The sequence below is a fragment of the Euleptes europaea genome, chromosome 6 (genome assembly GCF_029931775.1).
Source record: "Euleptes europaea isolate rEulEur1 chromosome 6, rEulEur1.hap1, whole genome shotgun sequence".
In the NCBI taxonomy this organism is placed as follows: Eukaryota; Metazoa; Chordata; class Lepidosauria; order Squamata; family Sphaerodactylidae; genus Euleptes; species Euleptes europaea.
The window spans coordinates 89,369,266-89,422,025 of record NC_079317.1 but is presented as its reverse complement, the minus strand read 5'-3'; the positions used below and the strand labels follow the sequence as shown (position 1 = coordinate 89,422,025).

The window sequence follows — 52,760 nt, the reverse complement described above, 5'->3', positions numbered from 1 at the left end:
AGTCTACTGACGCAAAAAGTTATCCTGTTTTCACCATCACTGGGGACACAAGTGCTACTGCTCTTAGCACAATTGCGGGAAACCTGTCTATGATTGTGCTAGTTCAACATGGAAGAAATTAACAAGTGTGCAAACAGGGCCAAGATGTGCACTTCAAGTCTTCGCTGATTCCACTGGACATGTTTTAATGGAAAAGTCTGACTTTGGATCTGTGGTTCTGCTTGAAAACTATTGACAAATACTGACTATTTGATTCACAAAAGAATCTTGTCTGAAGACTCTTTTCGTTGAAGATTCTTTGTCTAAAACAAAGTGGTATTCATAGATACTGCTGTTAAAAGCAATTGTTCAAGCTTCCATAAGTGATTAACATTGCAGTATATAATGAAGAAGAGGTTTTTATATGCCGATTTTCTCTACCTTTTAAGGAGAATCAAACTGGCTTACAATCTCCTTCCCTTCCTCTCCCCACAACAGACATCCTGTGAGGTAGGTGAGGGCTGAGAGAGTTCAAAGAGAACTGTGAGTAGCCCAAGGTCACCCAGCTGGCCCCATGTATAGGAGTGGAGAAACCAACATGGTTCACCAGATTAGAGTCTGGCTAATAACGGTGTCTCTGTATTGCTTCTCATTTTGAAGGGATGGGGAAATATGAATGGTTCCTCACACCATCCCAAGGAGGTAGGCAGGCAGACATGATTATTAACTCATTCTTGAGAATAGAGGAAAAGATGTGGAAAACCAGATTGTCTGCTGGTGTAACACAGCACAGGCCCCTGAACTTTAATGCCTCTATTTAGCTATACTGTGTGGATCTTGTGATCCGATCCAGAAAGGGGGATCTGCATGCAGAAGCAGCCTCTGTACACATGTGTGTGTGTTAAGTGCCGTCAAGTCGCTTCCGACTCATGGCGACCCTATGAAAGAAAGTCCTCCAAAATGTCCTATCTTTGACAGCCTTGCTCAGATCTTGCAAATTGAGGGCTGTGGCTTCCTTTATGGAGTCCATCCATCTCTTGTTGGGTCTTCCTCTTTTCCTGCTGCCCTCAACTTTTCCTAGCATGACTGTGTTTTCCAGTGACTCTCGTTGTCTCATGACGTGACCAAAATACGACAGCCTCAGTTTAGTCATTTTAGCTTCTAGGGTCAGTTCAGGCTTGATTTGATCTATAACCCACTGATTGGTTTTTTTTGGCAGTCCACGGTATCCGTAACACAGCTGATGTGAATGTAGCTGTGGATCTGCAGGTACATCCTCAATCATACAGTGATGTTCAAGTCCCATTAAACCTGGGCTTTTGATGTGCCTCCCCCTCTTATTGTACATCTAGTTGCCCATGATCAGCATCTGTGTACTTTAATCAGCCCAAGGAAACAAACATGGAAAGCTAGACTGGGCGATGGAGGTCACTTTTCCTGCCTTTAGCCAAGGGCACACTTCATACATAGCACCAAAGCCTTGTTCAGCACTATGAGAAGCATAGGAGATCCTGGGGGCTATAACCTTCCTTGCCCTGCAGCAAATAATTATTTCTTTACATCCAAACCAGAAACTACGGTTTTTTTGTTCTTCCCAATGAACCATGGTTCCAAATCATCATCATCAACAAAAAAGCCTTTATTGGCATAAAAAATAAAATGGGTATCAAATCAAGATTAAAACAGAGTTTGGAATCCTGGTTAAGCAGGAACAACAGAAAAGGTTTATGGTTCAGGTACAAAGGAGCCACGTGGCGCAGAGTGGTAAGCTGCAGTACTGCAGTCCAAGCTCTGCTCACGACCTGAGTTCGATCCCGACGGAAGTTGGTTTCAGGTAGCCGGCTCAAGGTTGACTCAGCCTTCCATCCTTCTGAGGTTGGTAAAATGAGTACCCAGCTTGCTGGGGGTAAAGGGAAAATGACTGGGGAAGGCACTGGCAAACCACCCCGTAAACAAAGTCTGCCTAGGAAACGTCAGGATGTGATGTCACCCCATGGGTCAGGAATGACCTGGTGCTTGCACAGGGGACCTTTACCTTTTTTACAATGGCATACTGTGGTTTTGCTGCAAAAGCAGAAGTCTTTCATTACTGATCTGTGCCCAGAAGGAAGGAAGGAAGGAAGTATCCCCCAGGCTTGATCAGATAACAATAAACCATGGCTTGTCACATGAACACATGGAGCTGCCTTATAATGAATCAGACCCTTGGTCCATCAAAGTCAGTATTGTCTGCTCTGTGCTGGTCTATGACCGTAACAATAAACTGTTAGCTGTTAGTATTGTCTGCTCAGACCGGCAGCGGCTCTCAAGTGTCTCAGGCAGGGGTCTTTCACATCACCTACTCCCTAGTCCCTTTAACTGGAGATGCCGGGGATTGAACCTGGGACCTTCTACAGACCAGGCGGATGCTCTACCACTGAGCCACAGCACAATTTAATCATGTCTTTTTTTTTTACCCTCCCCTAAGGCCAAGTGACATAGCCATGAGCCCCCAAACCAAATAACCACTTAAGGAACAAACTGTGCTCATATTAATGGCATGTTGTGGAGAAAAGTATGCCCTTTGTTCTGAGATGTTTTTAAAGATGATTTTTAAAAAGAATTATAGTGCGGTTTCTTTGGCAGTTTCCACCCACAATGCTTGCATTTATACTGTTCTTTCTTCATAAGGGGTTCCATCCGGAAGCTACATGCTGGTTGCAGTGGGCTATGCACTTACTACTAGGGAAGAGACATCTGGGGCTGAAAGCATTGCCGATGCTCACAATGTCGACCTGTTGATAGCAATGGCCATTCTGTCAGGCAGAAGCCCCATGTCTAGACACTAGAAGTGTTTCCCTCCCTGCCCCATATTGTGCCTTTTTGTGTGTGCAGGAGAAAATCCAGCAGGCAATAGAGTTGCACTGTACAAAATGAATTCACAACGTGACTTAGATAAACTATTAGGGACTGTGGTTAGCTTACTGAAACTAGGATCCTACTGTGTAATTTTTGTATCATTTACAGCCCATTCCTGAAAATCGGGCTGAAAGTCTTCAGGAGGTGGCGTAACCTCGCCGCCAGCATAAGTGTGTGTAATCGCGTGTTTAAACGCACTTACGCTGGCGGCAAAACCAGTCCCGCGGTGGCAGAGCGTCGCGGGACCGCGCCTCCCCCCTCTGCTGGTGCGGCCTCTCCGTGGCGCAAGCCACAGCGTTGAGAGGCCACACTGGCGCAGGGGGACGTTCCGGGGGGAAGGAGCCGCCGGGTAGGTGGCTTCCTATCCCATTTCGGCCCTTGCCGCCGGGAATGGCAGTGCAGGTGCAGCCTCGCTGTTCCCTATGGGGCAAAAGGCCCCGGTAAAACAAAAAAAGCCGCGAAACGGCTTTTTTTTTTTTTTTTGCAGCGTGCGCGATTTGGCACTCCGCATTTTCAGGAATGGGCTGTTAATGTGTCATATTAAGACTTACGCTTATGCTTTGCTTCAGTTGTGTTTTTAGGCTTCTGACTGTGTCATCTGTTGCTGGCAATCGCTGTAATAAACTGACTGACTTCTGACTGCTTCTACAACCCACATCCTATTCTATTGTTCGCTGAATACCCTTTCCTGTCCATTGTGTTGTCTCAAGCTGTGTCCAGGTGAAAAAGGCGAATGATGAATAATGTAAATCAATAAAGTTAACCAAAATAAAATACTATATTTATTAACTTTTGAGAGCTAGAGTTTTTGTGTTACATTCGGCAAGTGGTTTTCTGGATAATACTATTCAACTTTCTCCCCTCGAATGTAAATCCAAGACTATCCATAGTGATGAGGTGAAGGGGATTCAGATTCAGCTAGCAAAAGCCGAGCTGGGAGAATCTGTCTAAGGTCTTTCCCCCTCAATGTTCTGCAGCCAGAGAAAAGGATGTGCCATTCAGAACAACTTACCCACCGCACATTAAACTCTTGACTCTACAGCCTGAGACTAATAAAATATATTTAATGAATTTATTTCAACAGCTTATATAGAATACCTTCTCTAGAGCTGAAGAAAGCTAATCAGTGCCAAAGAAGGGTGGAACTATAGAAGGGGTTGTAAAAACTAAGTAATGTGCAAAACAAATTCTTTATTTCATATTTTTCCTCCCAGTAATAAAATTATATTTAAACAGCAATACACTTTTATCCAGAACAAGAAACAGGCATGTTTATTGAGGCTGAATATACTTTAAAGCCAGGATTCAATTTTCCCACTAGCTCTAATGTCCAGTAGAATTACACCGCCTCGTGACATATAAATACAGTGAGATAATGCCCTCTGTTATACTGGTTCTTCTCCAAAGGACAAAGCACAATCTTGTTCAGTTACTCACCAAGAAATCCTATTTATTTTTCCTTTATTAAAACATTTATATCCTACCTTTCCACATAGTTCAAGGCAGCTTCTCAACAAATCTTAAACAGAGTTATACCCCAGCCATGTTCTTTTTTCACAAGGTGATGGGGCATGTGGAATTAGGGTTGCCAGGTCCCTCTTCGCCACCCGTGGGAGGTTTTGGGGGTGGAGCCTGAGGAGGGAGGGGTTTGGGGAGGGGAGGGACTTCAATGCCATAGAGTCCAATTGCCAAAGTGGCCATTTTCTCCAGGTGAACTGATCTCTATCGGCTGGAGATCAGTTGTAATAGCAGGAGATCTCCAGCTAGTACCTGGAGGTTGGCAACCCTATTTGGAATACCTCCACTGATGGTGCAGCTGTCAATACAGCAACAGGCTTCCATATGGCAGGTTTCCCTGCAGTGTCTCTATCCCAGTACCCAGACGGCAGCCACACCCACCCACCAGCCTTGGTCTTTTAAAAACTGGTAACTGAACTTAGAAGGGTTTAATTCTGTTTCGGATTGTACTGACAATGGTGGGCAAACAGTACACCTTCATGATGCAAGCCAAATAACAGCACAAATGTGAAACCATCAAGGAGGCAAACATATGTGCATAGAAAAGAAAGTGCTGTTTTAACAGATACTGCAGAGCCACAGGCAGCCGATTTGAACTCACCCTCTCCTATGAGTAAATTGCTTTAGTGAGCTCCATTTCCTATAGACCAGTGATGGCGAACCTTTTAGAGACCGAGTGCCCAAACTGCAACCCAAAATCCACTTATTTATCGCTGAGTGCCAATGCGCCAATTTAACCTGAATACTGAGGTTTTAGTTTAGAAAAAACAACTAATACGTTAACATCTTTTGCCTTAAAAGAAAAATACAATAGTAGAGCTTTCAATGATACAAACAACTTTTTATTGAAAGGCAAATCCAAGACAAAACCTCCCATTCATAAATGGCCAATAACCCCCATGCAGAGTTTTGAGAATCTGGATGGGGAAAATGTGCATCTGAGTGGCAAATCCAAGGCAAAACCTCCCATTCACAAATGGCCAATAACCCTCCATGCAACTCCAAAAAAGAACAAGAATTTAGACAAGAAGCCCACCCCCACCCCCTCCCGGGTAACTGTGAGGGGCTTCCAGTTTTGTTGGGGGAAGCGATGAGATGTTTAACCCTTTCCCTCCTGGGTCATTTTCCTGACCTAATCTGCCTTTTCTCCTGAAGCTCTTGGAAACCCCCCTCCCGCCACGCATGCCCCAAGGTGAGCCAGCTTCCCCCCTGCGGGACCCCCAGGCCCCACCCGCAGGCGGGCACCCCTGCCTGGCAGGCCTGTGCGGTGGGTGGGGGTGCTGAGGCCGGACCGGAGGTCTGCTCCCCAGTCCCGAAAGGGGCCGCTGCAAGCAGGCCACGCGCTGTCCCACCTCGCAGAGTTGTTTTGAGGGAGGGAGGGACGGAGGGAGGAGCGCTGACCTGCGCCCCGGGGGGGGAGAGGGAGGAGTGGCAGGACCCTCCGGAGCTCGGCAGCCTCTGCATCGGCAGGCTCCCCTGGCCGGGTGGGGGGGGGAGAAGAGGGGGGAAGCCCCGCCCGCCCCCCGCCCGAGCCAGACGGTCGAACCCCGCGGGCTACGCCCCCGCGCCGACGGGGGAGCCGCGCAGGCTGAGGCCGGCGCCGGGAGAGGCCTCCGTGCGCGCGCCCACCCCCTCCCTCCCGGGGCCCCTCCGCACTCTGCACGCGCCCAGAGACGCACGTGCCATTCCCCACCCACCCCCTCCTCCCTCCCTCCGGGCCCCTCCGCACTCTGCACGCGCCCAGAGACGCACGTGCCATCCCCCGCCCACCCCTCCTCCCTCCCTCCGGGGGGCCCTCCGCACTCTGCACGCGCCCAGAGACGCACGCGCCATTCCCCGCCCACCCCCTCCTCCCTCCCTCCGGGGGGCCCTCCGCACTCTGCACGCGCCCAGAGACGCACGCGCCATTCCCCGCCCACCCCCTCCTCCCTCCCTCCGGGGCCCTCCGCACTCTGCACGCGCCCAGAGACGCACGCGCCATCCCCCGCCCACCGGACTCACCGCCTGCTGGAAGGAGCCCCTGCCCGCGGCAGCAGCAGCAGCGGGGGTCCCTCGGTCTTCCTCCTCCTCCGGGCTGAGGCGGCGGGAGCTGCCAGCAGAAGCACGCGGTGGTGGGGCGGCCGGGGAGGAGCCGTGCCTGGGGAATGGGGCAGACTGCACGCCCCGCCCCTGCTGGCCCCGCCCCTGCCCTACCGGGGCCTCCTTGAAAGGGCGGAGGAGGGGGCTTCTGGGCCCGAGTTTTTTTGAGTAGGCTGAAGACGCGTCTTCTCCTGCCCTCCTCCCCACGACCCCAGCCAAGTCCTCTGACCGCGCCCAGCGCCGGCCCGCCCGACTCTCAGCTGGGCGGAGGGGCTACAGCTGGGGTGCGGCGGCGTGGCACCGTCTTCTCCCCGCTGTCAGCTTGCCGGTTCCTCGCCCCGTCCCTCGTGCGTGCCGGCAGAAAGGGCTACGCGTGCCGAGTCGGGCACGCGTGCCATAGGTTCGCCAACACGGCTATAGACCTTGCGGCTAGGGTGGATTGGACGTGGCACATCTCCCTCGAGCACTAAAAAGCCTTGGCAAGGAAGAGCAGGAGCCATACCACACGTGACAGCTCAGAGCCAGGGTGGGTCTCACCCTAAGAACGGGGATGCAAAAAACAAGAGGAGGCCTGACTCTTCAGCATCCCCACAATGGCCCACACTGCAGTCAGTTATTGGGGATGTTTGGGTTGTGTGCGCTGCAGATCCCTCTTGAACAATAAAAATAAAGTTGGCCCTTTTGATTGTCCCAGCTCTGGTGTCAGCTCTCGTTATTACGCATCCGCGGACAAAAAGCAGCGAAGACTTTTTAGCAATCTCCGTAGGCAGATTGCTTAGGGTCTTAATACAAAGCAAAAACTCCAGAATATATTTCCCCTAAAGTGCAAGTAGAAAGAAGGGCAAAGAATACCCTCCGGCTCTGCAACAGGGGCAGACTCCACAGCGAGGGCAGAAGATTAAAAAAAAAAATGCCAACTGGCTACAGGCTCACTGCAATTTCCCTCTAGCCGGTCACAGTTCCGCTCCTGATTGAAGTAAAGGAAGAGATTATATGTACCTATATTATTTTAAACCAGGCCTTCCATTGAGGTCCTATCAGAATATTCCAGTGCCAGCGTTTCCCTATTTTTCTAGGTTTGCTCCTCCTTTTTTCCTCTAGCTGGGTCCCATGAACGAAAGTATAGAATGTAGAAATTCACCTGCTTTCCCTAACGGTGGAAAGTGAACACTTCGCCTCTTGAATTTCTGTTTGTCATGAAACTGGAGCCATGACAAACAAACAAACAAACAAACAAACCAAAAATAGCAATTTCCCCCTCAAACCTATGGCACTAGTTCCACAATTAAAAATCAATACATTAAACATTTGAATCTGCTGATTTGGGTTTGGATCCCATCAATAGTCTGTGGGTAGAATAGGGTTTTGCCAGGTCCCTCTTCTCAACCGGTGGGAGATTTTGGGGGCGGAGTCTGAAGAGGGTGGGGTTTGGGGAGGGACTTCAATGCCATAGAGTTCAATTGCCAAAGCGGCCATTTTTCTCCAGGTGATCTAATCTCTTTCAGCTGGAGATCAGTTGAATTAGCAGGAGATCTTCTGCTACTACCTGCCAGTTGGCAACCCCAGGGTGGAAGGAGTGGAACTTAGTCACCTCCCATCTCTTGCTGCAGCCCAAATGCCCCCTGGAATGGTACTCCGGAAGGGAGGCAGGGACGGAGACAACAAGGGGGGGTTAGAAGTCAGCCAAGGAAGGGGGAAATTGGCAAAAACGGCCTCCCATGCACATGCAGATAATGATCAATGAGCTCCATCCCTTGGTTTTCAAAATAAATGTTTATACTTAAAGCAGATTATCTCAAAAACAGCATTTTGTGGTGATAATACATTTTACTTTTCTGTACACAGTTGTGTATGACATTACATTTGTACTATGTGCGTTAGAACAAATCCTCCATTTATTTTTCCTGTTTTACAACAATTTTTGTCTGCAAACATCCGGTTTTCTCAGTTTTTGACCACCATTTCAAGCAACGACAGCCCTATTTTAAATTCCTTTCCCCTTCCGGGAGGCAAAGCAAAAACACCATCCTTTCTTATAAGTACTTGAAAAGCAGCAGACAAATTCAATGGGATATTTGAAGTCAACCATTTGGAAGCATTTATTACTACAGTGATGCTAGATTTTTATTTTAGGTTCCTAAGACTAGAATGCCAGATCAAACTGAGAAACAGGAGATGTGATAGTACTAACATCTAGTCTGCTAGAGAAGCTTCAAATGGAAAAAGAACTATTCCTTTGTATTGTGTGGAATTTGTATTTTCAAACTAAGGGACATCTATTAACATAAGATTTCTCACAACTCTGCATAGGGAGGAAAAGAAGAAAAGGAAGAAGAAGAGAGTTTTTATCTGCTGACTTTCTCTACTACTGAAGGAAGAATCAAACCGGCTTACAATCACCTTCCCCTCCCCACACCATACACCCTGTGTTGCAGGTGGGGCTGAGAGAATGTGACTAGCCTAAGGTCACCCAGCTGGCTTTGTGTGTAGGAGTGGGAAAACAAATCCATTTCACCAGATTAGCATCTGGTGCTCGTGTGGAAGAGTAGGGAATCAAACCCGGATCTCCAGATAAGAGTCCACTGCTCCAAACCACCACTCTTAACTGCTACACCACGCTGGCTCTACAACACCAATGACTGTACAGAAAACAATGGGTATGAAATCTACCTAGCATAATGATAATAGTGTGTAATTTGGGTTGAAGAACTTTCCAAAGAAACAGTTCGTCAACCTCAAGCAGAACATTCTTGAGTCTCCAATTCTGAATCAAGTGACTGTCTTAAGAAGAGTTGATTGAGACTGGGTATAATCACTTGTTACTCCAGCTGAACAGGGACTTTTTCTAATGTTATTTCCCATTTTTAAAAAACATTCTGGGCCTCTCCATATTTGGTTGTACAATTTTTATTCCAGTCTCACAATCTGAAACACATGGTGCGAAATTGAAGAGGGAAATAGTGGGTGCTAAAAGAAAAAGGTGCAGGAGTATCTGCCATGGTCACATCTTCTTGTAGAGAATAAACATGATTCAGAAAGGGCCTTTTCATATATATGGTTCTTGCTTTAGTTGGCTGTGGGAAAGCAAAAACTACATTTGACCATGATATCCATTTGCATCAGGAAAGCAACTCTCTGCATTAACAATAATCAGATATTCACATAATCAGTGCAAGAGAGATTCAATGGAAATGCACTGATCTCAGATAATAACACAGCAATTCAGAAAGGAATACAACTACTCAGCTAAATAATCTTTTTTTAATCATGTGAATAAAAATCAGTGTGGCTATTACAAGTGGTAAGAGTTCTGGTTTCATATGTACGTAAATAATTCTTTTTTTCTGCAGCCTACCAGTTGATGGCAAGTTAGCAGTGTGACCTCCAGGCCAGTTAAATTTTGCAGCCCTGATCTGATTCAGCAGAGAATACCCAGGCAAATTCTTCCATCTGTTCAAGCACATCCACACTACAACCCACATGTAGTTGGACTCGCTTCATCTTGACTACAGCATGTGTGAGAATAATATACCGTAGCAGGGATGCCAGGTGGTTGTTCTTTCTCTAGTTTGGGTTCTAGCACAGGACCGCGTCAAATCTGAGCTCATGCGGGCACATGATAGTAAGTTTTCAGCTGTGAATATATGTGCCTGTGGATGTGAAAGGGGTCAAAGGCAGCCCACCAGAATCCAAGAGCACCTCAGTGTAACAGACAAGGCTTCCTTCAGCCATATTTTCACTGACGGGACGAATTGAGGGGGGAAAGATTTGCCTATTCTGTTTTACTTTTCAGGGCAGCTGGGCTGGTCATGAGTCAGTACAACTGAGGAAACCTGGGTTCAGATTCTCAATCGGGCATGAAGCTCACTTGAGTGACTTTGGGCCAGTCACAACCAGTCACTTGACAACATTGCTGTGAGGCTGAAGTAGGGTTGCCAGGTCTCATCCCACCGGCAATCATCACTGCCTGCTGCTACTTCAAGCAACAGCAGGGGGGAAAACACACCAGTATTGTGTGTGGCATGACATCACTTCCAGGGCAAACCCAGAAGTGACACCATGTCACTCTAGGAATTGCCCGTTTTACCACAGACTTTCTGGCAGTTCCTAGAGTGAAGTGACATCATTGGCATACACTGCTGGAGCCCCCCCATGTCCCCACCCTCAAAGCTATCACTGGTTGCCAGGCACAACCCTAGGCTAAAATAGGTAATGACAGAACCGTATGTGCTTTCCCAAGCTCCTTGGAGAAAGGGATTAAAACATCCGATAGATAGGTTAGCTCCAACTGGCACTTTCAGATATACAGTGCATTCCTAAAGAGAGTTACTCCAGTCTAGGCCTATTCATTTCAATGGGCTTAGACTGGAGTAACTCTCCTTAGGAATGCACTGATAGAGTAATAAACAAACAAACAAACAGAGCACATGTCACCACTGCTGAACTGGTTTTCTATTCTACCATAAGTTCAGACAGTAGGTCATGGTAATCTTTTTCTGTCTATATGCTTTTAGAAAGGTTTGGATTGCTCTGGGCAGATTTGCACTTCAGATTTTAATTAGTCTTACGGTCATCCGCTTTGGGAACAGTAGCTTGGATCCTAAGCAGTGCAGAGTCATGCTAAAGGAAGACAACTTTCCTACGCCGCTCTCTCGGTGCAACCTCACAATGGCGCTCTCTTTCTCCTCTGCAGCAGGACAAGCTGTTCTTTTGGAGGAGCTATAGCTGCACCAACAGAATGGCCCCTTTGGATCCAACATCTGGGGTGGGAGAGGGGTCCAGGGAACCATAGTGGGTATTGTTCAGCATCTTCAATGTGGGTTCATAATGTAGATAAAGCCTGTCAGGGTTTTCTCGGTTGGTTGCCTGCATATTTTCATAGAACCAGCTACTGGGGACTGTCCAATAAGGAGCTCCTCATGTGTAAAGGTAAAGGTCCCCTGTGCAAGCACTGGGTCATTCCTGACCCAGGGGTGACGTCACATCCCGACATTCACGAGGCAGACTTTGTTTGCAGGGTGGTTTGCCAGTGCCTTCCCCAGTCATCTTGCCTTTACCCCCAACAAACTGGGTACTCATTTTACCGACCTCAGAAGGATGGAAGGCTGAGTCAACCTTGAGCCGGCTACCTGAAACTGACTTCCGTGGGGACTGAACTCAGGTAGTGAGCAGAGCTTTTGACTGCAGTACTGCAGCTTACCACTCTGTGCCACGGGGCTCCTCATGTGACCAAGTAACAAATAATTTGGGGGCAGATCCTGGACAAAAGTAAGGTACTTCTGTCCACTAATTGAAGAATGTCAGCCATACAACTGCACCCTCTGTCAGCTGTGAGGTTCATAACAGGTGGAGCCCCCTGGTCAGTCTGGACTGTAGAAATTATCGTCGTTTATGGATGGCTTTTTCACTCGCCGTCACCCCTCTGACAACTTCAGGTCTTTGTGTTGATTATGCATGCCATTTCTGCCCATCAGGGGTCGCCTCGCTCTCCCCCTGCGAATCCCCGCGTTTTGCCCGTATTTTCAAATTCGAGACAAAACAGGTCTCTGAAAACATGGGCAAAATGCAGGGGAACGCGGGGGGGGGGGCGGGGGAGCGAGGCAACCTCTGACAGTTGGAAACATAATCAAGACAAAGACCCGAAGTCATCGGAGGGGTGACCGCGAGGGAAACAGACACGCATAAAAGACCTATGAGACCACCCCATAGCTAGATTTAAAAGGACTAAGTATGCCCTAAGCCATATTTAAATAACAAGACATAGGAATGACAATTCAGTTGTTTACCTCATTTATAAGCCATCTTTCTCCCCAAAGCAGCCAACACGGTTCTTCTTGCCTCCATTTTATCCTCACAGCAACCCTGTGAGATAGGTTTGGCTTCGCATGTGTGACTGGCCCAAGGTCACCCAACAAGTTTCCATGGCAGGGTGTGGATTCAAACCTGGGTCTCCCAGATCCCAGTCTGACACTATAACCACTACACCACACTGGCTCTGTATCTAGCCATTAAAACAGGAAAAACATAGACTGTATAGATAGACGTGGCACCATTTAAAAAGTGGCTTTCAAAAACTAAAGTTACTCTTTTTCAATTTTCACAGGTAAGAACTAAAATGGCTCCATGGCTAGGGTTGCCAGGTCCCTCTTTTCCTCTGGCAGGAAGCTGTTCTTTAATTGTGTGACCACCCTCAGGTGGTCGGCGGGCAGAGGGGTAAATTGCCGGGGGTTTGCCCGCCACCAGCGGGCACCTGGCAACCCTATCCATGGCTGATCTGCAAGCAAATGCCGAATCCCAAAGGCATATACCAGAGGGTTTCTACAGGAACATTGAACAGTCTAATTGTTCAGAAAGGAAATAAACATTTAAATCGTCTTCACTTACAAGAGAAGTGTACCCAGAAAAATGTATTGCAATTATTACCTCTGGTGTATCCCGCCAAGTCCTGCAGACAACCAGAGGGTCATGCATCTATGTGTCTTCACACTGACTGCTGCAGCGCCGGTCAGCCAACCTAATTTTCATCCCAACATCCAAAAAACCCCCTAAAACTGGGAAGCTGCAGACAGGCACATTTCCCAAGTGGCCTTTCCTTCCCAGTCTCCTTTAGAGTGGTTCAGTGCTGCCCAAGGAAAATGAATGAATCGCTTGGGAGAGTAGCGTATTGATTTGTCTCTCAGCACTTTGGTGATAGGCTATAAAATGTACGCGTAGGGTTGCCATCTCTGGGTTGGGAACCACCTGGAGATTTTTGGGACGGAGACTGAGGAGGGCGGGGTTTGGGGAGGGACTTCAATGCCACAGATTCCAATTGCCAAAACGTCCATTTTCTCCAAGGGAACCGATCTCTATTGTCTAGAGATCAGTTGTAATAGCAGGAGATCTCCAGCTAGTACCTGGAGGTTGGCAACCCTATGTAGGTGCGATCTCTGCATTGCAGCTGTGGGCATGAAGGCACCCACAGTCTCTATAGCTCTGTGGTGGGGAAGTCACACAATATTTACGTGCACGTATACACAGAGATAGGTACACAAGCGGATATACGTGGAAGCCCATTAGCTTCCTTTGAAATAAATATTGTTCCCTGATGATCCATCAAGCCTATAGCAGAAATAATGTTAAGAATAGTTACAGATCCAAAACACAGGCTAGTTCATAGTCACCCGAGCAACTGCTGCTTAATGTGCATCACCTTTGCATCACCTTTGTTTTGGATGTTGTAGATGGGAAGAAGAGAACACGGTTCCAACGCCATCATTCATCCAAGTTCTTACCAGGCAGAGATAACTGTACGCTTGACAAGCAGGTCGTTTCCAAAGCCGATAAATTCAGCCAGCAAAGCTAGACATAGAGAAGACTCCAAAACATGGTAAACGTCTTCCCGTGCTGTCTTCTGGTGCTCTCGTCTGAGGTTGTGCGTACTAGAACCTGCCTGCTGCCAACGTTGCATATCATCTGCTTGAAACAAAGAACAAAACCCTTTCACTTCCCATTTTTATTTCTCCCAAGCCTGAGAAGGTTTGTTGCATTTTGTTGTTGCTCGTAAGTCTGCAGAACAACAGATGCTCCACAGCGTTCACATTCAGAACAAAACCCAAAAAAGAGAGGCTTTTAACACCCTATAAATAAATGGTTGTGTGAATCTGGAATTCAGACTGGCTTGACCCAGGGATGGCAGAGGTTTTACTACCCACCCAATACTCACAAGTGCTCCAGCATCCTGACATGAATCAAGCTGGGGAAGGGGGGGTGTTCCTTGTGTAGATACACAATTAGTTGTACTATAATGCACGCAAAATGGGAGCTTGGTCAGACAGCACTAAGGTTCATTTTCACAAGAACTGGCACATCCAGTGTCGAAGGCAAGTCTGTTAAAACCCAAAGTACTGCCTACGCCTTTTGTTGTGGTTGTTGTTGTTCTCCCGGGCCCGAAATGAGCCTTCTTCCTTTGGGAATGTTCAGCACCAGCTTCAGTATTATACAAATACCAAGAAGTATTACAGAGGCCTCCCAACGCTTCCAAGATAGAAAATGTCAGCTAGTAGGTTCGGTAATCTAAACTTCCAGTGTGGCGTCCACAATCCCGCCAGTTGGGTTGGAGGAGAACCAGCTAAACACTAAAGATAATGCAATCCCCATTTCACCTGGAGAGACTGAACCCTCCTTCTGCGATGAATGCGGCTACAGTATCCCAGTGGAGTTCAAAAGTCTGCAGCCATCTACTTCCTCTTTTTAAAGATCTCTTCCTCCCGGCTCTCCACGGCAGAAAGTGCAATCAGCATCTGAGCTGCATAGTATGTGGCCATGATGATGACCCGCGAGTAGGGCACTGGAAAGCAAAACTTGTTGACTGCGATGGTCAGGTCGGAGACCATGAAAAGCATGGAGCCGATGCAAGCGGAGAGCTTGGTCCAAGTCCAAAGGTCGTTGCACAGCTGTACACCAGCCATGGCCCGCCAGCCCATGAAGCCTATCAAGGCAACGTAGGCAGCTACCAGATAGGTAAACGGGCCCGAGAGGTAGGAATATAGGAAGGTGTAGCCAAAGCTGGACACCAGGGCAATCGCCAGGCCAGCTTTCACGTCCAAAGGCTTCATCCCAAATGCCGAGGAATATAGGATGTGTGTGATAGCGAACATCAACAAACCTGAGGGGGGAAAGGAATCAGGCAAACATGGTCAAAGTGTTTAATGTCTACCAGATAGTAATACTAGAAACATTTACAGCAAGAAAGCAAAATGTTGTTATATTAAAAGGTCTAGATGAGCAGCAATATTAAATATTATCAATGCCTGTGGTTAGCTGAATTCAGTAGGCAGATGAGGCATGGGCAGATGCTAACGCATCTTAACGGTACTGAAATGCTTGTGGAGAAGTATATATTTTTTATCATCACCCTAATAAACAGGGTGTTACTCCATGTTTACTAGAATTAAACCCCCACTAAGAAGCAAGTTTCTTAAATGGTCATGCATAGGGTTTTCAACCTCCAGGTTATAGCTGGAGATCTTCTGCTATTACAACTGATCTCCAGCCGATAGAGATCAGATCACCTGGAGAAAATGGCTGCTTTGGCAATTGGACTCTATGGCATTGAAGTCCCTCCCCTCTCCAAACCATGCCCTCCTCAGGCTTCTCCCCAAAAATCTCCTGCCGGTGGCAAGCCTAGTCATGCAAGACCAGTTAACTGAAGTTCCAGAGAGCAGTTACATGTTAATTGCTAATCAGTAATCCAGTGTTGGGGGGAGGAATTACAGACATTGGGGTGGATTGTATACCTAGCATATCACTCCACTGAGTAAAGATTAAAGCCTTCCTCCTGCCTAAGAATCCTTCTTCACACTTAAGTGGCTTCACACTTAAATGGAAGAGTCGCGTAAATTGGAGGAAGGCTCCTTAGACTGGAGAAAGGCTTGTTGGAAGAAGGCTGGATCCACACCAAACCTATCCTAGACCTAGCACAATGTCCGAGATTTTGTACTTTTGGCTGCTTCTCCACTAGCACATGTTCACCATCAGTCATCCCTTTTCTGAAGGGAGGGGGTGACGTTTTTGTAAGGGTGAGCGCTACTGCCAATGGCAGTGCAGCGTTTAAAGGGGCGGGGACTCAGGCACTTCGGATTTCTCCTTGTGATTATGCTGTGCTGATGAGACCGTCCAGGACTTTCTTTACTACAAGCAACACCTACACTTAAGGTTTTCCAATCTCGGCATTTAGAAATGTGAGACAAGAGAGGGACGAACCAGTGACATACTAACCATGCATAAATGACCAATGTAAGGACAGTTGAAAAGGTTATAAACCAGAAACAAGGGCTAGTCTACCACAAAGACGTTTATTGGCATATAGGGGTGAGGAGAGGACGAAACGGGCTTTACTTTTCAGCTCTTCTGAAATTTTCTCACCATCTTTTCTGAGGGGAGCTGCAGCAGCAATTACAACATATTTTTAGCCCATTAATCAGTGGGAGAGGGAAAACCAGTGGCCAAAGCTTTGAAAGGTGTCAACGAGACCCTTACCAAACAGGTTTGGTACTAAAATGACGGTGAAGAGGTTTTCAGACATTGAATTTGCAAGCACTTTTTACACACACACCCAAAATAATGAAATATGGATAAACAAGGGGTTGAATCCAAACAGATTTTTTGCTGGGGGGAAAGGAGTGAAGGATTCTCTTCGGTCCCAAAAAATGGCTACACTGAAAACCATGGGAGCTGCATTTACAAAAACTGTGTGGGATGGGGGGCTGTAGAATTGCGGGAGGCTGAGTGGAAAAGCTGACTGGATCCAACCCATCATCTCTGCCACAGAGAAAAGCATCTGCTCCTCGTTTTTCATCCTCACCCTAGCTTGCCAAACCAGATCCTGCTTTTGCAAGATAAGTAGTGCATGATGTGCCAGCACATCTACCACTGCTGCACTAAATGCTTATCCTAACACCCGTTCACTCCTTTGCTTACAAGGTGAAGCTTTTCTTGGACGGGGTAGGGAAAGGATTTCCTTCTCTTGTTCTCTGAGTCATGCTGCCCTTGGGGCTACGTGTCACAATCCCTCTCCTTTCGAAGGAGGGATACTGGAGGAAACCTCTGGCTCCAAACAGGCAGCAGTTGCAATGTGAACAGAAGACAGTTACTGATTCTCTCGGGAGACATCAGCACTGTGGCTTCTCTGGCGGGGAATGCCCCCACTCAGGGCAGCCGGGCTGCCACAGCTTCTGCTTTCATCCTTGTCAAAAAGCTGACGGTAGTAATTTTAGAGACATCACTGCCTGTGGGCTTGTAGGATACAGGCTGTTAGGGTAGAGAAGGGAACTCTGAGAACAGCAGGCAGATAAAGGTAGGTTGACTAGTAGGTGGGAAGGAGAATCGGAAGCAGTAGAAAGGGGAGAGGCTATGGGGGGGCGTTCAGGAAAGGGAAATAGTGGGGGAGGGAGAAGTTAGATCCCCCCCAGGTCCTTGCTGGTCCCCCACTATCACCTACTAATAGTGACTGACAGCGGGGAAACAGAGAGCAGGAGAACGGCACACTCTGCCTACTGTGGGCACTTCTCCCATCATGAAATGAGAGATTGCCCAAAAGATCAGGGCAAGGAATGGAGCCTTGTCAAGAGTTGTCAACCCTGGGTTTGGCAACACAGAGATTTGAGGGTGGAGCCTGGGAGAGTGGGGCTTAGGGAGGGGAGGGACCTCGACAGGGTCTAATGCCATGCCTTCCCAAGCAGCCATTTTCTCTGGGAGAAGTAGAACACATGTTTTAAATAAATAAATAATAACAAAAAGCAATGTATGTAGTCTGGGGATCAGTTGTGATTCCAGGAGATCTCCAGACCCCCACCTGGCGGTTGGCAACCCTAGCCTTGACTCTTTGGTACACTCCTTTTAAAACAACTGGTATCAGTGGGACGAAAAGGAACATGCAAGAGTGCTATATTTCCCTCCGCCATAGATACAACAAGTAGAAGGGACAGAAGGGAACTGTGATGGAGGAGTGTGATGGACACTGTGCGTCCAGGAGCCCATGAAGTTTGTCAATGCTGTTTCTCCACTGGCAGCAGGGCATATGAAAAGGAGATGGAAAACAGGACACATTAACATTGCATCTTACTAGACATTACAGGGGAAAGGAGGAGAATGAGACATGGGAATGCCATTCTCAGTAGTGGCTCTGTGTCTTCCCTAACATTCTGTCTTCCCTTCACAGGTTTTGCAGTGCGTTGTAATGTATACTAGTCATGCTACATACCTATTCTCTCTAGTATCAGAGGAGCATGCCTATTATATTGGGTGCTGTGGAACACAGGCAGGATAATGCTGCTGCAGTCATCTTGTTTGGGGGCTTCCTAGAGGCACCTGGTTGGCCACTGTGTGAACAGACTGCTGGACTTGATGGGCCTTGGTCTGATCCAGTAGGGTCTTTCTTATGTTCTTATGCTCTTATGTTCTTATGTTCTAATGCTTCAGCCACCTACAGAACCTGCCATTTTTGCCATATATGCACCAGTTCAGCACATCCAACCCCTTCAAGTCACCTGGCACTCATGCAAATCCCATGCTTTCTCCAGCACTGATCGAGAATGCATTGGCGACGATATACAGAGGGAATCTGGGAGAGCGGTAGGGTTGCCAGCGCTGGGTTGGGAAATACCTGGAGATTTTTGGGGCAGAGCATGAGGAGGGCGGGATTTGGGGAGGGGAAGGACTTTCTCCAGGTGAACTGGTCTCTATTGGCTGGAGATCAGTTGTAATAGCAGGAGACCTCCAGCTAGTACCTGGAGGTTGATAGGAAAGAGCAGCACGATGACTCAGCTAATAACAAGTATAAATGTATTCCTTTAGAACAAATGTATTAACATAGTATAACTGATAAATAAATAGACATTAATGCATGACCATGCATTAATACATTTCATACAATACATGCATTAATACATTGACCTGGATGGCCCAGGCTAGCCTCATCTGGTCAGATCTCAGAAGCTAAGCAGGGTCAGCCCTGGTTAGTATTTTGATGGGAGACCACCAAGGAAGACCAGGGTTGCTGTGCAGAGGAAGGCACTGGCAAACCACCTCTGTTAGTCTCTTGCCATGAAAACCCCGAAAGGGGTCGCCATAAGTCGGCTGCGACTTGACGGCACTTTACACACACAAAGGAATACAGTGTATACTTGTAGTTATTAGTTGAGTTGCTGTGATGCTCTTTCCTATCAGCTTCTCCTGTTTCAGCACAGGTTTTTTGTTAGTACCTGGAGGTTGGCAACTCTAGAGAGCGGTCAAAGACTGCTGTCTACATGGCAGAAAGATTTGCGAAAACCCATACGACACGATACCTTTTCTCCGCACACCACCCACCACCCGCCACTTCTGGCTGCCTTTCCAGTCAACCTGTTGCGCAAACATCCACATTATTTCCATGCTCGGTCTCTTAAAAGACACTACACGCCACTGACCATGGACAAAGTAGCCTTGTTCTTGCCAGATGAGAAAGGCGTCCCCCAGAGCTGAGAACATCAGGCCAGCTAAGATCCTACAAGCGCTGCGGTGGGCCATCAGGAAATTGATCCCATGCGCCAGCAAGAAGACCCATAGGCAGAAGATAGGCAGACACTTGATGAGAGCGCTGAACCAGGAAGGGCTGGAAGTCGGCAGCCAGAGGACGAAATAAACACAGGTGGCTTTGAAAAAGGGCACAAGCTTAGGCCCTTCACTCTTCACCTAGAAGAAAGAAAAAAAAGGGGGGGTTGTAAGAGGGTTTTTTACAAAATCCATCTAATCAGCAGAGGCCCCGCAGAGACTGTAAACAACGTTGCCCAATCGTTCCTCTTGGCTTCAAAAGCCCACTTCCCCTTTCGCTCAAGAATCCTGCTGACCACCAGAAATTACAGGAACAAAGGAGACTTGAACTTTACCACACTTTTTCAGTGCCATCGAAACGTACAATCTAGGAACTTTTCTGAACCTTCGTGCCAAAAATGAGGGCTTAAAAGAGATTTTCATTTATTCCCTGCAAAGCACAAAAGCCCTGGAAATCAATCTTACTCATTATATGGATTTTCAAAGAGTATGGCTGCTTAAGGCAGTTTCGATTCTAAGGGAAAAAATGCAAAACTTGGGTATACGGAATAATACTGATTTCTGAAGATCACACTTATACAGCCTCTCTTTTTTATTGTGCACTTACTTCAGGAATCCACTGCCAACCGCGCTTTGTAGTATGCATCAGGTTCCAAGCGGATGTTTTGCATGCAGAAAATCCCAGTTTTTAAAAAGGATATAAGGTAGATTGGTGAGGAAACGTTTCTCCCTGAGATAGGGTTGCCAACCTCTAGGTAGTAGCCGGAGATCTCCTGCTATTAGAACTGATCTCCAGCCGATAGAGATCAGTTCCCGTGGAGAAAATGGCCGCTTTGGCAATTGGACTCTATGGCATTGAAGTCCCTCCCCTCCCCAAACCCCGCCCTTCTTAGGCTCCACCCCCAAAAATCTCCTGCCAGTGGCGAAGAGGGACCTGGCAACCCTAGACTGAAACCTTGTAGAACTACTGCAAATTGCAACAGACAGCCTAGAGTTAGATGTACAAAGATTGCTTCATACGTCCAAAGAAGACACGTGCATGGTTTTCATACCAATGGGTATTCACATTCACTGTCCACATGTACATCGGGAATGTGTTAGGCTGGTTTATACAGGTACAGTATTTACACAAATGGAAGACTAAGTTTTATCGCAGGTATGCCATCAAAAAAAGAAGGGATCGTCTTACATTCACATACGAGTTGCAGTTATGTCTAAGAATTAAAATTTATTTTGTGGATAACTTTTTGAGAAGGTTGTCTTACATTCTGGATCATGTTCCTTTTGAGTAAATATGGTAAATGGCTTCCACATGTCACTACAATCACAGAAAACAGAGCTGGGAGCATATCCACAGAGCATAATATAGTTGTCCATAGGGATGGTAGTTATTAAACTCTCCTGGATCCAGAGTAGGTTTCCTTAGGAGTGAATGCACCACTTCCCACTTCAAGGCGTGAGCAACCACCCCCTCTCTCAGGGAGGCATTAACTGACTCCCAGATCCAGTCTGCCACCACCACCACCCCTGGAAGATTTAAGAAGCCAGGGGGGGCAAGGGTTGTACAAGCAGGTGGCAGGTCTCAAACATCCCAGAATCCTGCCCACATCCTCAGATTGAACAAGCTGAAAGGTATCCCACACAACAGACAAACTGGCACCCTGGGATCATCTGATCCTGTTGCTGCTAATGTAGAGTCCAAGTTGGAATGGAGGCAAGAGATTTTATCTGCAAACTACTTAGCAAAATGATCACAGAGGGCTGCAGAGCAGTTTACATCTTCCTGTTGGCCAGAACCCGATAGGCCCGTGACCACTCAGAAGAGTTCAGCAGGTCTACACTGTGCAGATGCAACGGTGATGGAAAAATATTCTTTGCCACCATCACTGCTACGGAGTAGGCTTTCAAATGAACTCTGGTCCATGCCTTGTCAGATTCGTATTGAGTCTTTCTCCACCATTGATCTAGCTATCTCCCCTGTCTTTTCAGTGTCCACAGCCCCTCAGTAAACCAAGGGACTGCCCAGGCTCTTTGACCTGAGAGAGGGCACCTAAGTACAATTGTTTCAAGAAGAAGAAGAGTTGGTTTTTATACCCTACTTTTCTCTACCTTTAGGGAGTCTCAACGTGGCTTACAATCACCTTCCCTTCCCCTCCTCACAACAGACACCTTGTGAGGTCGGTGGGGCTGAGAGAGTTCTGAGAGAGTAGCCCAAGGTCACCCAGCAGGCTTCATGTAAAGGAGTGGAGAATCAAACCCAGTTCTCCAGATTAGTGTCCGCTGCTTTTAACCACCACACCACGCTGGCTTTCTCTCAGTTGCCTGGGACATTTCCCCATTCCAGAGGTCAACCAGGGTACTGACAATAGCACTGACCACATCATCAGGGAAATCCCTGGGAACCTGTTGGATCCATCAGGCTACAGGGGCAATAGAGGCTGCAGAATATGGATACTTGTCTGAGATTCCTCAGAACTGTCACAAATATTACAGATAAGGTCGGCCACGACCTCATTCTTTCCTTGTTGTACCAGTCCATAATAACTGGTTAGCCATCATGCTTACTACACATTTTTTGACTCCAAGGCTGCAGTTCTAGGTATCCTAAGTGGAACTTGCTTTTGAGTAAACATGCATAAGATTGTGCTGAAAGTCTACAGAATGGTTTTCTATGAGTTCCACACTGGGAACCCACGCAAATGTTTTTTGAAAAGCCTGTGGTGCAGTCCTCAGGGGTTGAAAAACAAGATATTTCCAGGAAAAGCTGCCATAAATATAATTATATAGGAGAGTTTAATTTGGACACGGCTCTGGTTGTACAATAAAGCCCTGGACGCTTTCCCACCATCTCTACGCAAGCATTTAATTTAACCCAGTACATGTTTGCACTTTGCATTGATGTTTCAAAAGCAAAATATTTTTTATTAGCACTTAACATCAGCCCATTAAAATTCCATGCTAAACTCCCCAACTGAGGTAATTTCTGTCATTTAACAATTGCGTATTGGCAAAAGGCTTGATTGATCAGCTGTTTTCATAGAATCATAGAGTGAGAAGGGGCCGCACAGGCCATCTAGTCCAACCCCCTGCTCAAGGCTGGATTAGCCTAAGGCATCCCTGACAAGTGTTCATCTAGCCACTGCTTGAAGACTGCCAGAGAGGGGGAGCTCACCACCTCCCAAGGCAGCCGATTCCATGCTGAACTACTCTCAATGTAAAAAACAAATTTCTTAATGTCCAGCTGGTACTTTCCATCCATAATTTATACCAATTTTTGCGGGTCTTATCCTCTGCTGCCAGCAGGAACAGCTCCCTGCCTGCCTCTTAAGTGACAAGCTTTCAAATACTTAAGCAATCACATCCCCCCTCAACCTCCTCTTCTCCAGACTGAACATTCCCAAGTCCCTCAGCCTTTCCTCCTAAGGGCTTGGTCTCCAGGCCCCTGATAGGGTTGCCAGGTCCCTCTTTGCTATCTGCGGGAGGTTGCCTGAGGAGGGTGGGGTTTGGGGAGGGGAGGGACTTCAGTGCCTTAGAGTCCAATTGCCAAAGTGGCCATTTTCTCCAGGTGAACTGATCTCTATCAGCTGTAGATCAGTTGTAATAGCAGGAGATCTTCTGCTATTACCTGGAGGTTTGGAAATCAAACTACAAACTAGTGCCTGAGTTAGGAAGTTTAGCAAAAAGAACAGCACTTATGGCAAAGAATGCAGAGAACTACTCAAAGCTTAACCATAAATATCAATATAATATAGAAACATGAGTACAAGCATCAAACGTAGGAACAATGTCCCTGTTATAACAACATAGGAATGGTAAAGTCCAAGAATGCCAAGAATAAAAGATAGGTTTCCGGTATTAAGTGCTATTTTGCACAGGCTTTTTCAGTTCTGGCAGAGTGAGAAATATTATTTACAGGGGCATACCAAATCAAAGCTAACAAGCCCATAAGTAAGTTCATACATACCTAGGATGAAGGGATGTAGCCATACAATACAAGCGGATGGCAAATCTACGTCATCTGCTGAGGGGCATATACCCTCCCATAATTAAAGTCAAACACACAAATTAGGAACAACTGTTATATTTACAACATTAGTGTTCCCATAATGATACATAATTCAAATATGTTAAAGTCTCCAACAGTAACAGTAAGCTAAGGTGTAAAGTCTACAAAAATGTGTGTGTGTGTGCGTGTGTTAAGTGCCGTCAAGTCGCTTCCGACTCATGGCGACCCTAAGAATGAAAGTCCTCTAAAATGTCCTATCTTTGACAGCCTTGCTCAGATCTTGCAAACTGAGGGTTGTGGCTTCCTTTATTGAGTCAATCCATCTCTTGTTGGGTGTTCCTCTTTTCCTGCTGCCCTCAACTTTTCCTAGCATGACTGTCTTTTCCAGTGACTCTTGTCGTCTCATGGCATGACCAAAATACGATAGCCACAGTTTAGTCATTTTAGCTTCTAGGGTCAGAATATAGGGTCTGGTATTCTACAAAAATACCAGCATGATATTAAGCGTCTGAAAAATGATACCATATTATTGTACTTTACCATTCCTATGTTGTTATATAACAGGAACATTGTTCCTATGTTTTGTGCTTGTACTCATGTTTCTATATTATATTGATATTTATGGTTAAGCTTTGAGTAGTTCTCTGCATTCTTTGCCATAAGTGTCGTACTTTTTGCTAAATTACCTGGAGGTTGGCAATCCTAGCCCCTGATCATCCTCCCCCAAGTACTAATATTGTTGGAGAGGGAGAAAAGTTCTCTCTATCCACTTTCTTCACCCCGTGCATAATCTTATAAACTTATTTCAAGCTCTTCCCCACCCCCACCCCCGGCAATTTTTTTTTCTAATCTGAAAAGCACCAAACTCTTCAGGTTTTCTTCAAAGTGAAGGCACTCTCCTCCTTGATCTCTTTGGTTGCCCGCTTCTGCACCTTTTCCAGCTCCACAATATCCTTTCAGAGATGCAATGATCAGAACTGTACATGGTATTCCATTTGTATGGGAACAGTTAGCGCAGACAAGGGTATTCACAGATACAGCCAGGAGATTTGCAGAATCAGAAAAAAATGACACTGATCATAGAAAATGCTTCTGGATGGATGAGTCTTATATAGTCAGCTGCTGCCTGGTTCCCTGTGTAACAGCTGTGTGAGTAGCTCATTTTTTGCTCTACTCTGGCTTCTCCAATTTGTTGCTGTCCTTCTGTCTTACCCTATTGGTTGTTATCATGGCAACTTGGCAAGTTTCCTTGCCAAGGCTTAACCAGTGGGAAATAAAATGGTGTCATCGATTCCAATATCGTACGCACAAGCTCTTTGTTAATGTAACCCCCAAATGGCATGTGCTTTTTATCAAAAGCAGAACCTGTTATGACACCCAAGGAAGGGAAGATCTCATTCTTCCTCCCCATACCCACTGGCCCCTGCTCAATGTTCCTTTCCCCCCCCCCCTCAATTCACTCTTTTCTTCCTACTCACAACCACCTGCCCAATCTTTCTTCCTGGCTGCCCCCTCTCCCATTGATTCTTCCCCCTCCCTCCCAATATCGGGTTTGCTGCCCTTTTTCTCCCTTGACACTTGCTGGCTCTTCTCCCTTGCACACACACCCTTGGTATTTCTTCCATGCTCTCCTGCACTCCCTCTTCCCCTCCCACACACCTCTCTTTTTGCATCATTCCAGGCGCTGAGCATTATTTGTGGTTGCTCAGGCAACCTTAAATTTCACCTAAAGTTTTTTTTCTGTGGCATCTGCACATGCGTAGAGGTTGCTGTTTCCATTTTTGGTTGTTACCTATTTGAGCTTTTTTATTCCCCTACATATCTATTTAGATGAAGGTGGATTGAAAATTGGAGGGAGGAACATTAATTGTTTGAGATATGCTGATGACACTACATTATTGGCAGAAAATAGTGAAGATTTGAAACGACTACTGCTGAAAGTTAAAAGAAAAAGTGCCAAAGCAGGACTACAGCTGAACATTAAGAAAACAAAAGTAATGACTACAGGAGAATTACACAACTTTAAGGTTGACAATGAGGAAATTGAAATTGTTCAAGACTTTCTATTCCTCGGCTCCACCATCAACCAAAAGGGAGACTGCAGCCAAGAAATCAGAAGGAGATTGAGACTGGGAAGGGCAGCCATGAAGGAGCTAGAAAAGATTTTGAAGTGTAAGGATGTGTCACTGGCCACCAAGACTAGATTAATTCATGCCATCGTATTCCCTATTACTATGTATGGGTGTGAAAGCTGGACAGTGAAGAAAGCTGATAGGAAGAAAATAGATTCCTTTGAAAGGTGGTGTTGGAGGAGAGTGTTACGGATACCGCGGACTGCCAAAAAAACAAATCAGTGGGTTATAGATCAAAACAAGCCTGAACTGACCCTAGAAGCTAAAATGACTAAACTGAGGCTGTCGTATTTTGGCCACATTATGAGAAGGCAAGAGTCACTGGAAAAGACAGTCATGCTAAGAAACGTTGAGGGCAGCAGGAAAAGAGGAAGACCCAACAAGAGATGGATTGACTCAATAAAGGAAGCCTTCAATTTGCAAGATCTGAGCAAGGCTGTCAAAGATAGGACATTTTGGAGGACTTTCATTCATAGGGTCGCCATGAGTCAGAAGCGACTTGACAGCACTTAACACACACACATATCTATCTATGTTTTTTTTAATTGACTTTTTTTGCAATCCAGAAAAAAAACTTGTTTTTCCAAAAGCTTTCTTGTACATGGAGTGGCCACACTGAACAGTTTTCCCTGCCTAGCCCTGGGTGGGGGGGAATCAATGGCGGTTATATAGTTACCAGAATGGTATAGTGGATAAGAGCGGTGGTTTGGAGCAGTGGAATCTGATCTGGAGAACTGGGTTTGATTCCCCACTCCTCCTCATGAGCGGCGGAGGCTAATCTGGTGAACTGGATTTTTTCCCCCACTCCTACACATGAAGCCAGCTGGGTAACCTTGGGCAAGTCACAGCTCTGTTAGAGCTCTCTCAGCCTCACCTACCTCACAGGGTGTCTGTTGTGGGGAAGAGAAGGTGATTGTAAGCCGGTTTGAGTCTCCTTTAAGTGGTAGAGAAAGTCGGCATATAAAAACCAACTCTTCTTCTTTTTCTACCCTAATCGAAGTAAGTTCATGTTGATCAGACTTAGTACGGTAGACAATCAGGATAACAAGGAAAATCTGGATGAGACTTCGGGGTAGAGAACTGTTGGCATTAAGGAAAGAGAGCCCTTTCAGCAAGGAAAAATCCTTCCATCCTGCTTGTGGGCATGGGCATAACTATACAATAGGAAGAACACATGGAACCAGAGAAAAGGGTTGAAAGGCCCTCCCATTTCCCTTTCCATTGATAAAAGCAGGGTGGGAAGGAAAACAGAAGCTCCTTCTCCCCTCCCCTTTGCAACATCTATTGAACAAGAGCTCTTTCAGGTGAGCTCCCCCAATGTACATCAAGTCTGGCTACATACCAGTGACCTGACACAAAAGCCATACTGTGTAATTATGCCGCATGTCTGAGACAGGCACATTCAAGGTATGCATACATGTCACATTATTTGAGCAGAGGGAGTGGGAGGAAAACTTCTCCCTGTCCACTCTCTCCAAACCATGTATAATGTTATAGACCTCTCTCATGTCTCCCCTCAGCCGCCTGGTTGGCCACTGTGTGAACGGACTGCTGGACTTGATGGGCCTTGGTCTGATCCAGCAGGGCTTTTCTTATGTTCTTATGAGCAGTAGGGGCTTTTTGAGAAGCTCAGAGCAGATTCACTGTCATCTCGAACATAAGAACATAAAAAAGCCATGCTGGAACCGATCAAGGCTCCTCAAATGCAGCAATCTGTTCACACAGTGGCCAACCAGGTGCTTCTAGGAAGCCCACAAGCAAAATGACTGCAGCAGCATTATCTGTACCATCACTGTCACTAACCCACTCTCTCCCAGAATTGCAGTTTTGCTACTCTCTTTCAATTGATTTTTTTAAAAAGAAAATGAACCAACATTTAAATGAACATCAATATTGTGCCTAAAATACTTTTAAAAGATGGGCAGCCTGCTTGAAGCAGAGGGGGGAGATACGAGACTGACTGAACCAGCATTTGATTCATTGGCATGTATATTCATCATTTACACTGCAAAAACAGGAGGGGGCTAGGATCATACTCATGAACATAAAGCCTTGAAGAGCTCTTGTTGGCAGTATAAACCATTTTCATTTCCTCTTGAAGCAGCAAATGATTTTTCCCAGCTTACATGAATATCCATAAGGTACTGAATAAGAATTATCTATTGGAGCTTTAAAACGTCATTGAAACATATCATAAATAAGGCAGAACAGAGTCAAATATGGTTTTGCGTCCTCAGAATTAGGTGGGAAAGAAAGGGTATCATCTGCATATCGGCGACATCACAGCCCAAATCTCCTGATGACCTCTCCCAGTTGCTCCATAGCATGGGGGATAAGATCCTTTGTTTTATAGCTGGCCTCACCTGATTATATCCCATCTCCAGGGCTGACTGAGGGGGAAAGCCCATTTCGGCCAGGGGTTAAGATCAAACACTGCAGGATCCCACAGGCCAACGGCCATGGGGCAGAGCAAGAATCCCCCAGCACCACCTTTTAAACCCCCCCCATAGGACTCAAATAGGGGTGCCAGGTCCCTTTTCGCCACCAGCGGGAGGTTTTTAGGGTGGAGCCTGAGGAGGGTGGGGTTTGGGGAGGGGAGGGACTTCAATGCCATAGAGTCCAATTGCCAAAGCAGCCATTTTCTCCAGGTGAACTGATCTCTATCGGCTGGAGATCAGTTGTAATAGCAGGAGATCTCCCACTAATACCTGGAGGTTGGCAACCCTAGACTCAAACCACCATAACACAGTGCCCCCCCATCCCAGTGGCGACAGGCAGCTCAGTAGGATACTATGGTCAATAGTATCAAAGGCCACTGAGAGTTCCAGCAGAACTTGAAGGATCACATTCCCCTTGTCTAGTTCTTGGTACAGATTGTCAACCAAGGTGACAAAAGCAGTCTGTGTTCTAAATCTAAGCCTGAAGCCAGACTGAAATGAGTCAAGGCTCTGATCAGACAGCACATGTGCAGAACATAGGGTTGCCAAGTCCCTGTTCGCCACCGGAGGGAGGTTTTGGGGGCGGAGCCTGAGAAGGACAGGGTTGGGGGGAGGAGAGGGACTTCAATGCCATGGAGTCCAATTGCCAAAAGCGGCCATTTTTTCCAGGTGAACCAATCTCTATCGGCTGGAGATCAATTGTAATATCAGGAGATCTCCAGCTAGTACCTGGAGGTTGAGCAACCAAAAATAAACACCTCTGCATTATTCCCAAGAGTTAGAAACTTAGCACAGGAAAGACTAAAGATAGCATGGCTTAACAATGAAATATATTGAACAATGTATAGCAAACTATCTTAAGGTAAGTATGTACATCAATCCAAGGTCGACGTCTTCAAACGAAGAGTGAGTAGAAAGGGATAGGATCGTTTCAAGTCTTCCTCAGTCCCGTTTAATTTCAACGTTAATGTGCCAACTTGTTTAAGTAATAGCTTTTACAGCTCTCAGTACAGTTTTCCCGTCGAGATGAAAAAAGCAACCATATACAAAGTTTCCATTTCATAAAATCCTGAATCAGGATATTGATTTTCCAATATACATGGTTGCACAGACAATTTCAGCAAGTTTCCAAGTTCCCTAAAGGGAGTTAGATTGTATCCCTTTAGGGAACTTGGAAACTTGCTGAAATTGTCTGTGCAACCATTATATTGGAAAATCAATATCCTAATTCGGGAATTTATGAAATGGAAACTTTGTATATGGTTGCTTTTTTCATTCCGACGGGAGAACTGTACTGAGAGCTGTACAAGCTATTACTTAAACATGTTGGCACATTAACGTTGAAATTAAACGGGACTGAGGAAGACCTGAAACGATCGTATCCCTTTCTACTCACTCTTCGTTTGAATTATCTTCATTTGAAGACGTCGACCTTGGATTGATGTACATACTTACCTTAAGATAGTTTGCTATACATTGTTGTATGCTCCATGTTCAATATATTTAATTGTTTAGCCATGCTTTCTTTAGTCTTTCCTGTGCTAAGTACCTGGAGGTTGGCAACCCTAGACATTACAGGTATTAAAACATATTAAGAGTTTGGTGAACAGAGGTGTTTTTTTTCATGAACATTGCCTGAGAGAGTTGTTTTACCCTACCAATGCTTTATTGAAAGCCTTCCAGCTGATTAGGTGACAGGGCGACTCGTTCCCATCCCTATGAAATGTATGCGGGTTCTTAGCCCACAACTCACTCTATGGGGTCCTTGCCCCCTAGTTCATAAAAAGACCCCTTTGCTACATGTCAAAGCTCTGCTCCTCAGCTGACTAAAGTGGTAGAGTTGGCAGCCAGTACTGCTTGACTTTTTAAAGAGCAAAGCGTGGTTATTTGCCAGGAGAATACAATTAAATCCTTGGCAATAAGCCCTCGAAATCCTTTGAATGCATTGCCGATTTAGTTTATTTGGCACGAAAAACTGGCACGAAAAACTGGTGGAGGTGCAACCAGTGAAAGAGTCCTAGAGAATTAATCAAACTTGCATTAGAATGCCTAGTGAAAGGGAGTGAGAATTCCTTCACAGCTGTGCACTATAAAAAGTCCCTAAGATGATTTTTATTTCTAAATACTTTTAACGAAAAGCCCATTCAGAATATTATTAAGATACCATTTAATCAGCTTGAAGGAATGATTTGGGGATCTAGTTAAAAGGCAGAAAGGATATTTGGAAACAAAGAGAAGTAGGGTTTCTGTGGTTAGATATGCAATCATTGATCCCTGCTTCTGCATAGACAGCATTTGACAAAAAAAGTCCCAGAAGGGAAGGAAAATTAGAGTATAGTAACTCCTTTAACAGAATTTACATTCTGTTAGTCCTTCTGTTAAAGACTAACAGAATCTATGTCTTTAAAGATGAAGAGAACTGATTTCAGCATGAGCTTTTTGTCTCTAGTCCCCAACTCCATAAAACTTGATACTGGAATTCCAATAGGGAAAGGCCGCAGGAATGGGAGCTGGAACTCCGACAGGCTATTCCAGTGATGGCGAACCTTTTAGAGACCGAGTGCCCAAACTGCAACCCAAAACCCACTTATTTATCGCCGAGTGCCAATGCGGCAATTTAATCTGAATACTGAGGTTTTAGTTTAGAAAAAACAACACATACATTATTAACATCTTTTGCCTTAAAAGAAAAACACATTTTAAAAAAAAATGAAGCACCCAATACAAATCTATCTCTAAAAATAACAAACATTTATTAGTTAACACTAAAAACATTGATATTCCCTTCTTGGGGAATTTGCATAAATAAGAGGCTTAAAGCACATGAAGCTGCCTTATACTGAACCAGACCCTTGGTCCATCCAAGTCAGAATTGTCTACTCTACTCAGACTGGCAGCGGCTCTCCAGGGTCTCAGGCAGGGGTCTTTCACCTCCTTGCCTAGTCCCTTTAGCCGGAGATGCTGGGATTGAACCTGGGACCTTCTGCATGCCAAGCAGATGCTCTACCACGGCCCCTCCCCAGGCAAGATGCCAATAACTATAATACGGAGCTCCAATGTAACAAATGGTAAGGCCCCCCCCACCCCCAGTGACCCCTGCTCCACGCCCAGAACATGGCTAACCCCCGCAGGACCTCCTGCACTTCTTGCTACTTCCAATACAATTCTCCCTGTACCTTCTGAACCCACCCCTCCCCCTTGCTCTGATATCAGCTCCCTATTTCCAGGACAGCAAGGAGGGGGACCAAAATCCAACCACTTCACCCGACCCCCTGCCCCAGGGGGCAGCTCCCACCCTAGCGACGCCTGCTCCCCACCCCAACCCCTCCCGCTGAAGCAGACCCTTCCCTCTCCCACCTGCAAACTCCACTGGCAAATGACACCTCCCCCCAAAAAATCCAGACTCTGCAAACGGAGGCTGATTCCCCCCCCCACAAGCCATTTGAGCTTTACTACTGAAACTTGAGCCGCTGCTCTCCACTCGCCCACCAACCCGGCAGCTCTCGCGTGCGCGGCGGGCGGATGCCCTGGTGGGAGGGCTCGGGGAGACGCATGCACGCTCCACGGGGGCAGGCGACTCACGAGTAGGGAGCCGACTTCATCCTCCTTCCCCCCACCGCTCCTCCGTCCGCTGCCCCCAAGCAGCCAGCATGGTCCCTTTAACTGGAGAGGCTGGGCATTGAACCTGGGGCCTTCTGCATGCCGAGCAAACGCAAACGTTGCAACGGCCCCAGTTCTGCTGTCCCAGATTCCCCCCCCCCCGCTACCCAATTCTCCCTGTCCTCCCCGGCCGCCCAATCCCAGTTCCGTTGCACCAGCCCATGGAACCGGCCCCATCGCCGCTCCTTCTTCTCAGTCCTGGCGCCCTGTTCTCCGCCACCCAGCCTCCGCTTCCTCCACCGGCCTGGCCCCAAACTGGCACCGAGGCTCCCCCACACACACACCCCACAGACCCGGCCTCCCTCGAAGCACTACCGGTTCAGTTGGGCCGGTTCTGCTCGCCGGGGCAGCACTCCACGAAGCTGCAGTAGAAGCCGGGGTTGGAGAGATAGCCGGTGAGCGCCCAGTTGAAAGTTCAGCCGAGCTGCTGCTGCCGGGCGTGGGAGGGCCTCTGGGGGCAGCAGGCAGGCAGGCAGCTCCTGCCTCGGACTGCTGGGAACCACGAGGCACCCGGGAGGTGGGCGGGGCAAAGCCGGAAAGGCCAACGACTTGGAGGAAGCTGAGAGGGAGGGGTGAGGAACAGCTGAGCCGCGGCGAGCCGGGCGTGCCGGCGGAAAGGGCGACGTGTGCCGGAAGTGGCACGCGTGCCATAGGTTCGCCAACACGGGCTATTCCCTATTCTCCAACTATCAGCCAGTGTGGTGTAGTGGTTAAGAGTGGTGGTTTGGAGTGGTGGAGTCTGATCTGGAGAACCATGATTGATTCCCCACTCCTCCACATGAGTGGCAGAGGCTAATCTGGTGAACTGGATTTGTTTCCCCACTCCTACACATGAAGTAGGGTTGCCAACTGCCAGGTAGTAGCAGGAGATCTCCTGCTAATTCAACTGATCTCCAGCTGATAGAGATCAGATCACCTGGAGAAAAATGGCCACTTTGGCAATTGAACTCTATGGCATTGAAGTTCCTCCCCTCCACAAACCCCGCCCTTTTCAGGCTCCACCTCAAAAATCTCCCGCTGGTTGTGAAGAGTGACCTGGCAACCCTAGCATGAAGCCAGCTGGGTGACCTTGGGCTACTCACAGCAGTCTCAGCCCCACCTACCTCACAGGGTGTCTGCTGTGGGGAGGGGAAGGGTAGGTGATTGTTAGCCGGTTTGATTCTTTCTTAAGTGGTAGAGAAAGTCGGCATATAAAAAAAACTAACCAAAAACCAAACCAACCAATCTTGTGTTGGCATTCTTGTTAATGACACATTAACATGATGACCATGGTACTCTTGGTTGTGAGAAGGCCTATAAGAAGGGCAAGTATATAATTCCACTTTCCAATACTTGGCCTGGCCTTCTCCAAACAATAACATTTCCCTTGCTCATAGGGGTACCCAATGCAACACATAAACAGAAGGTATGTACAGTCCGTCTGTGACTTCTTGAGACATAGGCAACGCCCACTCCCACATGCAACCCCCACCAAGGAACCAGAAGGCTTACTGAGAAGACCCCACCATTACCACGACTCCTCTTACTAGTAATGAGTTCACCTCCTGGCTTTCTCTTGGGATACAATCCCAATTCCTCCTCTCATAAGGGGTTAAGAGGCATATTAGCATTCCCCACAATTACCCAGATTCCATTCCACTCTAGGAAAAGGATGGAGAAGGGCGCCTTAACCACAGTATAATCAGTTCCTCAAGCTACAGTAGAGGAGATGGTGGCAATCTCTTCTCCCCTGGCTTCAGCTGTCCCAACATTTGTTCTGTGCATTCTAATTAGAAAAAAATCATTCTGACGTATCAGTGATATTTAGGGTTGCCAACCTCCAGGTACTAGCTGGAGATCTCCTGCTATTACAACTGATCTCCAGCCGATAGAGATCAGTTCACCTGGAGAAAATGGCCACTTTGGCAATTGGACTCTATGGCACTGAAGTCCCTTTATTCCCCAAACCCTGCCCTCCTCAGGCTCCGCCCCAAAAACCTTCCATCAGTGACAAAGAGGGACCTGGCAACCCTAGTGATATTGTATTATACTTCCTTTTGAAAGTACAACAAATATCATGGCTACCATGCAAGCATGTATGTTGATATAAGGAATTTCAACTAATCATCCTGTTTCTATATCGTCTCAAAGGACGTAACCTAGCTGAATTTTTTCCTACCCTGCCCCTGATTTAGCCATTCTCATTATAGATGGAGTTAAGGATAGCTTTCAAATGTTGCTCAGCATGAGTCGGTGTTCAAACTTTGATTTCATGGCAAGTGCTGATTCATAAAGCTGCATTATAACAGACATCACCCTGTTGCTAACATCCAATTTTCTTGCATCAGGTGTGGGCTTGTTCTAGTTATTAACTATTATAAGAGTATAGGCATCTCACATCGAAAATTTAACCCACAATTGAAATATGAATGGAATGAAGGATAAAGTCTGAAACCTGATCCTTAGCATTCCTTTGAGCATCAACAGAATTGACAATTGTATGGTGTACAATACATGTAGTCAGCAATGCTTTGAAGTTATTCAGTGGTAGTGAAGGAGGAGGAAACTGGAACCAGTAACAATTAAGAAGAAGAGTTGGGTTTATACGCTGACTTTCTCTACCACTTAAGGGAGACTCAAACCGGCTTACACTCACCTTCCCTTCCACTCCCCACAACAGACACCCTGTGAGGTAGGTGGGGCTGACAGAGCTGTAACTTGCCCAACGTCACCCAGCTGGCATCATGTGTAGGAGTGGGGAAACAAATCTAGTTCACCAGATTAGCCTCCACCGCTCATGTGGAGGAGTGGGGAATCAAACCCGGTTCTCCAGATCAGACTCCACCGCTCCAACCACCGCTCTTAACCACTACACCATGCTGGCTCTCCAGTTAGTGTATAACAAGTGGGGAATCTGTAAGGACTTACAGGGGGCATCTCATTCCCCTCACCCACTGTTTCCTCTTTCCCTTCCCTGAAAGCCCCCATAGCCTCACTCTTTTTCCTGCCTCCTTCTCTCTTTCCCGCCCACCAGCAAACCTACCTTTATCTGCCTCCCTGTCTTCAGTTTTCCCTTCTTCCCTACCCCAGAAAACTATAGCCCAGTTGGATAGTGCTGGCTACTGGGCTGGGCCAAGTTGCACAGTGGGGAACCTGCACGACTTGCGAGGGACACCTCATTTTTCCTTTCTCCTTTCCCACGCTATTTCCTGTTTCCTTACTACAGGCAATCCATATATCCTCATCCTTCTCAGTGTCCTTCTCTGAGTGATCCAACATGATGTAACTGAATGTACCTGTTGTGATCATACATGAAAGTCTATGGAAGCATAGCTGAAAAAGACTACTGGTCTTATCAAACCTTATGGCAATCAGCACAAATGCGAACAGCGCCCAGCACAACGCAACGCTGAACCAACCGCTTCTAAAAAGACAAAGAATATAAACAACAAAAAACTGGACATTTTATTATTACCAATTGAGAAAATTTATTTTTGAAACAGGACTTATACTGGATTCCTGTCTTATTTTGTTATTATATGTTTACTATTTTGAGTCATACTTGTGGAGTAACAAGATCATATACTGCATATTTCCTTTTTGTACAAAATTCTTATAGAGCAACAACTTTATGTACAAAACTTTTGTGTAGCAACAATTGCATATTAATTGATTGCATTATCATCTTCTGAAAAATAGGGTCTGTGAAATAACATAGCCAAATATATAAATATCAGATTATTGGTTTCTGCTCAATTTATTTTAGCCATAGTGGCTCCATAGGCTTGAATAACCTCCAGGTAATAGCAGAAGATCTCCTGCTATTACAACTGATCTCCAGCCGATAGAAATCAGTTCCCCTGGAGAAAATGGCTGCTTTGGCAATTGGACGCTATGGCATTTAAGTCCCTCCCCCTCCCAAACCCCACCCTCCTCAGGCTCCGCCCCCAAAATCTCCCGCCGATAGCAAGGAGGGACCTGGCAACCCTAAACCCAAAGCAACTTATTCATTCTCCTATCCTCCATTTTATCCTCACAACAACTCTACAAATTAGGTCAGGCTGAGAGTGGCCCAGGGTCACCTAGTGAGCTTCCATGGCAGAATGAGGGATCGAACCTGGATCTCCCAGATCCTCGTCCAAAACTCTAACCACAGCATCAAATTGGTTTTCGTGGGGTAGATGCTGTTGCTGTAGCAGTCAGTCAGTCCTGGGTGAGTCATGCAAGTCAGTTGGTAGTGAGTCATCCAGTGGTTGCTGGTGGGGCAGGGTCCCATAAGTCCTCCCTCAAAGGCCAAAACAGTCCTGGAAAAGGCCCTGCCCCCTCCCCTGCCTTTTACTGGGGGGTTCCCCCAAGTTTGCAAGAAAATCTGTTTTCTGTTTCTATGGTCCCGATCCACAGATTGGGCTACAGTTGACTATTAGAATACACAAGTGGGAACCTGGAAGGATTTGTAGGGTGAATTTCTCTCTCCCTCATTACTTCCTGTTTCCCTTAATTGAAAGCTCCACTGCCTCTTCCCTTTTCCTGCCTCCTCTCTTTCTCATTCACCAGCCAACCTACCTTTATCCTCTCCCCATCTTCAGTTTTTCACCCTCCCTCTGGCATAGGGTTGCCAACCTCTAGGTACTAGCTGGAGATCTCCTGCTATGACAACTGATCCCCAGCTGATAGAGATCACTTCATCTGAAGTAAATGGCCGCTTTGGCAATTGGACTCTATGGCATTGAAGTCCCTCCCCCCCAAACCCCACCCACCTCAGGATCCGCCCCAAAATCTTCAGGTGTTTCCCAATCCAGAGCTGGCAACCCTACTCTGGCACCCAGTTGCATGGTGCCAGTTGCCAGGGTGGGCCCAGCTGCACAGTGGGGAACCTGCAAGGAATTGTGAAGGACACCCATCTCCCCTTGTCTCAACATCCCCACATGATTTCCTCTTTCTCTCCATCTGACAACCCCTGTATCCTCAACCTTCTCTGTTTCCTTTTCTCCTTCCCACCCACCTAACCATATGCCCCTTCATCCACAGCTATAATTATTGCTTATTTACTTAATTTATACCCCATCTTTCTCCACAATGGGGACTCAAAAGACCTTACTTCATTCCATTTTATCCTCAGAACAACCTTGTCAGAAGGAAGGCTGGGATGACAAACCCTAAGAAAAGGTCCCTCCCCCAGCCGACCCTGCCCTATAAACCTAGTGATGAATGCGGATGAAATGGTTTTCTGGAACTTTTAAATGGTTTTCTGATACCTTGATATCCGTCCCAATCTTTTTTCACCACAGAAAAATCCGTGGGGCTAGCCCTACCATATTTTGAGGTGCCATTAAGGGGCAACAAGCAGTAATTTATTTAGTTAGTTGTGTGGGGGTTAAGTGCCGTCAAGTCGCTTCCGACTCATGGCGACCCTATGAATGAAAGTCCTCCAAAATGTCCTCTCTTTGACAGCCTTGTTCAGATCTTGCAAACTGAAGGCTGGGGCTTCCTTTATTGAGTCAATCCACCTCTTGTTGGGTCTTCCTCTTTTCCTGCTGCCCTCAACTTTTCCCAGCATGACTGTCTTTTCCAGTGACTCTTGTCGTCTCATGACATGACCAAAATACGACATTGTTAGTTAGTTAGTTAGTTAGTTCACTACTATCTTTTTGCCACCATTCGATGCCATCTGGATTTTCTGCCTCAGGAACAAAAATGTCTTGAGACACGCTTAGCCCCGTAAGCCAATCTGGCACAAAAAAAGTTCGACAGCTCAAAGCTCTAGGAGTGATCCGAATAAAGATTTTCAAGCTGCAAAGCACAAAGACTCCAAGGACACTTAATTATTTATATCACCATCTTCTATGAAAAGAACACAGACAATACATTACTGAAGGGTGGGGGAAGGCATTGTTTCCTCAGGTTTCCTGACATTCTGAATTTTGCCTCATGGAGACTACGAGGCTACAAGAAGGGGTAATGAGAGATTCTAGGTCATGGCTTCAATTAGTTGTGTGACATTGAACTTTGAGACGCCGACAAAAGCAAAGACAAAGATTTGGTTCAGACATTAACCCAACCATGGTTTGGCATTCTAGAAGCAAGTCTTGAACTCACAAACTTCAGCCTCTCCCCACCCCACACACTTTCCCTCACAAGATCCCTTTTTCCTTTCGTTGTTTGTGGCAAACCTTAGTTTTTTTTTAATTTGCAATCCAAATTATAACGATGATGGTTTGTACAAATAAAACTTTGCCTGCAGACCAAGGGCTGCTTCCATTCAGGGGTTTTCCTTGCATAGAGAGCAGCATGCCCCAACATTGTTTAGAAGCTTCCACATGTCACTGTGGTTATTCTGACAACGGGACTTGTGAGGTTCCTGAAACTCCCCTGTTTAACTGGATCACAGCAAAGCCTTTCATCCAACAGAAAGAAGAAAATGGGGGGAGGGTCAGCAAGCCAAAAAATAATTTTAACATATGTTTTGTAAAAAAAAAAAAAATTGAACCCCCCATATCAGGGGTGTCGAACTCATTTGTTACGAGGGTCAAATACGACATAAATGTCACTTGGTCGGGCCGGGCCATGTGGACTGTAAAATTAAATGCCAGATACCGGAGATGCAAACTTTATAGAAGACACAGGAGAAGCCAATTACTGATATTATTTTTTATTTTATTTTTTACTTAAAATACAGACATGCTTAAAACAGCAACACTCTTAACAGTATTTTATTTGCCTCCTCGGGACTGCGGGGGGGAGGTGTCTGCCCCGACTGGCTTGCAGGCCGGATAAATGCTCTCAAGGGGCCAAATCCGCCCCCTGGGCCGAATGTTTGACACCCCTGCCCCATAGAGTTCCATGGGGCTGCACCACGATTTTGCAGGTATATCCCACCGCCTGCAAAATGGCACATTTGGGGCTGAAAGGGGCTAGGAAACTATCTAAAGGCAGCTACTCTCCCAGGAATGCTCCAGGAATGCCCCAGGGATGCATCCCAGGACGCATGCATGAGTGCTCTTGCTGGACATACACTGCTAGGGAGGCAGTGTGGGCGCAGGAGGCTCACGCTGCCGTGTGGCGCCCCAGGGCCGGTGTAAGTCGCCCCGTGCCAATGTCCGTGCCACTTTGCACAGTGTAAGTGGAACGGATGCTGGTGTAGAGGTCACGCCAATTCCTATGCGGCTCCTCCTCCCTTTCAAGAACGAGCTGCTCAAGAGCCACCCAAATTGCCAAACACCCTGTTAATGCTAACAATATTATGGGAGTAGCTTAACCTCTCCTCTCCCATTCAAAACATTGTGATCTTACTGCAAGACTGAAATGCTTGCTGCTGCCTACCCCAGAGTAGGAGTTTAATCAAATAATTTGGTAAGCAGAGAAGATTTGTTTGGGGAGAAATACTGCACAATGTCAGCCCAGTCCCTTAAGAAACTGTAGATCGCTAGCAAATCCTTAGCAGGAGCCAGCTCAGTAAACAAGTGGTAATTTAGTACCCCTTCTCCTACCTTATAATATCATAAACATGAAACAGGGTGTATTAAATTCTCTAAGAGAGGCCTTGTAGGGGTTCTATCTGTACAGCATATAAAAACTATGAGGGATAGAAGCAGAGTCTTCTTGGGTTATTTATGTACTTTGTTTTATTCAAGATATTCATATGCCACCTTTCCACCAGCAATCTCCCTGATGATTAGGGTTGCCAGCTCCGGGTTGGGAAATACATGGAGATTTGGGGGGCAGAGCCTGAGGAGGGCAGGGTTTGGGGAGGGGAGGGATTTCAATGCCATAGAGTCCAGTTGCCACAGTGGCCATTTTCTCCCGGTGAACTGAACTCTATCGGCTGGAGATTAGTTGTAATAGTAGGAGATCTCCAGCTACTACCAGCTGGCAACCAACTGATGACTTCCTTACAGAATTAAAACAATACAAGGTAAAACAAACTAAAACCAACACTAGAAACAACTTTAACATTAATAAGAAGTAAAACCCACACAGTTCCATAACTATATCCCTCTATAACTTGAAAACACAAGAAGTTTCTCTTGGTACCATAAGAATGGCAAAGTGAATGCCAGTGGGATGCTTTCATAGAACACACTCTCCAATATGGATGCCACAGTAGAAAAGGCTCTGTCCCAGGTGGTGACCCATTTAACTTCCAGATGTGGGTGCCTGAGGCAAGGCCTCCTCTGATAATCCTTGTATATAGTTTCAAAGGTGGGCCTTCAGATATTCTGATACCAGGCCACTTAGGGCTTTTTAGATTAAAACCATCACTTCGAATTGCACTAAGAAACAAATCAAAGGCCGCCCCAGCCCACCTTCGAAGAAGTGAGGGCGGGGCAAATTTTGGCTGCAGTCGCGAGAATGAGAGCAAAGCGCTGGGCATCGTCAGGCCTGATGTGCGATGAGGGGTGGAGCCAAGGGAAGTCATATTATTGACTGGGTCGGGCAGACCCTCCCTCTTTGGAAGGCGAACAAAGGAGCCAGTGGTTTTTCAACTCTAGCAAATTATGAGCTACATGACAGGTATGTTAACAACCTGGAAGCCACATATTAAACCAACAGTGGTTCTTTATGCATGGGTATTTTGACTGATGTTTACCCCTGGACCGACTCAGTTGTTCCTTGGAGTTATGCATGCGTTTTCCATCCCTCAGAGATGACCTTGCATCCAGCCCTCACAAATTCCGGGTCTTCCCGATGCTGTTATAACCCAATTCTTTGATTATCCTGAGATCAGCCCAGGTCAAATCATCCTCATCTCCAAGCATAATCCAAAGCGCGAGAGAATGGAGCTGGGGCAGGAGGGTGATGTTTTTCTCACAGTAAGCACTTCAGCCAGTTACAAAGCAGCATTTCAAGGGGTAGGGACTCAGACGCTTCCTGGTTTTTTGCTGGGGTTTTTTTTGTTTCCATCAGGATTTCTTTCTGAGAAGACATTTATCTCACATAAAAATGGGTTTTATAACGGCATTTTGGTTTCTCCCTCCCCCCCGCCCCTTTAACAGAGCTCCGTTTGTGAAATAGGTTTTAAAACCGCACTTGGGAGAGTGTGGAAGAAAGGAGGGAGGGTGATGTTTTTTTCACAATAAGCACTACAACCAATTACAAAGCAGCGTTTTAAAGGGGCGGGGGATTCAGACGCTTCCTGATTTTTGCTGCTTTACTCTGAAAACCCCAGGACTTTCTCCAGGATGATCAACAACATGCATAGCACTTTTAGGATTCGGGACAGGCAAGTGCGGGTCAAGAGACCATCAAATCCCAAGTAAAACTCCCATGCATAAATGACTAGTGTGTATAGACTCATAGGGTCGCCATGAGTCGGAAGCGACTTGACGGCACTTAACACACACACAATATAGCACCATCAACATACACTACATTTTACGGTGGGGGGGAAGACAATAGGAAGGACGGGACATGGATAACAAAGAATGAAAATGAACAAACTACAACTGCATGTAGGAAGGACGGGACATGGATAACAAAGAATGAAAATGAACAAACTACAACTGCATGTGCTTAGGCTTTATTTCTACTGGGGATCAAGAGTAAAAACAGACAACCAGCTCATCACATCGAAAATACCACTAAAGACCCCCAATTTTACCATGCATGAGCATGAGTGGCAGCGGGAAAATGCACCAAAGCATGTTGTAATAGAATTGACAGAGCAAATCTATGTAGAAAACCTTTCCATAGGGCAAGCAGTTGATCTGTATTCATTAAGGTATAAACGTTGCCAGCAGGATCACCAGGGGTTTTCCATATGGCAAAATGGTGATTGCTATCATATTACTTACTGACTTCTGCTTCTGGTAGATCTAGCATGAATACTGAAAAAGACTGTAAAAAACTAAAAATAGCAGCTGTGCTCTGTGGCTAACAAAAAATATATATGACCCTTTTAAAGATTCCAGCAAGCTCCTCTCCCCTGGTGACGACAGCAGTCTCTTATCTCTGTGAATTTGCCTTCACGGAAGCTACAGTCTTGCTCAATGATCTATTTTAGAGCATTACTAGACTGGCCTCTCATACTACATGTACACTTGGCAACTGAGCGAGAGAGGCAAATTGTACTGCTGGTTTCAAAAGCATCGACAAAACCAAAGGGACTAGTGTAGTACGTAAGAAGCAGATTTTCTATCGGAAGTTAATTCTAGAATATAAATCTGGGACTGTTTGCTCACTGCTGCAGAAAATGATGGGCCAGTAGTACTCCCCATTGCATTGTGCCAAATTTATCTCCAAGCTAGCAGTGTGAACCTGGCTTCTTCCCAGCTGTCTATTTTTTTTTTTAAAAACATGAAGTCAAATGTCAGGTTAGCTGCCAGTCTTGGTATCAGCTTCCCTCAGTTAGAAGCAAGCAAGCAAGCAAGCAAGCAAGCAAGCAAGCAAGCAAGCCGAAAGAAAGAAAGAAAGAAAGAAAGAAAGAAAGAAAGAAAGAAAGAAAGAAAGAAAGAAAGAAAGAAAGAAAGAAAGAAAGAAAGAAAGAAAACTACATGGGTACTTGTCTATTCATCCTTTGCTCTATGAAAAAATGTAAACTTTAGAACCAATTACAAAAAATGCTCTGGGGATTAAGGGATGTCATGAGTCCTACAGAACTGGTATAGTCCACAGCCATTGGTACTGTTTTTGTATCCAATATAAGCATTGCATCAATATGCCAATTGCCAATTTAAAAAAAAAATCCTCAAAAAGGATGGCATGTAGGAGGGGAGGGAAATGGCTGTCATGTGGAAGCTGAAAATGGGGGGTGGCAAAGAAAGGTAGGTTAACTGGTTAATTGATTCATAGGGTCACAATGAGTCAGAAGCGACTTGACGGCACTTAACACACATACACACAACTAGTGGGGGGGAAGGAAGGAAGCAGGAAAAGGGGAGAGGCTACAGGAGCTTTCAGGGAAAGGGAGAGAGGAAACAGTGGTGGAGGGGAAATGAGATGTCCCCCGCAAGTCCTTGCGGGTCCCCCACTTGTTTATTCCTAATCTTGGGAAGTCACCTTTCTGCCTCTCATCAAAGCACCCGACAGCTCAGAGGCAGCTTAGACAAAGAGTTGGATCCAGCAATCTGTCACTGGTGGGTGTGGAGTTTTGCCCATTTCCTGCTTCGCCCCCCAGTCCAGTTTGACTCTGGAAAGCTGATTCCCAACTAGCAGTTTTAGGACATGTGTGGACTAACAACCACATGGGTCAAGAGCTGTAGGGGTGTGCAATTGCCCCTCTTCTCTCATTAGGGATACATTTGTTGAAGAAGGGAGCAGTTTCACCCCCTCCCCTGTCTGTTAGTTCATACAGGTCCTGTGATCCTGGGAATCAACTTTCTGGGTATTGGAAGGGACTCCTGTGGGAGGAAAACATGTCAAAAATCTGTGCTCCTTCCACTGATGGCTCTGCTGGATCCAAAAGTCGGTGCTTGAAATAATTGAATTAAAAATAATAAATCATGGCAACAGGTTTACGGTCTTTAAAAAGGACACTGTAACCCAGTTAGCCAAAGAGGAGGTTGCTTGTCAACATGAAGGTTATATGGGATGGCTCCTTGGAAGAGGAGTGAAACCTAGGCTTATGAAACCTGCGCTGTCATCCAAGGAGAAGAGCTAATTTCTGCCTTCTTCAAAAGGAAAATAGGACTTCAAGACTCCTTGATGGCTGCTTGGAGAAGAGAAGTATGCATTCCAAAGATCATATCACCCTCCCAGTAGGTTGTAGCAATTATGAGGGACAGGCCCTGTTGTTCCTTAAATGGTTTTAGATATGGGTGAATGGATCCGTGGGAAAAACTGTCAATCCACCTACTTTGTACAAGCTGCCATCATTACTAAGAAAAGCTCTTTTCTCTTTTGACCCTCTCTTCAAAATTATGGCCACCCAGACATTGGCTCATGAAATAAATTAATAGAGTTTGGGTGCAAATATAATGTGGTTATCACATAACTCAGTTTTGTAATCTTAAACCACCTGCTTAATTATAGGATTGTAATCTAAATTTAGTTTAAGCTAAGGATGTCATGACCTATCCTAAGGAAGACTGTATTAACTCTGTGATGGTCTTTCTCTCCCTTTCATTTTAATATTTTATAGGGCGTGAGATATTGGTGGGGGAGCATCGACTATAAATATGAGGGAAAATATATTTCATGTGAGATAACTATTTATTAGTCTGTTCATGCTACTAGCAAGTCTTATTTATTGTCACGTAATGTTTGAATGGGTGGTATGAAGAGAGGTAGAGGAATCTTTGTCTGAGTTTCGTGGGTAGCTCTCAACAACCCAGACCAGGAAGGTTCATGGGAACTGGTGATCTATCAGATAAAAACATAAAAGAAACTGTGCTGGATCAGACCAATGATCCACCTACTCAGATATTATGGGTTCAGACCAATTAGGGCTTTCTTGGTTATCACCAGCACCTTGAACTGTACTTAGGGTTGCCAACTGTGGGTTGGGAAATTCCTGGAGGGATCTCATCAATAGGGTTGCCAACCTCCATGTACTAGCTTGAGATCTCCTGCTATTACAACTATCTCCAGCCGATAAGAGATCAGTTCCCCTGGTGAAAATGGCCGCTTTGGCAATTGGACTCTATGGCATTGAAGTCCCTCCCCAAACCCCACCCTCCTCAGGCTCTGCCCCCAAAATTCCAGGTATTTCCCAACCTGGAGCTGGCAACCCTACTCATCAGGGTACAATCCCATATAGTCCACTCTCCAAAGCAGCCATTTTCTCTAGGGGAACTGATATCTGTCGTCTGGAGATGTGTTGTAATTCTGGGAGGTCTCCAGGCTCACTGAAAAATTGGCAACCCTAACTGAACGGAAAGAAATTGGAAGCCAGTATCAATCTTACGACACTGGATTTGCTATGGCATGTCACTGTTAACATCCTTGCTGCAGCATTTTGGACTAGCAGGAGTTTTGGGGTGGTCTTCAAATGCAGTAAAAATGCATAATTCATAATTTAGCATATACAATTGTGCTATTTGACATATTTATGAGCTGTACAGTGCAGTCCTAAATAGAGTTACACCCTTCTAAACTCACTGGAGTTAATGGATTTAGAAGGGCAAAACTGCTTAAGAATTGCACTGGTAATTTTCTACAAATTGCAAATATGCCCAATACTACACTGAGAGAGAGAACTGCAAATCGCTACACCCTACGATATGTTCACATATGTATTTTAGTTTTTGTTATGTGAGAAGTCGGAAAAAATAAATGCTGAAAATAGAAATCACAACAATCCTGTAAGTTAGACTGAAAGAACGACAGGCCAAAAGTTACCTAGCAATAGGGTTGCCAGGTTCCTCTTCACTACCCGCAGGAGGTTTTTGGGGTGGAGCCTGAGGAGGGTGGGGTTTGGGGAAGGGAGGGACTAGGGTTGTCAATCTCCAGGTACTAGCTGGAGATCTCCTGGAATTACTCCTGCTATTTCAAGTGATCTCCAGCCGATAGAGATCAGTTCAGCTGGAGAAAATGGCTGCTTTGGCAATTGGACTCTACAGCATTGACCCCTGCTGGTGGCAAAGAGGGACCTGGCCACCTTAACTAAAACCTTTCAGACATTCCTGCAGTAGGTGTAAGATTTCAGTTAAGTGTATGAGGTGTTGGGATGTGTGTGTGCTGCTACTCAGAATCAGCCTCTTTGATCTTCCCCTTTCTTTTGTGCAATGGAATTTTGGCCTTCATTAAAAAAATCTGTTGTTAATGCTACCCTTGATTATTGTATTGATTATTGTATTGGTTATTGTATTGATTATTATTTTAAAATATATTCTAGCTTATTTTCATCTTTGGGTATGATTCAGCCAAAGTTATATACTTTAAATTCCCTTAACACTTTCCCCCATTAATGGGACTTAGAAGTGCTTGATTTGGGTCAGACTGTATTCTTCAGATTAATTTTTGTTATTGTTGTTTTAAAGAGCTATTTGAGATACTGAACACAGCTTCTGGTCATGTAACACATTTTTTAAAATACCCCCTGGAGTTTATGGATGGAGGAAGATCCAACAAGAGATGGATTGACTCAATAAAGGAAGCCACAGCCTTCAATTTGCAAGATCTGAGCAAGGCTGTCAAAGATAGGACATTTTGGAGAACTTTCATTCATAGGGTCGCCATGAGTCAGAAGCGACTTGACGGCACTTAACACACACACACAGAATAGCCAAGACGGTTTTAGCAGAATAATTAGAACCATCCCAGTATAGGAAAAGGCAATTAAAGAGAGATCTAATAGCAGAGGACATAATAAAAGAGGAATGGACATCTATGTGCAATTAATGCAGCCATATAAGCTACCTGCAAGCAGCCAGTTTTAAATCACACACACACACAAGCCTTCTTTCTTCAACTGAGTCAGATTGAGAGACCAGCGTCTTTTATTGCTTGGTATTCAATTTCAAGGGGAAAGGAACTAATGGCTCCATAGTGTTTCTGGCAAATGTGCAGGTGATAGTTCAAAAAGAAATATGTACATCTGAGTACTTTTCTTGTATCACCAGAGAACAGAGACAAAAGATAGATAATGTCTAGCTAGCCATAATCTATCTAGATAGATAATGGCTAGTTAGCCAGTGTGGTGTAGTGGTTAAAAGCAGTGGTTTGGAGCGGTGGAGTCTGGAGAACCGGGTTTGATTCCCCACTCCTCCACATGCGCGGCGGAGGCTAATCTGGTGAACTGGATTTGTTTCCCCATGGCTGCAAGGGACTCTTCTTAGATGGTCACCAAAGTTTGATGAACTTTGGGATAGGGGGTACAATGTTGTGGGCCAACAAAGGGGTCACCCCCATCCTCCAGGCATTTGCGAGCCAAGCTGTCCATCAGTTTTCAGGTTCTTAAGTTCAGCGTTGCTGAGGACTGGTGGAAAGAGCCGATTGGCAGACTGGCCCTACAAAGTCTGGGGGCTCCCTTCGAATCTGGGGCACTTAGCATGATGTCCATGCAAATTAGCCTCCAAACTGAGTGAAAGAAAAACAAGGCACAGAAAACATTTCTTTTGGTGAACAGTCCTTTATTATGGTCATCAAAAATCTGATTTCAAGAGATGGTCACGGTGTGAGGAAATGAAGCCTCTACTCAAGGCAACTTTTAGTTTGGCAGCAGGTTTTGGGGGGATGATATCGGAGCCAGGCGAAGTCATGACCAAGGCAGCTCTTGTGAAGGAGCTTGCTCATCCGTGTGGGTGAGGAGTCTTCTTCAGAAGCCTGGTGAGTAGCTGTAGAAGCGGCTGTATTTTAGTTGGAGGGTATATCCTTCCCGACAAGACTGGGTAAGCCCAGTCTTTTAAATAAGCCTAATGCTTATTGCAGAATTGCAGATCAACCCACTGAATAGTTGTCAGACCAAGCTGGCTCGGATTACACAACCCCTACCTCAAAAGGGCCCGGACTATGGGGCTCTAACAAAACCAGTCAAAAGACAGAAAAATGGGAGAAACACAGAGCCGTGCATCTCAGCAAAGGTGAATAGCCAAACCCGAAAAAGCTGAATATCTATTCAGAGTTTTTGGGACTCGCCTATTTGGCTTCGGGCAGATTCCCAGATTTTGGTATTCGGTCTACTCAAAACCCGAATATTGCCAAAATGATTCATTTCGAGTTTATTTTTCGTTCGGGAATATCAATATGCACAATCCTAGTCTTAGAGTACTTCGAGGATTAATAGGATTTTATTCCAGCATAACCTTTCACCAACATAACCTTTCACCAGCGTGATGTAGTGGTTAAGAGTGGTTGTTTGGAGTGGTGGACTCTGACCTGGAGAACCGGGTTTAAATCCCCACTCCTCCACATAAGTGGCGGAGGCTAATCTGGTGAAATGGATTTGTTTCCCCACTCCTACACACAAAGCCAGATGGGTGACCTTGGACTAGTCACAGCTCTCTTAGAGCTCTCTCAGCCCCACCTACCTCACAGGGTGTCTGTTGTGGGGAGAGAAAGGGAAGGTGATTGTAAGCAGGTTTGATTCTCCCTTAAGTGGTAGAGAAAGCCGGCATATAAAAACCAACTCTTCTTCTTCATAGACCTTTTCCGCATTCTGAAGTTACTTCTAATTTTCTTGGGAGTCGATCCACAAGCACTGGAATTGGTTTAGGCTTGGTTCTTACACACATCTGTCCCCTGTGCATTTTTACAGTTGTGGAGTCAGCTTATTTTCTTCCGCACATGGCTTAAATAATGAGGATTTCCAAGAGAAGGTGCTGTGATCGTTGATGTCATTATCAGTGGCATCAGAGCACACACACCCTTGTTTTTTTGAAACAGTCCTAAAATAGTAATGTAATGTTGCAGTATTTCAATGATGGTTAAACCAGGTTCTCTGAATTCCCAGCTTGCTTGCTTTTTTTTAAGTAAGTCTTTATCTCCTTCCCTCATGGAAATTAATTTCTGAATTTCATGCCTGTTTATTTTTTTCTCCATTTCATGTCTGTTTACTGTTTTCTCCCATAACCTCTTAGGCCATTTCCAGATGGGTTATCTGCCCCTGATTCAATGTGTTGGGAAGCAGTTTTTTTCCCTGCTATCTCCACAACATTATGTTGCATTAATCAAGATTTCTCTGGCTTTCCTCTGATCTTACTTAAACCTGCTTTCCTGTAAAGTTTAAAGAAAGATTGCAGTAAAACTTTAATGGCTTCTCTGTGGGTGGGGAAAATGGCATTTTCCTGACGACATGGTAGCCATTTCCCCTGCTAGAACTGTTCTAGTGACTCCCATTTCTCCCCCCCCTTCCACTAATGGGAGGGGGCTTTTATTTCTTTAAAAAATCAACAGTAAAATAATGCTAGGTCAATATACTATTGAAACAGAATTCCCAGATATTATTTTAAAGAAAATAAGTCTCTAGTGCCTTCTTTTGTAGAAATATAAGAGGGGAGGCATATCTCCACAAAGGGAGGGACCAGAGACTTTAAAAAAAATTAAAGCTGGGAATTCAGAGAAGCTGTTACATCTATTATTATAACATTATATTAATATAAAGATATTCTAGCACTGGTTTTTTTAATGTAAAAGACCCAATGATCTAGGGTTAGGGGGGCTGCTGCTAGGGGACTAGGGCAAGGAAATGGCAGGGGAAACTGCCATGTGGAAGTCCCGTTGCCAGCAGCTTCCCAAGCAATTGGGAAACCACACAAGTCCATCCCCATGTGAAAAGCACCCTATCCAACTGTCTGTCTAGTGGAAATCTAATGGAGTGTGGCCTAGTCCATAAAATATATGGTGGAATACAATCTTGTTTTTCTTTTACACACCACTAGAATATGTGGACTATTGAGAGGGGGGTGTCCCTGTTTCTCTACAGAAAGCATTTGCCTCCCTTAACAAGTAACTGCCACCACTTTCTAATCCATGAATCAGGAATTAGACAACAAAGCATTCAGATCAGAGGACATGAGGCCTAGGATTCTTTTTTTAAAAAAATAGTTATTTATTTATTTATTTTAAACCCCACATTTCCTGCATTCAAGGCAGATATTAATAACTAATTTCCACTACTGTCAATGCTACAATTCTTGTGAAGTTTTACTTTAACCTAGAACTCCAACATGGCTTAAAAGGATGGGGGAAGTACAGGTAAACTGGGGGTTATCCCATCCGATTAAGTTCTCACCACAATTTTAGGAGGCCAGTGAGACCAGCCAAGACGACCCAATACACTGCTTGGGTGATCAGGATTGGAATCCACTGCTCCACTCCCAATTTGGATTTGAACCCACTTCTCCTCTGTCCCTTCAACTTCCTATCCCCTACATCACACGGAAGAGCACTTACAGCAATGACTACTTTCTAGTGGAAACAATAGGACATATTCTGCTGCAGTGTCCCTTCTACAACGCCATAAGATCGCAGTACCTTCTCCCCATATTGTTATCCTTTCCTGGGAGATGGGAAGAAGCTAAAGCCTCCCTTCTCTTAGCAGACTCCTCTTGGGAGATAACCATTCAAGTAGCCAAATTTTGCCTCCGGTCTAGTGGGATACTTAAACGGCTAATTGAAAACCTTTCCCCGTAGAAGAGCTTTCCTCCTCTTCTTCAAATCATCCCTCCCGGAATCATCAACTTTTTATTATTTTATTTTATTATTTTAACCTAGCTTTGATTTTTAGTCGGAGCTGATATTGTATCGAAATAAAACTTGATTGATTGACTACTTTCTAAACATGCGTCTTTCTTTCTTTCTTTCTTTCTTTCTTTCTTTTTCTTTCTTTCTCTTTCTTTCTTTCTTTCTTTCTTTCTTTCTTTCTTTCTTTCTTTCTTTCTTTCTTTCTTCCTTTCTAACTGCTGAGGGACCCCCACTGGCAAAATTACAGCTTCCTTTAATCATCCCTACCTTTTATTGCAGCCTAAACACTGGCTTTCCAGTAGAGATGCTTATTAGCTTTGGAGAGGGTGAAGGGAGCAATGAAAGGGAAGAAGGAGAAGGCCTGTCCCTGACGGCTTCACGCTGGCGTTACTCGATCCGGGCAAGAGGACACCCACCAACCAGCAACCTGTAATGTAATTTTCACATGCCTTACACATACAAGGGGGGGGGGTGGGCTCACAGCACAGGCAAGCATATTGGCAGCGACGCCAAAGCGTTGGCACAGTTCTTGAGCAATAGGAGTGCAGGGGAAAGGGGGTGGGGAAGATGCTGGAGAGAGAGAGAGAGAGAGAGAGAGAGAGAGATCGATTGACTGTGACCTCTGGCTCCCCCACCCCCGTCTCCTCCATCAATCAGCGGCTGCCCAGCCGGCGAGCCCCAAGAAGGGAAATCAACAAAGTCACGCTTCCTAGTCACATGTCCAATGTTTTCATTTTATTGACTATTCGCAGGCGGGTTTTTTTTTTTCCTCCCCCCCCCCCTTGCCGTGTTTAAGCAGCAATCCGATCGTGATGTCTTCTTCCCACCCCACATTTCCCTCGCAACCGGGGGGGGGGGCGAGGTGGAAATACAGGCTGCTGCAGAGGCGGGGGTCAGCCCTGGTTAGTGTTTGGATGGGGGACCACCAAGGAAGTCCAGGGTTGCTGTGCAGAGGAAGGCACTGGCAGACCACCTCTGTGAGTCTCTTGCCATGAAAACCCCCAAAAGGGGTCGCCATAAGTCGGCTGCGACTTGACTGCACTTCACGCGCGCGCACACACACACAGAGGCGGGGGAAGGGTGGGGAGAAACCCCTACCCGAACTGTCAATCTACACTGGATGGGGGACTACGGGATCCAGCAGCCCGGCTGCGATGCTCTTGCCCCCTGCCCAAACCAGGATCCTGGACGATGACAAAGGCCATTTATTCACGGGGGGGGGGGTTTCGCCTTGGATTTGCCGCTCTTTAGATGCACCTTTTCCCCATCCGGATTCTCAAAACTCTGCATGGGCCATTTATGCACGGGGGTGGGGGTTCGCCTTGGTTTGCCGCTCTTTAAATGCACCTTTTCCCCATCCGGATTCTCAAAACTCTGCATGGGCATTATTGTTGAGTTCGGAGAATTCGGATGGGGGAAAAGGTGCATCTAGATGTGCAAATCCAAGGCAAAACCTCCCGTGCGCAAACGGCCAACGCCGTCTCAGAGGTATTTCGGATGCCCCCGCGCCCACCCTTCTGCAGCTCCTTTTTGCAAACCCCCCCCCCTTCTGCAATACCGAGTTTTATTCTTGAGATCGCTTCGAAGCTGACAACTCACCACGGTCACCGGCGACACCATATTGGTCGAAAAGCCTCCTCTCTGCGGTTCTCCGCCTTTGTTTATACGGCGAGGTCCGGCTGGAGGTATGGAAAGCTTCTCCCCCCCCCCCTTTAAAACCGGATCAGAGTGCATCTATCATTTTTTTTCTCAATGCCGATTGTTTTCTCTGCTCTTTTTTAGAACGCCGTGACGTCACAATGGCCGGAGCGAATGCGCGAGAGGAAGAGCTCCGGGGGGCGGCGCTGGAGGCCACGTGGCCCCGCCCCCTCCTGCTCTCCTCTAAACAATCATGACTTGCTGTGGGTGGCCGTGTTCGTCTGTCTGCAGTAGTAGAAAAGGGCAAGAGTCCAGGAGCACCTTAAAGACTAACAAGAATATTTTCTGTGGGTGGCCGGGTTAGTCTGTCTGCAGCAGTAGAAAAGGGCAAGAGTCCAGGAGCACCTTAAAGACTAACAAGAATATTTTCTGTGGGTGGCCGGGTTAGTCTGTCTGCAGCAGTAGAAAAGGGCAAGAGTCCAGGAGCACCTTAAAGACTAACAAGAATATTTTCTGTGGGTGGCCGGGTTAGTCTGTCTGCAGCAGTAGAAAAGGGCAAGAGTCCAGGAGCACCTTAAAGTCTAACAAGAATATTTTCTGTGGGTAGCCGGGTTAGTCTGTCTGCAGTAGTAGAAAAGGGCAAGAGTCCAGGAGCACCTTAAAGACTAACAAGAATATTTTCTGTGGGTAGCCGGGTTAGTCTGTCTGCAGCAGTAGAAAAGGGCAAGAGTCCAGGAGCACCTTAAAGTCTAACAAGAATATTTTCTGTGGGTAGCCGGGTTAGTCTGTCTGCAGTAGTAGAAAAGGGCAAGAGTCCAGGAGCACCTTAAAGACTAACAAGAATATTTTCTGTGGGTGGCCGGGTTAGTCTGTCTGCAGCAGTAGAAAAGGGCAAGAGTCCAGGAGCACCTTAAAGACTAACAAGAATATTTTCTGTGGGTGGCCGGGTTAGTCTGTCTGCAGCAGTAGAAAAGGGCAAGAGTCCAGGAGCACCTTAAAGTCTAACAAGAATATTTTCTGTGGGTAGCCGGGTTAGTCTGTCTGCAGTAGTAGAAAAGGGCAAGAGTCCAGGAGCACCTTAAAGACTAACAAGAATATTTTCTGTGGGTGGCCGGGTTAGTCTGTCTGCAGCAGTAGAAAAGGGCAAGAGTCCAGGAGCACCTTAAAGACTAACAAGAATATTTTCTGTGGGTGGCCGGGTTAGTCTGTCTGCAGCAGTAGAAAAGGGCAAGAGTCCAGGAGCACCTTAAAGACTAACAAGAATATTTTCTGTGGGTGGCCGGGTTAGTCTGTCTGCAGCAG

The 52,760-nt window shown here is 46.0% G+C and overlaps 1 protein-coding gene across 1 annotated transcript; it reads right to left on the bottom strand.

Moving 5' to 3' along the window:
- Positions 1-14,693: 14,693 nt before the first annotated feature.
- TMEM86A (transmembrane protein 86A) lies at positions 14,694-51,511 on the bottom strand. The gene is made up of 3 exons (XM_056850754.1): positions 51,420-51,511; positions 19,422-19,686; positions 14,694-15,121 (listed from the first exon to the last, which is right to left on the bottom strand). The coding sequence occupies exons 1-3, from the start codon at positions 51,438-51,440 to the stop codon at positions 14,694-14,696; spliced, it is 714 nt and encodes a 237-aa protein (XP_056706732.1). The 5' UTR covers positions 51,441-51,511.
- Between the last annotated feature and the right edge of the window lie 1,249 nt (positions 51,512-52,760).

Coding starts and splice junctions, on each gene's coding strand:
- TMEM86A (XM_056850754.1), bottom strand. CDS start 51,440: ATGGTGTCGCCGGTGACCGTG. Junction 19,687..51,419: donor TGGTGTCGCCGGTGACCGTG/GTGAGTTGTCAG, acceptor TCTTTCTTCTAG/GTGAAGAGTGAAGGGCCTAA. Junction 15,122..19,421: donor ACAAGGCTACTTTGTCCATG/GTCAGTGGCGTG, acceptor TTCCCCCCTCAG/GTTTGTTGATGTTCGCTATC.